The following is a 72,089-nucleotide window of genomic DNA, read 5'->3' as shown; positions in this document are numbered from 1 at the left end:
AGTAGCTCTTCATAATGAATATCAGAACTTTGGGTTCTAATCATGGCTCTATCACTGACTCAAAAGGTTAGGCCAGCTTCTAATTAATTCATCCATTAGCTAGTAATCATAATTTTTATTTTACGACAATAAAAGAATTGTTGAGCACCTACTAAGCCAAATCCCTGGAGATGTGGAGAGAAAGCAGATAAAAATGCTGCTCTCAAAGAACAACAACCCAGTAGAAGTCTGGCTTGGGATGGTCTGTTACAGAATCGGAATTTGGATGGACAATTGTCGAGAAACAGAGGAGAGCATGGTTAGCTGAATCTTGGCAGAGGGGAGGCTTGTAATCAGGAAGTTCTGAGAGTAAGAAGCAAGAGAACTGGAGGCATGAGATACTGCAACCAGAGATTTTTCAGACAGGTACTTCAAGAGTCCAGTCTGCTCCTTGAGTGGTCTTAGTGCCTTGGACGGAAATTCTTGTAGGCTACCAGGAGGCTCACAGGAATACCTGCAAAATGTTTGGGATTGCTAAAGAGTGGCCCTCCAGCATCCATGGGGCCTTGTCCTTCTGCAGCCGTGCAATAAATAGCACCCGGTGGGGATTCTGGCTGAGGACACTTGTTTTCAAAACAACAGCCCTGAGCCAACCTCCCTAAGTAGTCCCATATGTTCTACAGAGAGTTTATGGATCGTGGCCTTTGGAATTCTTTTGTTTATCATTGAGAATCCAAGTCCTGAATGCTTGCTAACTAACCATGAGGTTTGCTGGTTATACAAGCTGTTGGACCTCTTAAGTACTTTGACATAAGGACCATTTTCTGTGGAAAAAGAATTAGTGGTTTAAAAAGAGTGCACTTAACAGTATCATGGAACCATCAGTTTCTGTATGTCATTACTGGCCAGTTTTTTTTTAAACTGGACTGGACTACCCTGTGCATACTCTTAATTGAGGCCTTTCTGTGGCAAGCTAAGTAGCGACTTCAGGGGCCTGTAGTCGGAGAGGTCTTTTTGTTAAAAATGAGCAAATCTATTCAACAGACCTGAAACCAGGACAGACCTGAGACCTGGGGGCCCAAAGGCAAAGCCCCTGATGACACTGAAGACCCATCCTTCCCCTGGGCAACTCCAGCTCTGCCCTACTCCCACTCCCACCCCTTCAGTGCTCAGCTTGTAGGGATATTGCCCCACTCCTTACTAATCTAATGCCAAACACATGGAGCCTCTGTCATGTTTCCAGCAAAGAGGTTTCCATGGATTGCCTCATCAGCTTTAATAATTACTATTTATGAGCACTTTGTGCCAAGTACTGTATTGTTCTTATACTTTATCTTTTCTTCATCCTCTCCTTGCAATAGCCCAATGAGATGGGTGCTATAAGTATTTCTAAGTTCACAGAAAAGGAGTCAAGTTTCAGAGAATCTGAGCAATTTTCTTAGTTATTTAACAGCTACAATAGCTCACTGCTACTACCAGCGGCGAAGATGAGACATGAAGTCAGGTTACTTGACTCAAAGCTCTTATCCACCACACAATCCTCTCTTCCACTCTACCTTAGGGAAGTCCTTCCAGCTTCACCCCTGTACTTCTTAACCAGCTTGGAAATACCACGTGTTCTGGGTGTGCACTAGGACTTGTCTCCCCAAAGCTCATGTGGATGCTTGAACTCTGCTGTCTTAATGCTGAGGGTTGATGATTAAGGGTGGAGATGACCCAATTACGGCATCGGAGCGGTGGCCCGGTGGGAAGTTTTTTTGGGGTGTGTGTGTGTGTGTGTGCACCCTCAGATGGTGGCTCTCACAAGAGAGTTGATTATGTGAATTCAAGTTCTGCCTTGCTCTTTGTGCTTCTCGCCCCACCATGAGATCATCCCCCAATATATTCCGTGGCCACTCTCCATCAGATGTCTGGCTATGAGGCTGCCTGATCATGAACTGTAACTTCCAAACTACAAGCTGAAATAAGCCCTTTCTTTACCAAGATGCACCTCCTGGGTATTTTAGTTAAGCAGTGGAAAGTGGACTAATACACCATGCTTCGTTTCTAATGTCGCTTGTGTTCTGCTCATGCTGCTTTCATGGGTCACCTTCCTGCATCAAACAGTCCTTCAAACACGTGAGAACCGTACATGGTTAATCATAGAGTTCTCTCCAGAGACTAAACTGGCATGGCTGGTGCTGAAAGGCAACGCCCTGGGAAGGCAGATGCGCAGTCTTGCAGATCTGCCTGGGTACGTGTTGCTTAGGGGCTGACAAACGGTACTGTGTTTAACAGGATGAGTCAGCCCCGATAGCTGGCCAGCCTTAGTGTGGCCCCCTGAAGTTTTAACAGAATATTAATTGCCCTGTCACTTCCCGTTCCACACAGCTGGATGGGATTGCTACCAGCCATACTGTTGAGAAGTTACACATTTCAGCCCTGCCCACAGAGGTTTCCTGGGGTGGGTGAAATGACAACACGCACAAAGGTCAAACTCCAGATGTGGGAATCTGACCTGCTCTCCTCTTGGGGAAAACATTGTCTCATTATAATCTCCAGAGATTTTCAATACAGGTTTAAGGCCAAAGTCTACTGAGAGATCCAAGGTCCTCCAGTCTGTTTCACGTACATTTACCCAAGGCTTTGAGACCACCTATTAGATTTGAGGGACCACGGGAAGAGGGGGAGTGTTCAGGCAGAGCTGAATGAAGGCAGCTGGACCTACACGTTGCTGCTTGCTCTTTGAAATTGGAAGGTGTTTCAAGAAGAGGAATGAGTTATTTTTGGACAAATTCCTTGGCTGGATAGAAATGCCTGGAGGTGATGCAAAGCATACATGGCAGTGCGGGGCGGGGGGGGGGGGGGGGGAGTCTCCCATTCATTCATTCTTCCATCCCTTCATTTATCTGTTTATTCATTCCACAGAATTTCCTATCATTTTTACAAAATATACTCACAATACACTCAGAGATGGTAAAATGGAACTTAACTTTTCTTTATTAATTGAAATACTGTTTCCTCCAAGTTTTACTACTGGATTCTGGGTGGGGGAGGGGACTGAATTTTAGTCCAGTTGGGTAGACTTAGTCCAGTGGAATTAGTTTCCTTTGGGCTTTCAGATTTTTCTCTCCCCACTTCTCCTATGCAAGCTGACCTCTAAGTACGCAGCTGGCGATGGATGGAATCCCTCACTCATCAGTTTTGTAGCTCTGTCAGCAGGATTAGGGGCCTTTTGGATCCTCACTGGTCACTGGTTGGTGTTATCTGCTCCCTAGAATGGGAACCACCAAGGAATGTCACAGACATTGATGTACTGGCATACATCTTTGGAACCAGGTCCCAGCCAGCCTCCTGTGTCTTGGGATCTGTGCCCATACTGAAGAAGAGGACGAGGCTGCATTTATTTGGGCTGAGATTCTGTTGTTCCACTAGTACTTTCTGTGGAGAAAATGGAGAAAGAAAATAGCTTTCAGGGGGCAAACAATTGGTGCAGTGGTTAAGCTGCTGCTTGGGAAGCCCGCACCCCACATCAGTGTGCCTGGGATTGTTTGCTGGTCCTGATCTCCATTCCAGCACTTGGGAGGCATCTGGTGATGGCTCAAGTACTGGAGTCCCTGCCACCCATGTGAGAGGCTGCACTGAGTTTCTGTCTGCTGACTTTGGCCTGGCCCATTCCTGACTGTCGTGGGCTTTGGGGAGTGAACCAGCAGCTGGGAGCTCTCTTTCTCTCTCTCTCTCTCTCTCTCCCTCTCTCTGTCTCAGTCTTTCATATAAATAAGACAAATAACTAAAAATTAAAGAAAATAAGAAAGTTAGTTTTGGGATGAAAAGATACGTTAATGAGCTCTGCTACTCTGAGACTGTGTTACCATTTGAGGCAACTCAGGATGTAGTCTCAGGACTGCACCCTTGTAACACAGAAACAGTCACAGGTAATATTTAAACCAATGAGCATTACTGTGATCCAATAAAACTGTCTAAGGACAGTTTGAATTTGAATTTCAGATAATTTTCATATGCTTTGAAATATGAAGATCCTTCAAAAATTTGTAGACAACGGGATTAAAAGAAAAATTTATTTTGGTGCAACTCATCTTTTAACTTCATTTTTCCATGAATATTTTGAAGAACTCTAGTATTATTCTTTTGCTTATTTTTAACCATGAAGTAGGATGTCTTGTGATTTTTTTTCATGGACCATACAAAAATAGACAGTGGGTCAGTTTGACCCATCTGTCACAGTTGTCTAAACTCTGATTTAGCTCATGAATCTGCTCTGGAATTGACTTCACTGCTCTGGGCCACACCAGCTCATGAATCTGCAGTCAGCTGTGAGTTGGCAAGGCAGCTCTGCTGATTTTGACTGGGCTCATTCACATGTCTGGGATCAGTTTGCTGTTGGCTGATCCAGGATAACTTGGCTGGGATGACTGTGGCGAGTTGGCTCTGCTACATGATTAGCCAGCAGGTTCACCTGTACATATTCTCCCAGCAATGGCAGAGGCCACGTGTACAAGTGGAAATGTGCAAGCCTCTGCTCAGATTATGTGTGCTGCCATCCCACAAGCCAAAGCGAGTCACCAGGATGAAGCCACAGTCATGCGTGGAGCAGCAAGCCCAGAGTGAAAAAACACGACTAAGACGCATGGCACAAATGATGTACTGTGCCGATGATACAGTCAACTTCCCAAAGGACTTTTTCACATATTCTACCTGTGGCCCAGTCCTTTAGATGTGATACTAGACCAGGGTCCGAACATGAACCGTATTCCTGGGGGACACAGGCATGTGAAACAAGTAAGTTTGATAAGAGGAAAGAGTGTGTACAGCACAGAGGCCTGAAAGAGTTTGCTCTTTAAAGATGGTTCTAGTTGTAGTGAATATGAGGGTTGGGCGGGAGAGTAGGATAAAGCAGGTAGATCTCAAAGTAGACTTGATAAAATTTGGTAATGTTTTGGGTGCAGTGGGCTAGGTCATGTTCAAAGAGGCAGTGATTCAAGAGGATGCTTATTTGAACTCTAGCACCATATGACGTGGTAGGAGGAACGTACAAAGCAGTAGACTCTCTCTTCCTTTTCCTTTTCAGTAAAGAAAGGTATGAGAAAGAACTTGGAGGACATGCACTTGATTCTCAATTCACAGTGAAACTTAGGGTTTTACATTAAGTTTAGTTTCATAGTGGTTTTTAGAATGAAGGATCAAAAATTCTGCTATTTTCTGTGAGAGGAGCTGTTTACTTCTTTTGCTCTTAAATCAATATTGAACTTTTCCAGGGAAAAGCTAGTCTTTTGTCTTTGATCTCTAGGAATAACTTTTTCCCTTTCTCCATCCTCTCTCTCTCTCTCTCTCCCCCTCCCTCCCGCCTCCATTCCTCCCCTCTCCTGTATTTTTTTGCTTGCTTGTTTATTTACATTTGAGCTGGGTAAGCAGGGGATTGAAGCCTGAATTCCTTGACTTGTTTAGTAAAGATTGGCCCATTCCCAAGGTTGCACTGTTTCAAAGTAGACTCGTATATATGGCTTGAGTTTTGTGTTAGAACTCTGGGGCATTTCGGTAATGAACATAATACACAGTCTGCCTAGTTTCCCAGTGGCAAAATAGAAAGCTATTGCAGCAAATACAATGAGATCTTAATGATTTAAAATGAAAATCAGATATATTTGGAATAAAGCATTGTAGGTTTCAGAGTGGAATATCCTAAAAGGATAAAACCCCTAAAGGTCTATGTTTATGTTACCTAAATGTAAATGATTTTCCCTATTCTTTATCTCCTAAGTGTAGCTGTCCAAGATCCCTTGATTCTTGGGCCAGAGTCAATGATGTCATTAACAGGGAATGTTTGGAGTCTCTCTCCTACCTCCACCCCCAGCATTTCAGATGGCATTAGCTTCACTAGGAAAACAGACTTGAAACCAAGTTAAAAAAAGAATGATTATTTGCATTTTGCTTTTATATTTTGCTGCTTTTCCCTCTAGATCATCTAGTTTAAAAAGGAACTTTCATCGTCCTTGACGTTTCATGTGGAGCAGACTTTTGTTCCTATAATTTCCCCTAATGTGTTCACAGTACATCAATGAGAGAAGCAAGGGTAGTTTTGAATAGAAGCAGACGATGAGCTAACAGGATGCCGGGGGAAGCAACTCATTAACCTTAGAACTGGCCAGCAGCTCTGCGGAAGAGGCAACTGATGCTAAGTCAGTCTGCCTCAGGCACCTCCAGACCTTCACACTGCTGCAAACAGGCTGATGACTACTGAGGCACCACCTCTAGCCGTGTTTCTTCTCAGACTTGTAAATCTGTATAACCAACTCTTGCTTGACATCATGACACTTTGCTTATCTAAGCGTCAACCTGAAACTCCACATGGCTAACAGAGACCCTGCACCTGCTTCTCTCAACTTTCCTTTATCAGTCAATGGCAGCGCCATCCACTCCATTGCCAGGAGTCACCTTTTACTTTGGTTCAAGCCTTAACCTACAATCCATCAGCAGGTCCTGCAGCTGCACCCTGTAGCCAAAGTTGACCATTTCACAACACCTCCACAGCTATAGCTCAACCAAGTCCCATGACAACCTCTTGACTCTGCTTCCCCATAGCCATTCTTCATACAGCGAATGTAGAGGGTTTTGTTAATGAGGGAAAATCAACATGTCCCCTTGCCCGAATTCCTTTTATGTCTTTTTATTGACTTAAAATAGAATGTAAGCTTCTAAGCAAGACTACAAGAACCCACATCAGCCTCCTTCCGCCTGTCCTGCTCCCCTCTCCCAGCTTCTATTGCTACCTTCACTCTGCCCTTGGACCCTGCCCCAGATGCACCTCTGTCTCGGGGTCTTTCTCTTGCTGCTTGGAATGTTCTCCAAGAAGGTCCCCGGACTGCTTCTCAGCATTCAGGCATCAGCGCAGATATTTGGTACCCGGAGAGTCCTCTCAGACAGAAGCAGAAGCCACAGCACTGCTCCTCCCCCATCATTGTGTCCATTTTAATGATTACTTTATTTCCTCTTGGCACTTAAAAGTCTCCCAAATTCCTGCATGTTTAGTGTCTGTCTGCCTCACCACAATTGAGACTTGATGAGGACATGAATTTTGTCACGTTCTTTGCGGTCTGGCTAGCACCTAGACAGGGATTAAGACAATGTAAGTGCTCAATAACTGCTTGCTAATTAATGAAAAAATATTGGGGCCAGTGCTGTGGCGCAGCGGGTTAACACCCTGGCCTGAAGCGCCGGCATCCCATATGGGTGTTGGTTCGAGTCCTGGCTGCTCCTCTTCTGATCCAGCTCTCTGCTATGGCCTGGGAAAGCAGTAGAAGATGGCTCATGTCCTTGGGCCCCTGCACCAACGTGGGAGACCTGAAAGAAGCTCCTGGCTCCTGGCTTCGGATAGGTGTAGCTCCGGCTGTTGCGGCCATCTGGGGAGTGAGCCATCGGATGGAAGACCTCTCTCTCTCTGTCTCTACCTCTCTCTGTAACTCTATCTTTCAAATAAATAAAATAAATCTTAAAAATATATATTAATGCGGTAGGATTTACATTGATTTTAAAAAGTCTGCAATGAGTGTTGAATTCCAACAGGTTCAACTGCCCTTCTCCTATTTCTACCTCGTAAGAGCCAGGCCCACATTGCCAAGCCCTGATTCCTTCTGACCCTTCTGGCATCATCTTTTCTGGGTCAGCACCACCACTCCCAAATTCTTATGCAGCTCCTGTGACCTGTCAGCACTGTTTGGGACCCTGGGAGGAGACAAGAGGAATAAAATGCACACAAGCCCTTGTTTTTGTGGGGCTTATCTTCTGTGTCTCTGGTTTGTGAGTGCCTTTACCTAATCCCTAGGATCATACAAAAGTGATAGATCCACTTCTGCACCACAGTGGCCTTGGTGGGAATTGGTCCGGGCAGTTCATGGGTTTCTCCTGTTTTTCAGAAATGTAAGGGTTCCCCAACTGGATTGCTTGGTTGTCCTGGAAAGGAGAAGCCGAGGCAGAGTCTGGCCCACTACGGCCTTAAGAATGGGGTGCAAACGGCAGAAGGCAAGGTTGGCATGGCAGTGACTCAGGCCTGCTCAAGCGTTCCAGGTGGACTTGATCAGCTCTCAGAAGCATGCAGCGGCTCAAGGATGCCAGCAGCCACTTCCCTGATCAAAGGAGGGGCCTCGGCTGGCCAAAGCTGGCTAACGGCAGCTGGCCTGGGCCTGCCTCTGTTATCTGTAGGCAGATCTGGATTTTAAACTTGACGTAGCAGTGAATTCACTAGCAACACTGTTAGAGACTAGTTTTAATTAAAAACCTCCTGTGCGGTATAAGTACACTAAATTATGAAGATAAAGCTTCTGTCTCAAAGGCAAACAACTGCCAGGTTGCTTTCATCCTTAAAAAAAAAAAAAATCTGTGGGGCTGGCATTGTAGTTGTAGTGCAGTGGGTTAAATCCCACAGTCTGCCTATGGGCATTCCAAATGAGTGATGGTTTGAGTCCCGGCTGCTCCACTTCTCACCCAGCTCTCTGCTGATGAGCCTGGGAAAGCAGTGGAAGAAGGCCTTAGTACTTTAGTCCCTGCCACCACATGGGTCCAGGGATGCCTAGCTCCCGATTTTGGCCATGGCCATTGCAGCCATTTGGGGAGTGAACCTGTTCATGGAAGATAATCTCTCTTTCTTTGTAACTTTGCCTTTCAAAGTAATAAATACATGTTAAAAAAAATACATTAGTCAAGTCTAGAAGCATTTTGATGTCCTGAAGAGTCAGCTTCTTGCCTCTACAAAAAAACTGCCAAAAGACAGAGACTTTACCTTGACAGCACGCTTTGAGGCTGCCATGCTACAGTGCACGAATGGCAGGGTGGCAGAGTCCCTGGGGGTCACCAAGACGGGGCATTCGGACCCCGGCTCCCAGCACTCCACTGTGATGTGTGCAGGCCCAGGCTGGCTGCCACGCCACTCCCTTCCCACCCCCACTCTCTTTGTAACTTCACTGTCTGGCACGTTAGTGTGATCTTAAGGGCTGAGTAGAGTTCTGGACTGGAGGGCTGATTGCTAGTATCTTCCCAGATGGGCTACTCCTGGAAAGTGACCAAGCCTCTTGTCAGTTGAAGTATTTTCCATCACCCTTGAGACAGAGCAGATTAATGATGGAAGAAAGGGTGAGGTTTTTCTCTCCATTCTTAGTTGTTAAACTTCCTGCTGCTACAGTCAGAACTCTTTCTCTAATTTGTCCTGTCATAGTGACTTGCACATGAAAGTGTGTGTGTCCCAAGGCTCAGGGACAATGAAGGCTGCTCTGTGTCACCTGCTGGGGCTGACGTGTGCTTCCTCTCAAGTGCACGGTTGTCCTAAGTACCACTGTGTCCTTCTGAACCTCAGGTTTAAGCTGTTGGTCCTTCCTAGGGGGTATTTTCACCCCTACGTTGGTAGTCAATCCTGGGTACAGTAGTCCATTCTTACCTGCAGTTTCACTCTGTCACCCACTGTCAACCACAGTCCAAAAATACTACATGGAACACTCCAGAAATAAATAATTCATAAGTTTGACACAACTTTATTATAGTATGTTGTTTTAATTGCTCTATTTTATTACTGTCGTTGATCTCTTGCTGTGCTTAATTTTTAAATTAAATTTTATCATAACTGTGTACTCACGTGTATTAGAAAAAACAGCATACATAGAGTTCAGTACTATCTGTGGTTTCAGGCACCCACTGTGGGTTTTGGAACATATTGCCCAGAGACGAGGCGGGGGACCACTGCAGTCCACATCAATGTGATGAAAGAGACAATGTTTATCATGGCTCTTGTTTTAGAAGAAGGGCATATTCATGACTTACACTTGGAGATGCTACATTTTCTTCGTTTTGTGGTGCTTTTTTAGTAACTGCTGAGATGTCTCAGAGTCTAAATTCAGCCACTCTATTGAGTGCCCAAGAATTTGGCTTTATGTGTCATTTTAAAATTGTAACAATGTACAATTTTGGTTGCATGTATGGTGCCCTCTTTCTTGGTCCTCTTTAGGGTCTCTTTCAGTTCTAAACATCTGGTGATTCTGAAGAGTTGGCATCTGGGGTTTTGCAGGTTTTGGTCTGCGGAAACCAGGAGGAACAAGACTGGCTTGTTTCTTTGTGTGTCTTCACGGTGGTTTGCTTCCTGGTTGTTTTCCACTCTTGAGGAAGGACGAGCTGGTTATCTGTGTGTTAGTCAAGGCTGCTCATTCGAAGGGCACTGCCTTACGTAGGCGGTTATTCCAACCCTGCCAGCTGCCGCCGACACGTAAATAAGCTCTCACACTGGACTTCAGAATAGAGTTTGCTCAATTGCTTCTTGTCAAAGTTTCCAAGAACAGCTTTTTTTTTCTTTTTTGGTTATTTCTTGAGCTTAAAAATCCCAGTTTTATTTAATCAAAGGAACTTCATGGAAAAACAGCAGTATATGAAATATTCATTCACAACGGGGATAGTGAGATTGAGCATTAGCAGCAGCGGTCGTTAAGTCCATGGCTGTGAGAACACAATTAAAATTTCAACACGTTTTGTGAAACACTCTTTCTGTATAGCTCAGTTTTCAGAAGAATGGCGAAATGTATGTGGCGCTTAAGTGTATAAACTCCTTCTTGAAGCCCTGTTGTACATTGAATGATGAAAAAGCATCTTTTCTCTTTGACTAATTCAAACACATTGACCTTATGATTTTGTTAGCTGCTGAAATTCCCAGGATTGTTCTCATAGGAAATCTTTAAAATATCAAATGCAAAGCTCCTCAGAGTTTTGGATGCCTAAGAATCAACTGGTGAACTTCTTTAAAAAGCTGATTCAGATCAATTGCTGATGAACTTTTAAGTATTTCCAAACTTTTGGCTATTATGAACGGATGAACATTCTTGTTTATGTCTTTTTGATCAGCACATATGTGAATTTCTGTTGGGCACCTAGGGACAGAATTTCTGTACCATAAGACAGCCATATATACTGCCCTAAAATGTTCTAAGGTGATTATATCAATTTATAAACCACTGTTAGTGTTTAAGAGTTTCAGTTGTTCTACATCTTCATCAACCCTTCGTATTTTCTGTTTTAATTTTAACCATTCTAGTGGTTATATAGAGCTATTTCATAATAGTTTAGATTTAAACTGAATGGCTAAATAAATTCCAATGGCATATGTGTTAAAGGGAAAGAACAAGGTAAAATGACATGCAACAGAATAGATGAGTCTTGCAAACACAATCTGTGAAGGAAGCCAGACCCAAAGAATGCACTCTGTGTGTATCCATTTGTAGACAGTACAAAAGACCAGATGGGAGTAATCCATGGTGCTAGAAGTTAAGATGATGGCTCTCCCTGGGGAGGGTAAGTAGGCTGTGACTGGAAGGAGACAGAGTGGCTTCTGGGAAGAGATGATGTTCTTGGTCTTGACCTGAGTGCTGATTTTGCAGATGAGCTCTCTTAGGAAGCTTCGGCAGGCTGACCACTTTTCTGAATGGACTGGTTACACTTTTTAAAAAGGTTTTGGCTTGCTTTAGGCCCTTGCTCTTCTGGGTGAGGTCCTTTGCTGCTCCTGTGCAATGGCTGGCCAGCACAGAGGTGGTGGCGGTGCAGCTGGCCTCCAAGCACACTCTGAGGAACATGGGTAGTTGCATTCAGTGCAGAGGGGTGTGTGTGTGTGCGCGAGTGTGTGTGTGTGTGTGTGTGTTAAAGATTTTCTCCTCTTATTTTAAGAATGTTTATTATCATGTAGTACTTGCCCTGTGTATAGGGTGCAGTGCAATATCAGCATTTGTAAACAGTGTAAGCCAATCAATTTTAAAGCAGTCGCCTGCCCTAGAAAAGATTTAATCAACTGCTTTGGGCACTGGAGCTATTTTCCACCACTTTGGAGGTGGTTTTGGAGTACCCCTACCTTTCACCTCCCAAGAGTGAATCCTTCTTGGAAAACACCAAATGTGCTCCACGCTGGAAAGAACCACAGCTCAGATCCGTGGGGATAGGAAAACCAAGTGAGAAACAAATCCGTTAAATGGGAAGGGAAAAAAAAAACCTAGCAGGCACGGCGACCCTAGAAACCCATTCCGGAGGATGACGGATCACTCTAGCAAAAGCCCATTTTGTGTATTTAGTCACCAGTGTGAGCCCGAGGGAAAGGACTGATCAACCTCTCTCCCCATCACAGGAAGGAGGAAGCTAAGGAGAGAAGATCCGGCCGGAATCTGCTCTCATCACATCGCTAAATGGAGCCCCCGACACACTGACACAGGCAAGGTTTTACAGGGAACAAAAGAGTGAAAAAAAATTACTCAGTGCTCGTGTAGCGCTTGCGCTATCCAGCCAAGGGCTGAGCAAGTGTTCTCAGATGTCAACAGGGAAAGAGTTCTTAGCTGCTAAAAAATCCGCCGCTTTTAAAGGGGCAGTTACTGCCGTGGAGATAAGGGATTGAGACAGTGTTATCGGAGATAACCACCGGCAGACCAAGCTTAAGCTGATGCTGCCCGACGTGCCTGCGCCAGGCGCTAACAGCATGGAAGTAGTTTCCTATCTGATGGACTCCCCAAGGGCCTCCTCCCACTCCACAGACCGCACTGCCTGATCCCGCCTCTGTGGTCCCTCAGAGCTCTGGCCAGGAAAGGGCTCAAATCTGACAGTTGCAGGACCTCCAGCCCTCTCCAGCGACAAGCAGTCTCAGGTCATTGCTCTGCGGTGGCCCCAGGAAGGCAGAGAAATCTGGGTAGGGGAAGAGCCCTTCCCCCGCCCCTTCCTTCTCCTTTCCACTGATTCTGCATCCTCACTAATGGACTTCCTTTGCAATTTCTCATTTGTTAGCAACTTCTCATTCAAGTCATTTGTAGGCCACGAAGGGGTCAGTAAATTCAAAGTAGATGTTTTGTCACTAGCTTAACCTTCCAAGCTGTCAGTCCTAAATATCCAGAGTCTTACAGATGCTCTCTGATTCACGGTGCACGCACTGTCTCGCTCATTCAGCAAACATCTCCGGAACGCGTGTTCCTCGCCAAAGCACCACAGTTCCCAGTAAGATTCCACCTTTAGCCTAAGAGAAGGCTTAGCGGCGGGTGGGGAGACTCAACTCAAAGACTGAGGTGGGGCCGTCATGGAGCCATGCAAGAGGATGATGGAAGCCTAGAGGAAGGCCAGCAAAGGCGGCCGAGGCTGAGTCAGGGAAGACTTCCTGGAAGCAGTGGTTTGAGCTTAGTCTTAATGAGCAGAATGAAGGCGGGCACGGGGAGCAGAGGGAACTGGGGGCCACGGAGAGTGTCTGAACAAGTTGTGAAGTGGTGTGGTGTGTGCTGGCCACAGAGGGTGGAGCTGGAGACCAAAGGTGGTAAAAGGCGAGACTCAGGGTGTATGTGTGGCCCAGTGGCTAAGATGCTGCTGGAGACGCCTGCGTCCCAAATCAGTGGCTGCGCTTGAGTCCCAACTCCACTTCTGATCCCAGTGTCCTCGTCTGCTGAGCCCTGGGAGGCAGCAGGTGAGGGCCCCGGAACTTGGGTCCCTGCCACCCGTGTGGGAGACATGGATTGACTTTCCTGCTCCTGGCTTTGGCCTGGTCCAGCCCTGGCTGTTGGAGACAACTGGGGAGAGAAACTGCCATTGGAAGTTCTCTCTCTCTCTCTCTCTCTCTATATTTTTTTTTCTCTGCCTTTCAAATGTATATTTTTTAAAAGGTGAGACCTGTGAGGAAGCAGAATCTAGAATGCTGCTAAGGGGCTGAGATTTGATTCTGTAGGTCAGACTTCCAACCTGGGAGGCCTGCCTCACTGGGGTGCAGCCAAATACTGTATTACTATTAATAAAGCATTAGGTTTGCAGTGGCTTTACTCCTTAAAATAAGAAAAAAAAAAAGAGCAGATCAAGGTTATCCCTGTAATGTGGTGGCTCTCCCCCACTGGCATTCCATATGCTTTCTATAGAGAGAGAGGGATAGAGCTAGGGCTGGAAGCCAGGGCTCGAGAATAACTCTGTGCTCGCCTTGCTGAGCCGCAAGCCGGCAGGGATGGTATCAACAAACCACTGCTGTGCTCCGCTCCTTTACCAAGAGTTTTAGGTTTCAGCCGATCTGGGCACACTGGGAGGACAGTGCACCTCTGTGGCTGTATGTACTCATCTTATGAGTCACAGGAGAACAGCAGCCACGTGAAACAGTGAACCGTGCCGGGCTTCCTTGCTGTGTGCCTGTGTGTATTTTGGAGCAATGAGTGAGCATTCTGTGGGTAAGGAAATCAGCCACACTCTCCCAAAGCCATTATCTTCCCCATAAATCATTTGTTTATTGCTGCACTAATATATTATATCCGTTTACAAATGTACTTCAAAATAGAAATAGGAAAAGGAAATATAAAAATGAGATGAAAGCATTTACAATATTTTCATTTTATCAACTTCTAAAAGAACTGTCTTGATGGAATATGCCTAATTCTCTTAATTTTGGTTTCGTTCTTCCAATGCCATGATTTGTAGATCTTGTTCTAAGTTTATTTTCATGATTTTAATGACTGATGCAGCTGAAAAAGACCTCCTAAAGCAATCTAGGTCCACATGGAAGCCCACTTACTAAGTCATGAGGCCCAGTTCTTGGTTTTATCCAGTAATTACACAAATGTTTTTGATGAAATTCAAGTTTGTAAACATCTTTTATCCCTGACATCAGTCAGTTGTTCTTGCAAGCTAATTGGAAAGATATCAATTTTTCATGGTGTTAACAAATAGGGGAAGTGCATATTGAAACTCTGTTAAAAATTAAAGTTAAGTTAGTAAATTCAGTATGCCAAGTTTTCAAAGTGTTCTAAAACAAATATTTGTACATGTGACTTCCTTACATCATTTTTGGCAATGAAGTCACAAAAGGATGGCAACATTTCCGAATGTCTACTTTCAAATTTCTCTTTTTTTTTTTTTTTTTTTTGACAGGCAGAGTGGACAGTGAGAGAGAGAGACAGAGAGAAAGGTCTTCCTTTGCCGTTGGTTCACCCTCCAATGGCCGCCGCGGCTGGCGCGCTGCGGCCGGCGCACCGCGCTGATCCGATGGCAGGAGCCAGGAGCCAGGTGCTTTTCCTGGTCTCCCATGGGGTGCAGGGCCCAAGCACCTGGGCCATCCTCCACTGCACTCCCTGGCCACAGCAGAGAGCTGGCCTGGAAGAGGGGCAACCGGGATAGAATCCGGCGCCCCGACCGGGACTAGAACCCGGTGTGCCGGCGCCGCTAGGCGGAGGATTAGCCTAGTGAGCCGCGGCGCCGGCTCAAATTTCTCTTCGGTAAGAGTTTCTTTGGAAAACATATCTATTTCCTCACTCATTGTTAAAATGCTAACTTTACCTCGAAGGGACTGCATAAGCAGATTTCTTTCTTCAGAAACAACTGCATGATCGCACACTGACACCACTCATCAAAGAAAAGGGCAGCGTATGTAGAATATTTGTCTTTCTGTAAAGGAAAAAATATGCGTCTTATTTAAGTTTGGCAATGGAAAAATTGGCCTGATTGGATGCTGGAATGAGTGCGAGAAAGGAATCCAGGAGGAATTCCTAGCTTTCCAGCTTGGATGACTGCTTGAATGGTAGTGTCACCAAGTGAAGCAGAGAGAGGAAGAGAATAGGAGTCAGAGGAGATGATGCAGAAACACGTCGGATCTTGATGGTGACGAGTTCAAATGCCCACAGGGCTCTCTACTATTACATGCCCAACATTTTATTTTTAAGATTTATTTATTTTTATTTGAAAGGCAGAGTGTGTGGGGGAGAGAGAGAGAGAGAGAGAGAGAGAGAGAGAAATATCGAGCTGATTCATTCTCCAAATGCTCCCAACAGCCAGGGCTGGACCAGACCAAAACCAGGAGCCAGGAACTCCATCCAGGTCTCCCTCATGGGCTCTTGGGCTATCATTCACTGCTTCCCCAGGCACATTAGCAGGAAGCTGGATGGGAAACAGAGGATCTGAGACTTGAGCCAGCCCCCTGATATGGGATGTGGGCGTCTCAAGCAGTGGCTTAGTTTGATGCACCACAATCCTTGCACCCAGGCCCTACATCTTACAAACTAAACTCATTCCATTCTTTTCCTTATTATTTACCCAGCTCTGACTGTGGCACCACCATCTTGTGGTCACTTAACCCTGACAACTTTGGAGCCGAATATGGCTCGCCATTTTAATTTCCCCCTGCACCCGTTGAGTAACTAAGACCTTACACCTTTCATGCGTTCACTCCCCTTATTTTAAGTGAGCACCTGCTGAGTGTAGGGACTGATTCAGGCCCTGGGGATGTGAGCATGAAGAACACAGACAAGATCCTCGCTCTCATGGAGTTTGTATTCTGGCTGGGGAAGAGAGACGATAAATGTTTATACAAAGACATAAACAAGAAAACGATCAGAGACTGTAAAGTGCTGCATGGAAAACTAAAGCCAATCATTTCCTGCTGCCTGTGTGGCTGGCCTGGGTGGGCAGTGGAGCAGAGCTCCCTGAGCAGGTGCCATTTAAGGGGGGTCTGAAAGCCCATGTGCTGTCAGGGGGAGGTCTTTCCAGGCAGAGGAGCCCAAGCTGTTGCTGTTGGTGAACACGGTGCATTCCGGGAGCAGAGGGAAGGCCTGGATTGGCCAGGGCACCAGGTAGTGGTGAGGTGGTCTGGACATCTAGAAGTCAGGATTTTTCTTAACTCACTGCTGCTCTGTCCCTATGCCCCTCGCCTCATACCTGGCCTGTTACCCTGCCTTTCGACTTCTGCCTACCTTCATTCTCTTCTCCAAACACGAGTACCAGATTGGCCCTCTGTATGCCATGTAGAGAGCCTTCTGTAGTTGCATCGTAGGCTGACCTTTGAGGGTCAAGAACATGCACCCCCCTCAGCCGGGGTGTCCGCCTCCTGGGAGGTTCCAAGTGGCCTTGGGAGGGAACAGTGTCTCCCATTCACCTCTATGTTTACCCACCCTGGCGTGAGCTTTTATTATTATTACTGTTGTAACAAGCTCCGTACCTTAACGTAACACAGTTTACTCTCCCATAGTTCTGGCACTCCGAATCTGGAGTGGGTCTTACTGGTGTTGAAATCAACGAGTTCACAGGGCTTTGTGGGAGAATCTGTGTCCTACCTTTTCCAGCTTCTAGAAACTTCCCACATTTCTTAGTTTGTGGACGCTTTCTCCATCTTCAAAGTCGGCAGAGCAGCCTTTTCCAGTCTCTCTGATTCTGCCCTTCATTCTCTCGCTTCTCACTTTCACTTGTAAGGAGCCTTGTGACTACACTGGCTAATTCAGGGTAGGAAATACCCTCATGTCAAGGTTAACTGATTAGTAATCTTATTACTAGCCTTATGTATGTGTGTGTGTAATAACTATATATACTTATTAATCTAGTACATTTTATTACTGTATACAGAAATAGGTATGTTGAAGTAATATAGTCACAGGTTTGAACATTCAGACAGGGAAATCTTTAAAGGATAATTATTCCTACCACACCCTGATCCCTTGATATATTATGTTTTAATACATATTTGTGGCTGGTGAGGACTTCCTTAAATTGAAAAACCGATTAAGACTAAGAAGAAACCCATCGTGGGAATCTTAGTAGGAGGCGACTTTGATTTTGTAATCATGGTAAAGCATGCCCCTCAGTGAGGCAGGATTGTTAGTTTTTTCTGCACAGACAGTTAAATGTGGATGGTGACAACAGCAGTAGTGGGTTTGGATAGAACTAGAACAACAGGGAATATCTCTATCTCATTGATTTTTCTAGCCGGACAGAGAATTGGATCAGTTGAACTTCAAGGTACATCCTGGTCCTGTGAGTTTATAATCCTTCCCTTTGGTGAGCTGGCTTACATGAGACAATGTGTAGCCATGGGATATGGGAATTGAGGCAATCAGATTAGTGAGCATGAGTTCTAACCTCTTTAGAGAGATTTCCAACCTTATTTAGTGAGTATATTTTGTCTGTCCCACTCTTGGACATTTATAAGGAAAAAGATATCAGATTGTGTCTAGTGAGACATCCTTTTGTCTTCAATCTCTGAATGATGTCTATATACAAAAAAAAAATCTATTCTTTGGCAGGAAATCCAAGTAAAATCCCATTATATTGATCTCCATTGGACAATGACCACAGGTCCTGAATTCTGAAATAATTCTCATTTCATATAATTTTATTTTTCCAATAAAGATATAATGACAAGTATAATTTAACTTTTATACCTTCGTAAGACATTCCATCCAAATAACTTCATATCTCAGAAAAAGATCTTCTTTCATAATCCATCTAAAGTTTTAGTTTGGACAAATGTAGTGGAATGTCTCTTTTTTAAAACTTCTTCCCTGAATAACACTGCTACAAAATATTCCTCATCTGTAGAGCTAAAGACAAATAAAACTTATTTTCCACATTCTCTGGACAAGCAGCAAATTGATGTCTGGTGATAAATTTTCTTTGAAAAGAATGTGGGGGCTGGCGCAGTGGCTCACTTGGTTAATCCTCCTCCTGCAGCGCTGGCATCCCATATGGGCACCAGTTTCTAGTCCCTGTTGCTCCTCTTCCAGTCCAGCTTTCTGCTGTGGCCTGGGAAGGCAGTGGAGGATGGCCCAAGTGCTTGGGGCCCTGCACCCGCATGGGAGACCAGGAGGAAATGCCTGGCTCCTGGCTTCAGATTGGGGCAGCACACCGGCCATAGCAGCCATTTGGGGGTGAACCAACGGAAGGAAGACCTTTCTGTCTCTCTCTCTCACTGTCGTCTAACTCTGTCTGTCCAAAAAAAGAATGATGACACCCAATGTATATTAAACACATAACACAACTTAGGCACTGTGGTAAGGGCTCTACATATATAGGTGTACTTCCATCTTGAAAATAAAAATGCTATGTAGTACCTGTCTTCTCCCTGCCCTTATTATAGGTGGGGAGGCTGATAGGGAACTTCGAGCAATGTTGTCCTAAGAACGTGTAGAGTTAGAAGGAAGAGGATTGAAACTTGGATTCATTCACTACTTCATACCTCTGATTTGGTCCCAAGCCTTCCCTAAGCATCCTAGGGATGAGTAGGTGGCTGCTGAGGTGGGAGTGGTGGTGGTTAAGGTGGCTGAGGTTGGTGATGCCGGCGCAGCTGAGAAGGGAGTCAGTGATGTTCCTCAAGGACAGGAGCCTTTGAGCTCAGAGAGAATCAGTGAGGTTTCTCACCAGGTTAGGCCCAAGGGTTTCTTTTTTATTTTTTTGACAGGCAGAGTGGACAGTTAGAGAGAGAGACAGAGAGAAAGGTCTTCCTTTTCCGTTGGTTCACCCTGTAATGGCAGCTGCGGCCAGCGCACTGCGGCCTGCACACCGCGCTGATCCGAAGCCAGGAGCCAGGTGTTTCTCCTGGTATCCCATGCGGGTGCAGGGCCCAAGTACTTGGGCCATCCTCCACTGCCTTCCCGGGCCACAGCAGAGAGCTGGATTGAAGAGGGGCAACCGGGACAGAATCCAGTACCCCGACCGGGACTAGAACCCAGTGTGCCGGCACCACAGGCAGAGGATTAGCCTATTGAGCTGCGGTGCCAGGCCCAAGGGTTTCAATGTCTGCAGGGCTCTTGCTTTGACATCTCCTGTGTTGAAGACCTGATCAGTTGCTCCAGTCTGGCTATCACAAAATGCCTCACCACCCAACCAGCCATGCAGACTTAGCTGGGAGTAACTTCCAAATGCTCTCTTTTATCTCTTTAAATCCTACTCATCAGTAGGTTCCAGTTATCCTATTTTAAAATCCATCTACAGGTGGATACTTGGTGCAGCAGTTGAGACACTGCACAGGATGCCTGGATCCCATGTGGAGTGGCTGGGTTTGTGTTCTGACTACTCCATTTCTAATTCCAGTTTCCTGCTAATGTGTGCTCTGGGAGACAGGAGGCAATGGCTCAAGTACTTGGGTCCTTGCCACCTACATGTGAGACTCAGAGTTCCTGGTTCCTAGCTTCAGTTTGGTCTACCTTGGCTACTGCAGGCACTGGGGGAATGAACCAGCAGATGTGAAATCTCTGTCTCTCTCTGCCTTTCAAATACAATGAAAATAAATAAATACTTAAGAAAAGTAAAAAAACACATCTACAATTCAGGCACTTTTTTTGTTCTCTTCTGTTTGAGCTGCTGTAATGAGAAACAGCGGACTGGATGGCTTGTAAATACAGACTTACTTCTCACAGTTCTGGAGGCAGGGAAGAAATCCGAGATGAGGGTGTGGATTCAGTGTCAGGCAAGGGTTATAGCTGGCACCTCTTGCTTCTTCCTCAGAGGGTGGAAGGACCACACAAGCTGCCCTGGGCCTCTTTTTAAAATAAGGGTACTACCTTTGATGGTTGTAATAAGAAGTTTGCTCAGGGGGCAGATGCTGTGGTGTAATGTGTATAGCTACCGCCTGCAGTGCCGGCACCCATATGGGCTCTGGTTCAAGTCCTGGCTGCCCCACTTCCAATCCAGCTCTCTGTTATGGCCTGGGAAAGCAGTAGAAGATGGTTCAGAGGATGGGAGACCTCTCTCTCTCTGCCTCTCCTTCTTCCATTGTGTAACTCTTTCAAGTAAAATAACAAAATCCGCTGATTCACCTCCCAGTTGGCTGCAACAGCCAGAGCTGCACTGATCCAAAACCAGGAGCCAGGAGCTTCTTCCTGGTTTCCCACATGGGTGCAGGGTACCAAGGACTTGGACCATCTTCTACTGCTTTCCCAGGCCATAGCAGAGAGCTGGATCTGAAGTGGAGCATCCGGGACTCTTACTGGAGCCCATATGGGATGCTGGCACTACTGGGGTGGCTTTATTCACTACGCCACAGTGCTGGCCCCAAGATAACTCTTTCATATGCTAATTTTAATTCCCTCGTATAGATTCCCAGGAGTGGGATGGCTGGGTCAGATGGTAGGTCTATATTCAGATGTCTGAGATATCTCCACACTGTCTTCCTTAGAGGCTTTACCAGTTTACATTCCCACCAACTGTGGATTAGGGTACCTTTTTTCCCACATCCTCGCCAGCATTTGTTGTTTGTTGATTTTTGTACAAAAGCCATTCTCTCAATGTGGTTTTGATTTATATTTCTTTGTCAGCTAGCAATCCTGGGTGTTTTTTCATGTGTCTATTGGCCATTTGGATTTCCTCTTTTGAAAAATATCTGTTTAAGGCCGGCGCCGTGGCTCAATAGGCTAATCCTCCGCCTGTGGCACCGGCACACCGGGTTCTAGTCCCGGTCAGGGTGCTGGATTCTGTCCCGGTTGCCCCTCTTCCAGTCCAGCTCTCTACTGTGGCCTGGGAAGGCAGTGGAGGATGGCCCAAGTCCTTGGGCCCTGCACCCGCATTGGAGATCAGGAGAGGCACCCGGCTCCTGGCTTCGGATCAGCATGGTGCACCGGCCACAGCGCGCTGGCCGTGGCGGCCATTGGAGGGTGAATCAACGGTAAAGGAAGACCTTTCTCTCTGTCTCTTTCTCTCTCACTGTCCACTCTGCCTGTCAAAAAAAATAATATAAATAAAATATCAGTTTAAGTCCTTTGTCCATTTTTTAACTGGATTGTTTGTTTTCTTGTTTTTGAGTTTCTTGATCTTTTTATATATTTGGATTATTAAACCTTTATCAGTTGTATAGTTTGCAAATATTTCTCCCATTCTGTCAGTTGTCTCTTTGCTGAAGTCACATCTTCCTGTTGAACTGATCCCACAATCATTGCATAGTGCTCTTCTTTGTCTCTTTTAATAGTTTTTGTGTTTAAGTCTATTTTGTCTGATATTAGGATGGCTACACCAGCTCTTTTTGGTTTCTGTTAGCATGGGATATCTTTTTCCATCCTTTCACTTTCAGTCTGCATGTATCTTTGTTAGTGACTTGTGTACCTTGTAGGCAACAAATAGATGGGTTTTCTTTTTTAATCCCTTTAGCCAGCTTATATCTTTTAACTGGACAATTGAGACCATTTACATTCAAGGTTGCCGTTGATAAGTAACTACTTTGCCCTGTCATTTTCCCGTAAATATTCCTATTGTTTACTTTTGATTTCCTTTGTACTTATACTGAGAGATTTTCTGCCTTCTGGTCATGTGATGACCACATTTCTGTTTTTCTGTGTGCAGCACATCCTTAAGCATCTTTTGTAGGGCTGGATGGGTGGTGACAAATGATTTCAATTTCTGTTTGTTATGGAAGGCCTTTATTTCACCTTCATTCATAAATGAAAGCTCTGCAGGGTATATTATTCTGGGATGACAATTTTTTTCTCTTAAGACTTGTAATATATCTCACCATTCTCTCCTAACCTGCAGAGTTTCTGATGAGAAGTTGGCTGTGAGTCTAATTGGAGATACTTTGAAAGTAATCTGGCATTTCTCTCGTGCAGATTTTAGAATGTTTTATGTTTTATTGTGGAGAATTTGATTACAATGTGTCATGGTGAGGATCTTTTCTGGTCATGTCTATTAGCTTTTCTATGTGCTTCCTACTTTGACGTTCCTTTCTTTCTCCAAGTTAGGGAAATTTTCTGTAATTATTCCACTAAAAAGGCCTTCTAATTCATTCTCTCTTTCCACACCTTCAGGAACTCCTAAGACCCATATGTTGGATCATTTGATAGTATCCCATAAATCTCTAACATTGTTTTTTGTTTTCCAATTTCTCATTCTTTTTTTTGGGGGGGGGGGCTGACTGTAAAATTTCCAGAGATTTGTCTTCTAACTCATATATTCTTTCTTCTACCTCACCAATTCTGTTGTTAAGGCTTTCCACCATATTTTTTATTTCGTCTATTGAATTCTTAATTTCTTTTTTTAAAAATAATTATTTTATTTATTTTGAAAGACAGGGGAGTTACAGAGAGAAGTAGAGCCAGAGAGAGAGAGAGAGAGAAGTCTTCCTTATGCTGGTTCACTCCCCAAATGTCCACAATGGCTAGAGCTGTGCTGATCCAATGCCAGGAGCCAGGAGCCTCCCCCAGGTCTCCCATGCAGGTTCAGGAGCCCAAGGAGTTAGGCCATCTTCCACTGCTTTCCCAGACCACAGAGGGCTGGATCAGAAGAGAAGCAGCCGGGAGCAGAACCAACGCCCATATGGGATGCCAATGCTGCAGGCTGGGGCCTTAACCCTCTGCACCACAGTGCCAGCCCTGAATTCTTCATTTCTAATATTTCATTTTGATTTCTATTTAAAATCTCAGTTTCATGGGAAAAATTTTCATTCATGTCAAGTATGGATTTCTTTAATTCATCGATTTGCTTCTTATTACTTCTATATAATCCTATGATAAATTTTTGGAATTCTGTTTCTGGCATTTCTTCAATTTCTTCATTTCACATTCTAGTTTTGAAGTGTTATTTTCCTTTGGGGTATCATCTTGTGTTCCTTATTCACGTTTCTTGAATTTCTGTGTTTATTTTTAGTCATTTGTGGAGGTACTTGTTGGGTTTTATTTTTCCCTGTGGTGGTGATGACTTTTATCTTTGGACTAATATTCTGTTGCTTAGTGGAGTGTCTGTTCTTTCAGTGAATACTGAGCTACATGTGCTAGGTGTGGCCAGGGAGCTCTGTTCAGTGCTCCAGGGTGAGGGGAGTATCCACGGTGACACCCAAGTTGGGTGTTGGAAATCTCTCTCTCTTTTTTTTAAATCAAAGAGGTAGTTTGATCAGCTCTGTTGGCCTATTCTCACCCTCACCTCCTCTCATCCAATGAGACCAATGCCCAAATACTAGTCCCAATGGGTACAATATTCATCCATGCTGCCACAAGAACAACACAAACGATCCAGCAGTCCTCAGAGTGAGCATGGACCCCATAGCAATGACCCTCACCAGAGTATCAGAGAGCCTCGAGCACAAGGAGCTGCCCACAGTGACTGCCCAGACTCCCAGCCACAGCCTGTGCCCTCCCATGCAGCCACAGTGTTTTCACAGTCCCAGTACACAAAGCTCCCATAGACAGGAGCCCCAGCCCCCTGTCAATTCTCCCAACCAGAGTCAGGTGCCTCCTCTCAGCTGGTGGCTGGGTGTGCAGATACAAGTTTGCATAGCTGTTACGTATGTTCAAAAGGTGCCAGCCTTCTCTCGGCTAGTTACAGGATGCTGGTGCTGACTGGCCAAGGAGAGAGAAATGTGCCCTCTTTTCCTCTCGTTTGGCAGGTACACTGTCCCTGACAGGTCTCCAAGCCAGACTCACGCTAGGCTCTTTCTTCAGCTTTATTGCCAGTGGCGTGGGCTACTGCAGTCTGGTCTTATCTCACTCCAAAGCTGGTAATGAGGCTCTTGGCCGCTGGGGCCTGAGTTGTGCACATCCACACCCTCCACATAGATCCACGGCATCCCTCTGATTTACATGGAGTTTTCTCTGTAGCTTTCTCCCTAACTTTCCCTGAGCTTTCACTCTCTCTCTCAAACCCAGTTTAGTTACTTTTTTTTTTTTCCAAAAAATGCTGCCCATGCTGATGTTCAGTGTAATCTCTTTGCCTGTTCAGTTACAGAAAGTGGTGCTCAGTTGTAGAAGGTATTGTACCTTTTAACACTCATTGTATACATCCATGTAAAAGAAAGGACAATAAAATAGCAATCTTAAAGAAAGAACATGAAAAAAATAAATAAAATAAGGGCACCAGTTCCACTCAAGGGGACTCGATCCTCATCACCCAATCACCCTAAGTTCCCACCTTTTTTTTTTTTTAATATTTGTTTTATTTTTTTTGAATGGTAGAGTTACACAGAGAAATCGTCCATCCGCTGGTTCACTTCCCAAATGGCCACAACAGCCAGGGCTGGGCCAGGCCAAAGCCAGGAGCCAGGAGCTTCCTCCAGGTCTCCCATGTACGTGCAGGAGCCCAAGCATTTGGTCCATCTTTTGTTGCTTTGCCAGGTGCATTAGCAGGGAGCTGGATGGGAAGTGGAGTAACCGGGGCTTGAACTGGTGTCCATATGGGATGCCAGCATTGCGAGCAGCAGCTTATATCAATGCATTACAATGCCAGCCCAGGTCCCACTTCTTAATACTGCCACACTGGGGAATGAACCTGAGGGGACCCAACTGTTTGGATCAGAACATCTGTCCATGCCAATGACCTCCACCTTCCACAAGTTTTGTCTGCTTTCTCTCCTGAGCTGCCACAATCCCTCCCTCACTGGCCTCCCTACTCCCACTCCCTCCCTAGAATCACCTTTTAGAAACTTAAATCAGGTCTCTCTCCCTTGCTTGATCTCTGTTGCTATCTTGCTAGTATACTTAGAATAAAATCCCAGTCCTTAGTATGCCAAACAAAGCCCTGAGTGAACTGGACTTGCCACTCAATCAGTTCTCTAAATTTGTACCTAATTCCCTAAGTCCTCTCCCACCACAAGGTCTGGGTTCCCACTGCTGCAATCATCTCCTCCTCTAGATATCTGCCACTTTTCAACGAAGTCTTGAGTAAGTGTGCCTCCACATGCTCCTCTCAAATACTCTAGCACATCACCCTTTCCATTTTTTATGTAGTAATTATTACAGTCTATTATTACTTTATTTGCAAGTTGATTGCTTTGTTTATCTCTCCTGCCAGAGGGCTGGACCTCATCTGTCTAAATCCTCAGAGCTGAGCACAGTGTCTGACAAGTTAGCTGTTCTTTAAATACCTGCTAAATAAAGAACAGCATGCATTACAATGCTATTTGAAAGTATTAATACAGAGTGGGTATTTGACACAGCGGGTTAAGCCTCTGTTTGGGACATGTGCATCCCCTACTGGAGTCCCATCCCTGGTTCCAACCCAGCTTTCTGCTAATGCACACCCTGGAATGCAGCAGATAATGGCTCAAGTACTTGGGTTCCTGCCACCCACATGGAAGACTTGGATGGAGTTCCTGGCTCCTGGTTTTAGTCTGACCTAGCCCCAGCTGTTGCAGGTATTTGGGGAGTGAACCAGAGGATGGGAGATAGATCTCTTTATCTTTCTCTGTGTCTCTCCATCTCTCTGTGTCACTTTGCCTTTCCCATAAGTAAATGGATATATATATATTTAAAGTATTCTTATACTCTCAAGTACAGATGAACACATGGGACACTGGTGTGGTTTGAATGTGTCCTCCAAACAGCATGTGTTGGAAACTTATTCCCCAATGTAACAGTATTGGGAGGTGGGGCCTAGTGGGAGGTGTTTAGGTCATGAGAATTCTGCTCTTCTGAATGAATTAATGCTGATTGTAAAAGAGCAGAAAGCGTTTGCCAGACACCTGTGCCTCAATCTGGAGATTCAGATTGGGGGAGATTCAGCCTCCAGAGCTGTGAGCCAAAAAATAAATTTCTGTCCTTTATAAATTACCCAGTCTCAGGTGTTCTGCTATAGCAGCACAAAATGGACAAAAACAGACACACTTTGGAATGTCTGGCCACCCTGTAATGTCCCTCTTAACCGGCCCCCCAGTTCATAGGAAATGACCCTCAGGGGTATTTGCTTGCATGTACCCCTGCCCTCTGGGCATGGTGGATTGGACAGTTGTCCCATTCTGGGGCAATTGAAATTGCTACCCTGCCCATCTGGAATTGGGACTGGAGAGTAGTGTGGTTGGACTGTCCTGTGTGTCTTCAGGAGACCTGGGCTGTCATGAGCTCTGCTTGGTGGCTGGATCAGAGAAGGCTGAAGAGGAAGAGGAAAAGGAGGCTAAGGAGGAAGGGGGAGGGGAGAGAGAAGACCAAGCAGATACACAAAGAGAAAACGTAACACGACACCCAGGGTGAGAGTTGAATGACTCTCAAGGTCCTGATTCCAAGCTCCTCCTGCTGCCCAGGTGACCTCCACCCATTGGATTCAGGAGAATATCAGCTGCCTCATCTCTGGGCCATCCCAGGTGGGTGAGGGGTGGCAGCCTGGTGAGGGCACCTTGGTCGGTTTAACCCTTGGTGAAAAGTTTGCTGTTACGATGCTGCTTCTGCTTGTGTGCGTGCAGCTCTGGGCCACTCTTGTCCTGTGATGACAGGCGACTTGCTCTTCTGCTAGAAGTTGTGGGCAACGGACAAGGTTTCTGCATGAAGAAACGGAGAGAGAGACATGGAGCCCAGCGTCCTTGTGGCATGCCCTGTAAGGAGAGAGTGTGGCGTGTGATCACAAAACAAATGCAAGTGAGCAGGGAGCCCAGGACTGAGGACTCGTGGAATAGACGTGCGTGGTGGACAGGCACGAGGTTAGAAGCAGCAGAGTGAGTCTCCTCAGCTGTTGGGTCATCATGCTGAATGCAGCAGTGGCAGACTTAGCGAAAATGAAATATTCCCTGCAAAACTGGAGTAGGCCGCTCCACGGTTAACAACAGCCGCTATCAATTTTGTTTGAGACCACACAGTGCCCTGTTGGCCTGACCTCATTAAACTTGACATTAATGAGGGACTAAGTCCAATAGCTGTGGATGGGAGTTTAAGATTGATGCAATCATAGCAATTCAAAAGCCCTTTATCAGGTGTGGGTGTTCGGCACTGTGGTTGAGGTGCTACTTGGGATGATCCTGTGCCATATCAGAGTGCCTGGGGTCAGGGTTCTTATACCAACTTCCTGCTAACACGTACTCTGGGAGGCGGCAGGTGATGCCTCAAATATCTGGGTCCCTGCCACCCACGTGGGGACCTGGATTGAGCTCTTGGCTTCTGGCTTTGACCTAGCCTAGCCTGGCTGTTGCCGGCATTTGGGGTTTGAGCCAGCAGATGGTAAATAGTTCTCTCTCACATACATTTTAAAAAGTAAACTGAAATAGCACCTCCACCCCGAAGCTCTTTATCTGCAAAGGCATGGGGGGAGAAATGCTGTCCCCTCAGCAATGCAACCAGCGGTGAGGTATCTCTCACCGAGTCCACCAAGGTGTGAGCATCAAAAGCCCAGTGGGAGCTATTGCTGTTAGAAGATTATTAAGCAGTAGCTGCACAGAGGAATGGCCTCAGAAAATGCTGCCCCTGACCAGAAAACATTAAGCCCTCCAGAGGAATCGCCATTCTTACAAGAATCTACATCTCTGCGTGGAGTGCCATCCCTCCTGCTGTGTGCGTCTTTAAAGGAACAGAAAGCGGATACCAGGATCACAGGAGAGTCCGTTACTTTTGTATACATCCACAGACCACCTGCCACTTCCGCCACAAGCATGTTTCAAACTGGGCAGAGAGAGTTCACGTGTGCTTATGAAGATGTGGGCAAAAACTTCCCGGGAAGCTGGGCCCCCGGGAGCGCTGTGCATCTGCTCTGGCAGCCCGGCCCTGAGTTCCGGCTGGGTCGAGTCCCTGCCAAAGCAGAGGTTGGAAGGCCTGGAGCAGTGTTTCCCAAATTGAACTCAACAGGATGTTCCTACGTAGAAGGAGATAAAAGGATTACACGGCCGCGTTTGTGAGATATTGAGCTAAACAAGTTAAATGAAAAATTAAAATATATGCATCTAATATTTATGCAAACACACACACACACAGTAGAAAACGACCAACTTAACAAATACATTACGACTCTCCCCAGTTCTGGTTTCCCATTTTTTATTTGAATCTAGAATTTGGAATTTTGTGTTTAAGTTTTATTTTTATAAATCGCTCTATTATTTGAGGGGTCTTAAATTTTTACAGAACTGTGTATTGTGAAAAAAGCATGCATAGATTTAAAATAATTTTTGTACCAAAATTAAGTTCTCTCTCTCTTTTTTTAAAGGGTATACTCATCTGAGGGCAGAGTGATAGCCCATGGTTCACTTCTCAACTTCCCATAGCAGTCAGGGACGGGCCAGGCCAAGCCCAGGAGCCCAGAACTCGATCATAATCTCCTCCATGTGTGGCGGGACCAGAGTCCTCCCGCTGCCTTCCCAGGCGGATCAGTAGGAAGCTGGATTGGAAACCGAGGACTCAAACCAGTGCTCAGATATGGGGATTGAGCTCTTGGCTTCTGGCTTTGACCTAGCCTAGCCTGGCTGTTGCCAGCATTTGGGGTTTGAGCCAGCAGATGGTAAATAGTTCTCTCTCACATACATTTTAAAAAGTAAACTGAAATAGCACCTCCACCCCGAAGCTCTTTATCTGCAAAGGAATTGGGGGAGAAATGCTGTCCCCTCAGCAATGCAACCAGCAGTGAGGTATCTCTCAGATATGGGGTATATCTTAACCTGCTGCACCACAATGCCCACCCCTAAACATCTTTTAATTCCATTTTCCACAAACTTTTTGAAGTACCCTGTATATCCTTAGCAAGAGCATTTAACACTTTCATGTGCTTTTGACTTTGTATATACTGCAAACATTCTCTGGGCCTTGCTCTTCACTTCTGTGTCTCTGGACTTCACTTCTGCTGACACACTTTTATTGCTAGTATCCATTCTATGGCTGTAGCATAATGCATTGATCATTCTATCTTTTTTTTTTTTTTTTTTTTTGACAGGCAGAGTGGACAGTGAGAGCGAGAGACAGAGAGAAAGGTCTTCCTTTGCCGTTGGTTCACCCTCCAATGGCTGCCACAGCCAGCTCGCTGTGGCCAGCACACCGTGCTGATCCGAAGGCAGGAGCCAGGTGCTTCTCCTGGTCTCCCATGGGGTGCAGGGCCCAAGCACCTGGGCCATCCTCCACTGCACTCCCTGGCCACAGCAGAGAGCTAGCTTGGAAGAGGGGCAACCTGGACAGAATCCGGCGCCCCGATCGGGACTAGAACCCGGTGTGCTGGCGCCGCAAGGTAGAGGATTAGCCTAGTGAGCCGCGGCGCCGGCCAATCATTCTATCTTAAGGATATCATGTTGCCTACCATGTTTAGCTGTTACAGTCCCTGGAGCTATGAACTTTCCTGTATCTGTTTCCCAGTATGCATGTACAAAAATTTCTCCAGCATATGGATCTGAGAGTACCTTATATCTGCTGGATGTGAGGGCAGGTGCATCTTCAACTTCATGGCCATCTCACTTTTATTTTTCTTCTCATTTCTCTTATCATCAGTGAGCTCAACCACATTTTTGTGTGTGTAGTGGCCATATGAATTTCCTGTCCCAAAAATGTTGTCCATGTTCTTGCCCAGTTTCCAATTGTGTTGTTTGTCTTTTCCTTATTGAGTTGTAGGAGTTCTTTACACACTCTTCATTGTGATTCATGTTTGCAAACTTTCTCCTCCCAATTTGTGATCTGCGCTTTTGCTGTCTGTTTTTAAAATTATTATGTGTGCAGAGCTGGCACTATGACATAGTAGGCTAAGGCTCCTCCTGCAGTTTCAGCATCCTGTATGGGCACTGGTTCAAGACCTGGTTGGTTCACTTCTGATCTTGCTTCCTGCTAATGGCCTGGGAAAGCAGTGGAAAATGGCCCAAGTGCTTGGGCCCCTGCACCCCATAGGCAACCTGGAGGAGGCTCCTGGCTCCTGGCTTCAGATTGGCCCAGCTCCAGCCATTGCAGTCATTTGGGGAGTGAACCAGTGGATGGAAGATTCTCTCTCTCTCTCTCTCTCTCTCTCTCTCTCTCTCTCTCCCCCTCCCTCTCTGTCTGTAACTCTGCCTCTCAGTTTTGAAAATTTTTATTTATTTAAGAGAGAGAGAGAGAGATTATCTGATGGTTCACTCCTCAAATGGCCACAACAGCCTGAGCTGGGCCAGGTTAGGGCAAAGAGCTGGAAAGTAAATCCAGGTCTCCCTTGTGGGTGTCAGAAGCCCAAGCACTTGGGCCATCACCTCTGGCTCCCAGTGTCTGCCTTAGCAGGAAGCTAGAACTGGAAGCAGAGCTGGGACTTGACCTAGGCACTCCAAGTTGTATCTTAACTCCTATGCCAAAGACCCATCCCTGTTTTTGTGTTATTAATGGTGTCCTTTCATGAAAAGAAACCTCACATTTCAACATTGTATGATGTCCAAACCCTATCTTCTGATTTGTTTAGGTTTATGAAAATATACAATACATTAACATTATCTTTAGTCACCCTATTGTGCAATAGATCTCAGAATTTCATACTCACATCTAGCTATAACCTAGTACCCGTTCACCAACCTCTCCTCACCCTTCCATTTCCTCCCAAGCCTCTGGTAACCAGCATTATACTTTCAAATTCCATGAGATCACTTTTTATTTTTTAGATTCCACATATGAATGAGATCATGTGAGACAGGTCTTTGTGTGCTTAGCTTATTTCACTTCACACAATGACTTCCAGCCCCATCCATGTTGCTTCAGATGACAAGATTTCACCCTTTTTTAATATGAAGTTCACGTTCTGTCTACATTCTTGACTAATTCTGGGATCCTGTGCCATTGCTGCATCACTAATCACTTGCTTATGACTGGCTTCCCTGATTTTGAAAATAAAGACTTTGTTATCTGCACTAAAATGTAAAAGGCAATAAAATAATATGTATATAGAACACTAGGTAGGATGAAAATATTAATGTATACAAAAGGATAAAATTATCAGCATATGGATAGTCTCATCTGATCTGTTCATTCCATGCATTCACTGGGTTATGGGATTGTTGTGTGGAGGACTCCAGCCTGCTGGATGATAGCCTTGTGGGGGGAAGGCTGAGAAGTTAAAACTATGCATGCAACGAAGAGCTGGAGGGGAAGAGGCGGTGCACAGGGGCTCAGGCAGGAGACCGATGCAGATCCTCAAGTCCTGCATGGTGGGTAGAGTTGAGAGTGGGCTGTTTGCAAAGAAAGAGACTCAGAAACAACCTTGCAGCGTAGGAGATTTTGAGAGGCACAATAAGGAGAGGACAGGACGCAGTACTCTGAATTATAAAGCACATCTGTTGGAATGCCCTTTAAGAGGTACAGAGAAATTCCAGACCAACTTTAACTTTCGTCTGCTGCACTTCTTCCATTGCTGTACCACAGGAAGACTGACCAGTAGAGAGGACCCAGATTTTGTAATGTTCTTTGACCCATCTGATGTTGCTTTATCATAACAACAATCCAGTGAGGTAAGTGGGGGAAACAATACGTATCCCCACGTAATATCTGAGAACACCAACAGCATGGAGTGACGGACGAGAGATACCACTTGAGAGTGGTTGGGCAGGATTCAAATCCAGGCTAATACAAGCAGTGTCTGTGTCCTCTCCACTCTACCCTGCAGCCTGCGGGGGGGGGGGGGGGGGGCTCATGAATGAATGCTCTTTGAACAAATACTCCCACAAATACTGATCACCTCCAAATAAAATGGCTATTTTTTTTATTACTTGGGTTGAATGATCACACTTTCTTAAAAAATGTTATTCAAAGATTGCTAGATAGTACCTATGTCTTCTGTAACTTAGTAAGATAATTGTGGTTAACCCAGCAGGTCTCAAGTTTTGCTTACATAATGCTGACCGTGCTTTTTAAGTCAGGGACATTTCCATGGGTACTGAGTAACTTATTTGTAATTTCATAAGCGTGTAGCTTAACCTTTCTCTATATTCCTAAGAAAATGACAGCAGGATAGCCATGAAAGAGGCCATTGGAAATTTGTGTTCAAAACAGATTTAAGTTACCCCTAGGGAGATAACCTCCCTAACAATTCAATGAAATAGGACCCAAAGTCTTCATTTTTTGAGGAATGTACTTAATATTATGGATGAGTGCGTCTCATTTTTCCGTTTCACAAAATCTGTATGTACATTAGTGTTCATTCTCCTGTGGCCAAAAAGAGTCCATCTTCAAGCTGGAAATGAGCATCACTTTATTTCCTGGTGTCACAAGGTGGTGACAAAATATTTCAGGAGCAGGAAATGTTTGAAGCGATTATTATTATTTCACAAGTATAAAGTCTCTTCTAACGATTAATTTTCACCACTTCGAGCTGGAGTTATAGCTTCCTCTCTCTCTCCCTCTCTCTTTTGGACTGCTGGGTTATTTTTTTTCTTCAATAATGTACTTGGAGTCCACTTCCCGCAGTAGCACCATCCTGGCAGCGTGCAGTGAGTGGTCATTCTGCAAGCCCCAAGGGCTTCTTAAACTGAACTTTCCCTGTTAATAGCTTTGCCATCACGAGCTCTGTCACTTCCTCTAATGAATGGAGCAAACCTGTGAGCATGCACACCACTATCAAATATATTAAGCCAGATCTGTTGTCCTAATATAATAGAAACAAAGGTGATTAATAGTTTGCTTTAATGAGGTAACTGGCATTTAATAAGTTATTGATTTTTCTTAGCTTCTTACTAAAATGCTTTCGAATGTAAAAAAAAAAATCCTCCACTCATCTAAGCCAGTATTGATTAAGGATGAATTCATACATCGGAGTTCTGGATGCTTTGTTATCTCAGGCCAGTGCATATTACCTGATTAGTATTGATTGCACTGTGGGCATCGGTGAATTCTCGGAGCGTCGTTCTGAATCAAGGAAGACTGAATCGCTGAGTGTGACCCTGAGCTCACTTTGCAGCAGATCCAGAGAAAGTCGCGTTGCTGATGACTCAGAGCAAGTGGTCGTGGGTTCAATTAATTGAACTGGATTTAACTTACTCCAGTGGTTTCAACGTTATTGTTATGCTCATAAGATGTGTTCTGCTGATGTTTTGACTCCATTTTTCTTACACGTCTTCCTCTGCCTGGTACATTTTTCCACCTATTTTCTGCTTTGCAAACTCCTACTCATCTTCCAAGATCCAACTCAAAAGTCACCTTCTCTATGACCTTGTCCCTAACCCTGGGTCTTTTCACCATCCCTATTGTATTTAAGTCTTTAACATGGAGTGGAAAATTCTAATTACACATTTTTATATCTTCTCCCAAGAAAATATAAAGGTTCTCTGGGACAGGGCTATATATTGTCTCTTATGACTTACTTGCTCCTGGTCATGCTATTATCCAAGAAGAAGATACATGATTGGCAATGTGTAAATGCTTTTATTGTTACAAATTGGGTGGCTATTTCCTTTTTTAAAAAAAGATTTATTTATTTATTTGAAAATCAGAGTTACACATACACACACACACACACACACACACACAGAGGTCTTCTATCCCACTTGGCCACAACGGCCAGAACTGCACTGATCCAAAGCCAGGAACCAGGAGATTCTTCCGGGTCTCCCATGTGAGTGCAGGAGGCCAAGGACTTGGGCCATCTTCTACTGCTTTCCCAGGCCATAACGGAGCACTGGATCGGAAGTGGAGCAGCCGGGACTCCACTACTGATGCCCATATGGGATGCTGGCACTTCAGACCAGGGTGTTAACCTGCTTTGCCACAGCACTGGCCTATCTCTTTTCAATGCTCAGAATCTGAAACTTCTCATCCTATAAAAGGTCATATACTATGTTGAATAGGTACCAACACAAAGGACCTCCATCATTTCCCTAACACCATCACCATTCTTTATGGAGTGCATGTGTGAGTCACACTCTACACCAAACACACCAAACACTTTTTTTTTTTTTTGACAGGCAGAGTGGACAGTGAGAGAGAGAGACAGAGAGAAAGGTCTTCCTTTGCCATTGGTTCACCCTCCAATGGCCACCACGGCCGGTGCGCTGCGGCCGGTGCACCACGCTGATCCAATGGCAGGAGCCAGGTGCTTCTCCTGGTCTCCCATGGGGTGCAGGGCCCAAGCACTTGGGCCATCCTCCACTGCACTCCCTGGCCACAGCAGAGAGCTGGCCTGGAAGAGGGGCAACCGGGACAGAATCCGGTGCCCCAACCGGGACTAGAACCCGGTGTGCCGGCGCCGCAAGGTGGAGGATTAGCCTAGTGAGCCGCGGCGCCGGACTTACACCAAACACTTTCAATACAAACTCTCATTAGTTTCTCATTATAGAGCAAGATCACTGTATGCCCTCTGTTTATAAAGAAAATGAGGCTTAATAAATAATTTTCCCAAGGTCAGGTCATGAGTAAGTGGTGAAGCTGGGAGTCCAACCAAAGTCTTCCTGCTGCAAAGCCCAGTCTATGTAATGTGACATAAGATGACCTGGGAAAGGCCTGCCCAAGCCACAGACCTAAAATTTCAGCCACAGAGATTAATATTATGAGATATCAGTGGAAACATTGTGGTTGGAGGGTAGGAGTGGTTAATGAGAACACACCCAAATGAAATATTCTAATATATCAGAAATAGTTAGTGATCTTACTACTCCAAGCTTTTACCAACTAATCTCTTAACATGGAGCAGGTGACAATTAGACAAAAGCTTTCCCTTTGGGAATGGTTCACATGAGAAAGAGGCAGACAAGGGGGAGTCAGCAAGGAGTCACAGAGGAAGGGCCTTACAGGAGAGTGGCATGCAGCAGAGATCAACCATGATGGGATTGGGCAGTCGGAGCAGTGCACCTGAGCAGCTGATGAGGGGACACACTGTCTGCAGGGAGTCTGTAAAACCACAAAGCCAGCTAACAATCTATTGTGAGGATTCTTTTTTTTTTTTTTTTTTTTTATTTTTTTTTGACAGGCAGAGTGGACAGTGAGAGAGAGAGACAGAGAGAAAGGTCTTCCTTTGCCGTTGGTTCACCCTCCAATGGCCGCCGCGGCCGGCGCGCTGCGGCCGGCGCACCGCGCTGATCCGATGGCAGGAGCCAGGAGCCAGGTGCTTTTCCTGGTCTCCCATGGGGTGCAGGGCCCAAGCACCTGGGCCATCCTCCACTGCACTCCCTGGCCACAGCAGAGGGCTGGCCTGGAAGAGGGGCAACCGGGACAGAATCCGGCGCCCCGACCGGGACTAGAACCCGGTGTGCCGGCGCCGCTAGGCGGAGGATTAGCCTAGTGAGCCGCGGCGCCGGCGTGAGGATTCTTTTTAACTACTTATTTATTTCCACTTTCTTTGAAAGGCACAGAGAAAGAGAAATGAATAGAAAGAGACCTTCTCTTTGTTGGCTCACTTCTGAAATGCCCACAAGAACCAGGCCAGGCCAGGCCAAAGCTAGGATCCAGGAACTCAATCCAGGTCCCCCAGGTGGGTGGTAGGGACCCAAATACTTGAGCCATCACATGATGCTTCCCAGGGTGCACATTAGCAGGAATTTGAATTGGAAGTTGGAATCTGAACCAGGCACTCTGATATGGGCTGTGGATGTCCCCAGCAGCAGCTTAAGCTGCTACACCAAATGCCCATCTCTGCTGCAGTGATTCTTAATAATCTCAATGATAAAATGGTCCCTCCTAAGGGGGCAGATTACTCTGCCATCCCACACCAAGGCACACCACTGTACCAGCCTCAGGGTGTGGCTTTAAGGATTTCCTCTGCTCTCAGAGCTGGGAATCACAGTCAGGTGTCTGACTAGCACTGCAGTAATGGTGCTACCTTGAAAATATCAACACGAGGTGGGCAAAGGTGGTCCCCAACATTGTAATGGTTTCCTACTGGTGCTATAATAAGCCACCAGAAGCTAAGTGACTTACATCAACTCAAATGGATTCTCTCACAGTACAAGGGTCCTGTGAGGCTGAAACCAAGGCGAGGGTAGGATTGTGTTTTTTGGAGGCTCTGGGAAAGAACCCATTTCCTTTCCTTTTCCTGCTCTGTTGAGGTTGCCTGCATTCCTTGGCTTGTGGCTGCTGCTTCTGTCTTCAAAACCAGTGGTCTCTGTGACTCTGATCCTAACTCTCCTGCTCCCTCTTTTACTTAAGGGACCCTTGTGGTAACCTTGAGCTATGTGAATGATACAGGATAATTTCTCTCTCAACATCTTAATCATATCAGGAAGTTCCTTCTGCCCTGAAAGGTACAAGCTGATAGGTGCTAGGGGATTAGCATGTAGACATCTTTGGGGTGCATCACTCTGCCTCCCCCACGTATGTTCGAGTGGACGTTGGAGGTCAGGAGACTGAGTTCCAATCTTGGTGTTACCGTCGAAGACCTACACATCTTGGGGAAAATCTCAGCCTCTCTGGGCCATTGTTCCTCAGAGTCTCTATGTAGACCCTGCTAGGAGATTCTCTTTGGGAAGTGGTGCCTTTGAGAACTGGCTCCTGCTAATTAGAAGCCAGAGCTGTTTTACACACCTGCAAACGACACCCTCGCATTTATTTAAGGTCACTTCTGAGCATACCATTAGTCTTTCTAATGGCATTTGTGCAGGTTCTCAGCTGAGCTCTGCTTCTCATCCCACATTTACTTACACCTTGCCTACAGAGCGTGTAAATTTTCAATTTCTCATTTTAAATAGGGGGCTCCAGTTCTGTAGCGTGGCTGATGCATGAAATACCCACAGCCAAATTGCTTAACGCCCAGGTTTTCTATCCCCGTCAAATTAAAGCTTTTAAAACACCCAGACTCCGTGCTGGCTGAATGACACACACACACAGACTTGCTGCTGGCTCTGGGGGCAGGCGATACTGGATCCTGTCAAGTTCTAAATCGGGAGGATTTTTATAGTGGAACAACTAAAAGGAATTGCTGCCTTATGATATATAACTACTACTTATTATAGATTGATCCATCTTGCAGCAGGGAGGTGGAAGGCAGGGAGCTATAGGGAGAATGAGGAGCGATCTGAGACCTGAGCAAAAGTAACCTTCTAATTGCCTTTTCCATGACAGCATCATAAGCTTCTTTATGGCAGCTTTATTTCACAGTGACCTGACACACTGCTGTAATTTTCCCAGTGTCACTCATGCAGGTTTAAAAATGATTGGTTTTATGGCTTTTATTTGGGAATTTGTCAAGGTTTCACATTTGTGGAAGCCTTGAAGCAGTGGCCTAATAGTTCATAATTTGGTGTTTAAAGGGAGACTGGTGGGTGACCCGCTCGGGCCTGCAGGTGCCTGCACTGATCACATCCTTGAGCCTGGCAGGGAAATCTCCCTAATTCCTTTTCCGCCACAGTAAACCTTGGCTGCCAGAAAGGTCCACTCCAGGTTCCAGGAGACTCCTGGCATCCCAAGATGGGAGCAGAAGCCCTCCGAGTTTCCTGACCAGGTTGGTATTTAAACCTAATTCCCATGAAACGGACTTCAGGTGTTAGTAAGTCAGCCCAGCTTCGGGCGGCAGATTGTGGCCGTGAGGATTTACGCACTCCCTGGATGACTCACAGGCTGGAAATGAAAAGTGCTGGTCTCCAGTCCTCCTCCCTGGCTCTCTGTAAGATCTCCAAGCCCCAAGCAGATGTTTTTAAAAGCCTCAGTCTTGAGGGCTGTTTTGGCCTCCTGCCACTGTGTGTACTCTTAGGTTTAATGAAAATTGGGGCCTCCCCGGCTCTCCTCCTAACGGGGCGGGGGCCCGGGAGGGGGTGGGGCAGAAATTCCTCTTGCGCAGCGGCTGCGTCCACTCAGCTGCACACGCGCAGCCAGCTGCGTGGTGCAGAAACACGTGTGCACCTGCTTCACCCGCAGCTCCCTGCTCTCGGGCCGCCTGGGCTGGCCTCGGCGTGGCGCATACCTGCTGCTGTTTATCACAGTTGGCTTGTTTCCCCCTCAGTGCGCCTCGGCGTAGCTGGTGCTTATTTGAGCAGCGGGCGCTTTTTCTCAAGTGACCTCTGCCGCGCGGGAGATTGATGGTGGCGTTTGCTTTCATTATGTGTGGAGGCTGCTTCATGATCTCACTGCGTGGCTGTCAGAGCCAGAGCAGAACGCTTCCCAGAATAAGCCTCCGGTATTATCTTTGAACATATGTTCTTGATTAAACGAGAAGAGGAAAGTATCTTCGTTTTTCCCATTTGGAGGTTAAAGTGGAGGGTTTGTCTAAAAACAGATTGCAGTAAATTGTGGGTTTATTTGAACAGTATGTCAACATTATTTACTCATGGAAAAAAAAAATCTCAAATTGATAGGTTTCTTTTAATTACCTCATCCTGAAAGCTGCTCTCTCAACAAACAGCAAATATTTCAGAAGCCATTTGGATTGGGCTGGAAATGTTGAATGACTGGAAACCTGCCGAGAATAATACCTTTGAAAATGTTTCTGCAGTTCTGAGTAGGAGAAAACTTGATTAGGAAACAGCTTGTCTCTGAGCAAACAGGGTGTCGCCTTCTGTGATCTTTTGGGCCTGCCGCTAAGAGATGGCTTGTATGGCTCTTGCCTAATACCAATCACACCACCCTGAAAAACCAGGTACCTTTCTGGGGCTAAGGATTCCGTGGCGGCGCTCCGACCGCAATGACCTTGTTTAACTCCACTACAATAATACCTTCCTCTTGGGCCGTCTCCAGGGAGCACAAAAGCAGACTGAAAGAAGGTTCAGGAATCGAACGAGTTCTAGGCAAGTCCAAAGAGCTCTTCCAGCAGACCCAGGCCGATGTGCCTTTTACCAGCTAACATCCTCGCATTTCATGGCATGGTCCTGGCATGATGGAAAGATCATCTGCCAGGTACAGCCATTCCTGGGGCCCCAGCCTGTTTCGGGGTGAGGGAGGAGACGCAGAGGTCAAAGAGACTCACTTACAAGGAGATTTCAAAAAATTCACGGAAAATGGAACTAAAAGATAAGTCTATGTGAATGCAAAGACATTTGAAGTCCATGCATAATTTTGCATGATATGCATTTCCATGAACTTTTTGAAGACCCCTTGTATAGGCCAAGACGCCTCAAATGCATTTACTGATAGGCTGATGTTCTGTTGTGACTTCCTTTTCAAAACTACGTGCGATGTTCGTTGCATGTGACGTGTGTGTGTGTGTGTGTGTGTGTGTTTTGAAGAGCTGAACAAAACACTAGGAAGGAGGGGATATGGGACCTGTAAGTGAGAGGTTGGGGTGAACTTGGGGTCCCCACACTGGGCCTTGAGTGATTCCTTTGTGCACCTCCCCGTGTTAGGTAGCATTTCAGGGAGCAGCAGTCTGCGTTGGGTTTACTCCTTGGGTAAATGTTTCATCTGAAATGGGCATGTGTGGGGATAATGTCAAGAGTGCGGTAGAAGCTAGCAGACTTGTACTAGATGTTAAATGTTGAAATCTCTACCAGTTGGCCAATCACTGCCCACTGGATGCTCTACCAGCACCCCAGGAGCTGGGACCCCCTTCCCTGGCCCACCCTAAACCCAGCAACCAAAGGCCTACTGCCCAGCACTGGGAAACTTCAGGGCCTGAGCAGATATGAAGAATGGCCTTTGAGCCTCAGCAGTGATCAGCAATGCGGAGTCCAGTCCCCGGGTGGGTGTGCAGTTGCCAGCAGCCTGAGCCTCTGATCCTGTGGGAAGCCAGTGTCCCCAGCTCCTTGCCCCTCAGCTTGGTTTGTGTGAAAGAGGTCAGACAACGAACAGAGACCTGCTGGACAGAACTCCCAATCGTGCCAATAAAAACCACTTTTTAAAGTTTGGGGCCATCGGGGACATCATGGCTTTTTTCTTCCTATGCTTGCAGCTCTTTTCCTCCACATCCCGGTGTGAAGTCCAGAAGTCTTCACCACAGAGATCACTTCAGGGACAGAAAACGCAGTTCTCATCCCAGATCCAACGCTTACTACTCCACAACGTTGGGCAAGGTACATTACCTCTCTACACCACACTTTTCTCATCTGGAGTGTATTGATGTTGGACTTGATCCCTTCCAGCTGTAGCAATAAATGATTTTTACTTCTTAAATTTCCTTTCACTAGCCCATTCACTCACTCTGTCAGTGGATGTGACATTTATGCTTCAAGAAGAAAGAAAAATAGTATCATCTGCTAACAAATAGTGTTCAAACACAAGCTCAGGTAAGAATGATGCCCCAGATCCAGTGTGGTCTGAAAGAGGGAGTTGCTGGGCACAGATGAGGCTGGCTTGCTCCACTCCTGCTTTGCACATCAGTCAAAGCAGGGGAGCTTTCTAACTGAGCTCAGTTGATGGAGATTCCTGCTAATGGGACCCCGTGAGTACCAATGCAGTTCCTGATCCATGCAGCCAAGCTCCTCTGTCTCATGGTCTTGCCTTGGCAACCATTTTAAAAAATGTGTTGTGACTCATCAAAGACCATTATTATGAACAAACAACATTTTCACCTACTTGACATGCACTAGCATTATGTTTTTAATGGGGTTTGCAATGCTTTTGATTTTCTGACTCATTTTGAGTATTGGTATTATAACTCATGCATTTTGATATTTCCTTTTGATCTAAAAAAAAAAATCCTGGTCTCTCAAATTATAATGTTTTTTACATCTTAGATGCAATTTCAGGGTGGAGCAGGGAAGGGAAGGTTCCCCTCTTACTTTAGATAAACATCAAGTTATGGGGCCCAGTTGTGGTAAAGCGCATTAAAGTGCATCATTCCATATTGAAGCATCCGTTCAAGTCCTAACTGCTCCATTTCTGATCCAGCTTCTTGCTAATCTTCCTGGAAAAGTAGTGGAAGGTGGCTTAAACACTTGGATGTCTGTTACCCATATGGGAGACTAGGATGGAGTTTCAGGCTCCTGGCTTTGGCCTTGCTGAGTGCCAGCCATTGGAGCCATTTGGGAAGTGAACTTGAGAATGGAAGATCTCTCTTTCTCTGTCTCTTCCTCTATCACTCTGACTTCCAAATAAGCAAAAAACAAATCTTTAATATATATATATATATATAAATTATAACTTGGGAGCTAATATATGGAAATGCATTTTATCAATTTTTGTGACCAACCTTTTCCCTACCTGGATATTATACTTGGTTGTATAACATTACAAGTATTGACAATGATGAATAGGACTAAAATACTATGACACTGTCAGGAGGATTACTATTTCAGACTTGCAAGGGATGAATGAATTTGTAGCTCTATGTGTAAGTCTATGGTTTTCTGAGAAGTCTGTCCTGATCTAGCCTGTCAGTCCAGTGCTTCAGTACAATACTCTGGATACACATATAGTTGTGATGGGTTTTAGGTTACCCTTGTAGGCTTTTATATTTATGTAAAGATTTATTTATTTGAGAACTAAAATTACAGAGGGGTAGGGACAGAGATAAAAGACCATCCATTGGTTCCAGATGGCTTTAGCAGCCAGAGCTGGGCCAGTCCAAAGCCAGGAGCCAGGAGTTCTTCTGGGTGTCCCATGTGGGTGCAAGGGCCCAAGCACCTTGACCATCTTCCAATGTTTTCCCAGGGGCATAAGCAGAGAGCTGGATCAGAAAAAGAAGCAGCCAGGACACAAACTGGCACCCATATGGTATGCTGGCGCCATAGGTGGAGGCTTGGCCTGCTATACCACAGCACTGACCCTCCTTGTAGGCTTTAAAGACTGTGGATTTTTAGTCTAGGCTCTCCTCTCATTCCTCTATTTCACTTTTGCTTCCTCTCTTGTCCCATAAATAAATATCTTACTAGGCATAACTCCAGCTTGGTTTTAGGAATCATAGCTTTTTCACAAGTAGCACTGAAGACACTTAATAAACAAATTTAAGCTGAGAAACTTAAGCCTTTTATATTAGGAAATCCTAGGATTTGTCTGTATTCAACACTTTTCGTAATCTAAATTCTAGAAAATGAATTGCCACTTCTGGATACATGTACTATATCAAGATCTACAGATAATCGCCAAAGTACATCATGAATAAGTGTTCCTTCGTCAATTTAACTGCTGTCAGGGTGCCATACTGAGGGTTTGTCAATCTTTTTGTTATACCACTTTGTTTGGCCCAGATCTTTCTACAATGCCAAATTTGCCAACCTACACACTGTCCTCCTTTATAATGTGCATAAAGGATCTGATTTTTACCCAATGGTAAAAATCAAAACCTGGTCTATCAAATCTTAGCAAGGAAGGAAGACTCCATACACCTTGGGAGGGATAGCCAACACTCGTTCCCAGGATTCTGCTTTCTCTTGAGGATTTCTTGCTTACGACACTGTTGTCATCACATTAATTCCTCTTGGACACTCCCCCAGTAATACTCAAGCCCAAGGGTGGATTCGCCTGTCTCCTCAATTCTCCAAAGCACACAGCATGACTGTGACCAAAACTTTTAAACAAAATTTTTAGACACCACACACTTTGGGATAGCAGAAGAGAAACAAATACTAAGGGTGACATGAAAACAGATGATCTCGTTTGCAAGATTCAGCTCTCTGATCTGTTTCCCTTGGAGGAATTCTTCCATCCCTACCCCTTGGCAGTGGCTTCAGGCCAAGTCCCAGAGAGTGATGAATATTCCCTTCCCATTTATCCCAGGCTCTCTTTACCCAGCCAGGGACCCCTTTTCCTTGGCTTTGGGAACATCTTCTCCTTCAGCAGACATTCAACCCCTCCCCTGCAGAGCCTGATTCTGTTGTCGCCACAAGATCAGAAGGTACCTGTATTGATTCACCAACCTCATAGGACACAGGAATATGAGGGATGTTAATGTTTGGACACTGCAGGAAAGTCAGAACTACACCAAAAGTTATTTTTAAAAAAATATTTAATTAATTTATTTATTTGAGAGTTGGAGACAGAGACAGACAGACAGACAGACAGAATTCCCATCTGCTGGTTCACTTCTCAAATGCCCACAAGGGCTAGGCCTGGGACAGGCCAAAGCCAGGAGCCAGAAAATCAATCCAGGTCTCCTACATGGGTGGCAGAAACCCAGTCACTTGAGCCACCACTGCCTCTCAGGATGCACACCTGCAGGAAGCTAGAACCAGGAGCCAGAGCTGGGCATCAAATCCATTTACTCTGATAAGAGATGCAATCATCTTAACAGGCATCCTAACCACTAGGGCAAATGCCTGCCCCCCAAATGCCTTCTTAAAGCTATGGTTCTTACCTACCTTTGAGTTTACAACGTGTTTACAAATGTTAGGATTTTTGTCAGTACCCTGGAAGAAATTGAAAGTTAACAAGTTGGTGATGTTTTATCACTTGACTGCTGCTGAATAGAACCATGTATTGATATGACTTATTTTCTTTAGGCCTATTAGGGAAAGGTCTCCCTTGTTCTAATAAACACCTTTTGGTTTTGTTTGTTTTTTTTTTTATAAAAAATATTTACTTATTTATTTGAAAGGCAGGGTTACAGAGAGGCAGAGGGAGAGAGAGGGAGAGAGAGAGAGAGGGAGAGAGAGAGAAAGAGGTCTTCCACTGTTGGTTCACTCCCCAAATGGCTACAATGGCTGGAACTGCACCGATCTGAAGCCAGGAGCTTCTTCCCATACGGGTGCAGGTGCCCAAGGACTTGGGCCATCTTCTGCTGCTTTCCCAGACCATAGTAGAGAGTGAGATTGGAAGTGGAGCAGCTGGAACTTAAACTGGCGCCCATATGGGATGCCAGCACTGCAGGCAGCGGCTTTATCCAGTACGCCACCATGCCAATCCCTCTGGTTTTGGTTTGATGTTACCATCACCTCTTGTCCCACTCTCAACAAGTTGTCCATTTGTTCTACATCATATTATTTCTGCCCATTTGAGTTTCTGGAGCATCTAATGAACATCGTAGTACTGACCAATATAAAGTTTGCGCTTCATTCAAAATTTGTGATATACTTAATGTTGCTTTCTCTGACATACCAGAGAGCCATAGAATTCTAGTTGGCCATCATTGTACTACATTATCAGGGTAATGTAAACACGACCAGGATTTTATAATATCTATTTCTGACTGATCTTGTAATAGAAATGTGTACATATCAGCATATGAAAAGTTACACTTGCATTTCCTACATGTGTGTGTATTTAAGGAAGTCGCGCATGTTTTAAATAAGGAATATGGCAAGGAATGTTGACTAAAATACAAAGCTCTATCCGTGACTTTCTGAGTACGGGCCCTGGGGTGCTGTGGTGCTGTGACTACCTCAAAACAAAGGGGGATGTGTGCTATGCATTTCCTGTTCCTGGAAAATCACATGGTTGAAAAAAATTTCATTTTCTCTCTTGAGAACTATCTCTGTGCCAAAGCAAAAAACCTTGAGAGGATTAATCAAGCCTCCCCCCACATCCCCTCCTCACCCCCGAAGTCTAATAATTCTAGAGAAAAAAAAAAGAAGAAACGGAAGAGCACTTGTCACTGAACTTCTTAGTATTTTAAAATATCCAGATGCATTGCATGCAACTATGTCAAGTTTGGACTTACACCAACCATGAAAACACTCTGTCTTTTTTAGGAAGGAAATTGCACACACATCACAAAGAGTATTCTGAAAAGTGGTTTTCTTTTTGCTTTGTCTGAGTTCCTTGCACGTCAGCATTAACCATGCTCAGAGCCCATAAACATTTTTTTCTGCATGCCAAGCTTCCCCAACCTCTTCTCGGCTGCCAGAGTGGCAGCATTGTATCAGACGGTTGCTAGGAGGACAAGACCACAGCATTTTAGGCTTGGAAGGGATATTGAGGTGGTTTATGTAATGCCTTTATTGTATAAATGAGGAACTAGAAGCTCAGAGACACTCAATGGTTTGCTGGAGGCCACAAGCCAATCTATAATAGTCCAACAGTCAGTTGGCTCCACCTCCTCAGTGGATTGAAGGCTGGACTGCCACACCCTTAGCGAAGCACTTTGAATATGTCCAGGTGCTATGTAAATATAAGGTATGCGTGGGCAGCCGAAGTCACCAAATATTTGATTGCTTCCAAAGAAACTTTCACAGTAAGAGTACCTTCAGCTAGCCCACTCCTGTCTCTTCTAAAGTGACCAAGATATAAAAACCCATCAGCCTCATTCTTCAGGTGTTTAAGTAGAACATAGAGTTCATGATAATTTAGATGTGAATATATAGTTCTTAAGGAATAATTACTTCAAAATGGACATTTCTTTTCAAGATGATGAGTTTTATATATTTTTTTGACAGGCAGAGTTAGACAGTGAGAGAGAGACAGAGAGAAAGGTCTTCCTTCTGTTGGTTCACTCCCCTAATGGTTGCTACAGCTGGCACTGCGCCGATCCGAAGCCAGGAGCTGGGTGCTTCCTCCTGGTCTCCCATGTGGATGCATGGACCCAAGCACTTGGGCCATCCTTCACTGCTTTCCCGGGCCGCAGCAGAGAGCTGGACTAGAAGAGGAGTAACCGGGACTAGTACCCGGCACCCCAGCCGGGATTAGAACCTGGGGTGCTAGCGCCACAGGTGGAGGATTAGCCAAGTGAGCCACAGCGCCAGCCAAGATGATGAGTCTTTATATGAAGAATTTTGTCTTAAATCAGTAGTTCAAAAAATGAGAGATTTCATTAAAGTGTACTCATCTTCTAGGTTCAGCATCAAATTCCAAAACAAAAGAACATATGATATTTAGGATGTATTGATGTTATGGGGCCTATTGATTTGTGATGGTCTTCATTTCTTTCACATTAGTTTTCACTTTCATCTTTCCTTCAGATATGGGTTGGGATGGTTTGATCTTATGACCACACAGAAGCAACAACACAAATGACGCACTCCCTCAACTCTGGAAACAGCTGTCACACATTTCACCATTCTGCTGGGTACTCACTGCCTTTCACCTCTTCTCCCAGTGCACCCAGATTATTGAGGTTCACAATGCATCATTTTCTCCATAAAGTCAGCTATCCCCCAGGAATTGAGGGAATGTAGCAGAACCAGTTAGTTAATGACAAAGATCCGGGAAAGGTACCTTCTGCTCCACCTGGGTTACATCAGTCTTGTTTTGAAGTCCATCTCCGTGGGTGTGATTTGCTTGTGGTATTTGCAGGTCTGTGTAATCATGAACCCCGAGACTTTCTTTCGATTTGTTGTCTAGAGGCCAGAACACATTAGTTCCTAATCCTGGGATGATTTCCAGGGCTTCTTCATGGAATCTCACCAAAGTTTATGCAAAATCAAGTGAGGCAATTATGTCTGGTAACTTGTTTACCAAATGGCCAGAACCCAATGTAGTTTATTCTATCATTTCTGGAAAGATGTGCTCTTAAATCTTCCTCCCCATCCATGCTTTTCAGCCAACTTTTCAGTCACTTTCAACTGCAGTACTCATAGGAAGGCCCCCTCTAGTCAAATCTGCTCCCTGCTCCCCATCAGGCCCAGCCCAGAGCTGCCGTAGACCAGAAGGGAAGGGAAGCAGTCTTTTCTGTCTTGGTCTTGTTCTTTTTTTCCCTCCTTTGTTGTTTCTGGGCATCTCTCCCTTCTTCATGTGGAATTAGAGGGGAAGGATTGGGGATCAGGTAGAAATGTCTCTTACCTGTCAATTGTGTTACAATCTCATCCCCATACCCTTGAGTTTCTTCTAGAGTTGTAAACTATGGGTGATACACTCTTAGCAGTATAGGGACTCATTGTACCTTGCATCACCCTGGATTCTAACCTAGTCTCTGACCCCAAATCAATTCCTGAACCATTGATTACAACTAACTTCCAAGAAATTCTATCTTTCATATATGTTTGTCTACTTAAATGTTTTGGTTTCAAATCAAATTTTGTTTTTGTTTGACTTTTTTCTTCCTCTATACTTTCCTTTATTTCATTTGCACCTAGCTATGTAATTAAATTTTTATTACATGTAGGATTCTTCATTTGTAGTCATAGGGTCCCCTGGAGTATTGAGTCTGTTATATTCGAAAGCAGACGTTGGAGCTATGAGTGTGGGAAGTCTTGCAAATATCCACATAGAGAGAGAACGAGTAAGATGACCAACTCTCCTCATTTCAGGCTTGCCTGTCCCTGTGACTGTATCTCTTGGAGGCATAGTGTCAAAGCCTTCTTATTCCTACACAGTTCCATCAAAGAATCTACATTAAAATTTCTAGTCTTATACTCACATAGACTGGATGACAGGGGAATAATTGCTAGATGGGTTTGCCATGTTTTAATGAGGTGTTTTTAAATTTGTGTGAGGTCTCAGTGCTTATTGTCCAGCTTTGGGGCATTAGCCAAAATTCTGAGATAATAAGGATTATTCTACCTTGTTCTGTGCACAGTTGAACCCCAGTGTCTAATGGTCATAGTTAGCCTCATTCAAGAACTCTAAAAATTCTCTAAACAGTAAATCCTAGTTCTGAGGACTTGGACTCCATCATATTGAGCTGGCTAGTGACAATTTTAGCTGGGTAAAATTGGCTGTATATTTGATTTTGGATTTCTGGTGTACCTTTACAGGGTCTAAGGATTCAGAGTAGAGCCATCATGGCATGTTTGGGATCTTTATTACAATTTCTGGAAAAGAAAGAAAAGAGCAGGTGTCCTTACACTATCTTCAACTTGGGTTTGGACTTCCTCTCAGGCAAGCTGTAAGTCACATGGGCTTGGCAATAAGGATATGGGAGAAGCGGCATAAATGGGAATGGCTCATGATAATGACTTCTACAGCCATTATGGATAAAACTGCTGACCTCTAATAGTCTGCAAAACTCCCTGCCCAGTGATTTCTCAAAGGTGTCCTGGAAGCCTTTAGGAGGCCACAACAGCTTTGAAATACTTTGAGTTCTGCTGTAGATGCCTGATTGCCACTGAGGCATTATTGGGCCTTAGAAGTTTTGAACTCTGGTAAGTTATCTAAACACAGATCTCTAAGGGTATAACAATTTGGAGTGTCTGTCTTTTACCCAATTTTTTGAGTACCTTCCCTCTGTTCTATCTCTGTGTTATACCATGCAGTCCTCAGGCCCGGATTGATTGGACTGGGTTGGACAACTTGACCCCTTCTGGGTTCAGTCTTTCTTTCAGGAATTTGGAATTGGCACTGAGAAATAGTCTGTACTTGTGCCTAAAACTTAAGTGATATAAACGCAGGAACTGTACTTGGAGCAAAACAAAAGAGAGGGGCTGGCATTGTGGTACAGCAAGTTAAGCCACCTCTTGTGACGCTGGCATCCCAGATTGGAGTGCTGGTTTTAGTCCTGGCTGCTCCACTTCTAATCTGGCTCCCCACTAATGCTCCTGAAGAAGCAACAGATGATGACCCAAGTGCTTATGTCTCTGCCTCTCATGTGGGAGATAAGGATGGAGTTCCTGTCTCTTGGCTTCATCGTGGCCCAGTCCTAGTTGTTGAAGCCCTTTGGAAAGTGAACCATGGATGGATGATCTCTCTTCTCTCTCTCTCTCTCCCCCTCTTTTTCAGTCACTTTGCCTTTCAAATAAATGTGTAAATCTTAAAAGAAAGCAAGAGAAAAGAGAGATACTTCTTTGGCTTCTGAGGGTTGTCCAGTTCTCAGAGCATGATGCAGCTCTTAGTATCTTTCTAATGAGTTTTCCTTTTAGGTGAAGGATAGCTCAAGTTAATGTGTCTTATTTAAAACCAAGATGGCCTTGACGAAAACAGAGAATACTCCAGTCGTGTAGTACTTCTGCTGGTAATGTATGTGAATTCTTATACTTTTGCTTATGTTGTGAGAAGAGGTGCAGACAGGATTAATGGGGTGAGGATTACTGCCTTGATCAAGGTTGAGTTGCAGACAACAGGCTCAACTGGAATCAGCCTGAGCAGAAAGGGATATATTAAAGAGTATTAGTTCACAGAATCTCTGCACAGTTTTAGAAGATATGTGACTGCTGACAGGTCAGACAAGTACAGCACACCCAAAAGAATTGCCAGCTACGCCACGGGACTGTTCTTGGAGGTACCTGTGATGTTAGGGAGTGGATGGCACATGCTACTCTGGAAAGAGCCAAATGTGTCTTCTGCCATGTTTATAAGAGCCTGTCTCATGGAGTGTTCAGCCACTGCCTCAAGTTACTCATATCCCTTCCAAGTCTCCCATAGGGGCAGGGTGAGGGTGGCAGTGTGTACAACTAGGTCACTTGTAGAATCCATATCCGAAGAGAGTATGGGAACTGTGATTGCTTTGCCTTCCAGCCTGTAGTGGATAGGAAGGTAAACCAAAAGGGAGCTGGGATAGGTACCAAGGGAACCACTGTACAGTGTCTTCCCCAATTTCCATCCCTGTATGGTGGAGAAGGAAGAGTTCAACACTATTCCAACCTGCATAATCGTATCTCTACCAGGAGAATGGGGAGAGAGTGGGCAGAGTGTGGACTCAGTAAAATCTTAAAGATTTGCGATGAGAATAATAGTTTTGAAATACGTTGACATATTTTTCTTTCCTGCACTTCCTTTTGTTTGACCTTCCCCATTGTGTGAGGAATGATCCAGATTGTTAGAGTATAAAGGAAAAGAAAGTGTCATTGTTTACCTTTTGACTTCCCAAAGAGGATTTGTATCCAAAGAAAGACCATAATATTGAAAGCTAGACTTGCTGGGAGAGAAAAGAGTTCTTTTTCATTCTGGGAGCAGGTCTCTCATTCATAGACCAACAGCCAACTTGCATTAGAGTTTTACAGTAAGCATAGAATAAACAGGACAGAAGGTACAAGAAAAGGCACAAGCAGCAGAATGCCTTTGAGATCTGTTGGGAGATCAATCTGGGTGACAATGCTGTTTGGGTGCCTGGAAAGGCACGTAACACCTCTGACCAAAGGGTGAAAAAGAGGAGGACAGAAACCACAGATATCTTGGAGGCAAGAGAATCCAAGAATGTCTAGGCTGATAGATATGTCCAGATTAGCCTGACAACGTAGAATCTCTCTTTTACCAAACTTGGCTGAGGCCCCTCTGAGTCCTTTCTTGGCTGGGCCTTTTCCTGCTTGTGTCTCTGCCTCTCATGTGGGAGATAAGGATGGAGTTCCTGTCTCTTGGCTTCATCGTGGCCCAGTCTGGCTGGCTGACTCAGTCTTAGGAAAGAATCTTGCTAAATCATCCCCACCTTAGATATATTATCAAGTCCCTCATCTCTCACCTTAGATGTTTAAGTTCCTGGCCTGCCTTTCACAAGAATCCCCATACCCCTAATGTCTCTTACTGTTTTTCCATCCCGCACTCTGCCCAATGGCCATGAGTCCCCAGAGCTGAGCCTGATCTCTCTCTCTCTCCTGTTGTAATAGACACAACCCCTATGGCAATAATCTTAAATAAAACCTCCCTTACTGTTTTAACAAGTGTCAGAATAAATTCTCTTTAATCCTCATTTCCAACACTTCTGAGTGATCTGTTGGAGAGCCCAGCATTCCAAGTGAACCTGAAAGGGGTACACAGAGCTTTTGGTAAAGCAGTGAATCTATGAGGCGTAGAGACACAAGGAGGTCACAAAGGATGGGGACTTCCTACCTGGAGGAGAATGGCGGGGACCCCAGAATCCAGCATAATCCACTGAAGATTGAACAGAAGTAGCCGTACCTTGGCGCACACCAGCAGAGGGCACTCAGGGAACAGGCCAGACCAAGAGACCTGCCAGCTGGAAGACCAAAGTCGCATTTCCAACTTTCTTAGCTCCCTAAGGCCATCTTGAGAGGAAGGAGGAGCCGAAGGGTCCCCTTATGGTAAATGGAAAAATCAGCATTGATGGGGGTTTAGTTTTGAATTGACTGAATATTTACCCCCACGAGAATATATTAGGGGCTGGCGTTGTGCAGGCTAAGCCTCTGCCTGCAACGCTGGCATCCCATTTGGGCACCCATTCAAGACCTGACAGCTCCACTTCCAATCCAGCTCCCTGCTAATGCATGTGGGGAAACATTGGAAGACGGCCCAAGTGCTTGAGCCCCTTGCACCCACATTCGAGACCAGATGAAGCTCCAGGCTCCTGGCTTCAGCCTGCCCCAGACTTGGCTGTTGTAGCCATTTGGGAAGTGCACCAGCAGATAGAACATCTCTCTTTGTCTTTCTTTCTGTCTCTCCACCTCTCTCTTTCTAACTCTGCCTTTCAAATAAATAAAAATTAATCTTTAAAGAGAAAGAATACGTTCGACTTGATGGCTTTCCTAAAAGCCAGAGATTGAGGTTTAAGTTTTTAAGTTTTCTCTACTTCTGTGGGAATGGCACCCCATGGCAAGCTGGAATACATAATGGAAAATAAGAGAGAGCTCTAGGTTTTTGCATATTTTGGTTGTCATGTTTACATCGCAACTTCCCTGGGGCAGACTGAGCAAACTGTAAGCTCCTCTGAAGCAGCTTCTTGGGGCAGGTTTGGAACTTACTTGGCAGAGTGATGGGAATCTGGAAAGGATGGGACAGTCAGGAAAGGACAGAGCAAGTCCTTCTCCCTTTCCTGGGATGTCAAGTTGGTTATGCAAGAACTCCTAGGATTCTGGGGCCTAGAGAAGACCAAAGCCTGCTCAGCTGGTGGAAGGGACTCGGTGCCAAGGCTGAGGGCGTGGATGGTGGAGGTGGGGTGTGGACACACCGCCACCAGGCCTTCACACCAGCAGGCTGCCGAGGAGGGGGCCGCCCTGTCACAGCACGAGAGCGCCAGCTGTGTAATGCTGCCAGTGCCGGAGAGCAGCCAGGGAGGTCTGACAGAGAGTAGACCTAGTGTTCCCAGCAACCCTCTCAGCAATGGACATGCACCAGATGCCAGAGCCCCCTCTCTCGCCCATGTGAGGGTTTAACTGAGCATTTGTTCCAAAGGAATTGCCTTCATCTGAAAAAGGCTGTGTAAGTCTGAGGTGGATAGACATTTTGACTGGCAAATTTAATTTTATTTCTCACAAGTTAGCACAATGACAAAGGACATGAACTCTTTTTTTTGAAAGATTTATTTTATTTATTTGAAAGACAGTTACAGAGAGAGGTAGAGACAGAGAAAGAGGTCTTCCATCCGCTGGTTCACTCCCCAGATGGCTTCAATGACCAGAGCTGCACCAATCTGAAGCCAGGAGCTTCTTCTGGGTCCCCCATGTGGGTGCAGGGGCCCAAGCACTTGGGCCATCTTCTACTGCTTTCCCAGGCCACAGCAGAGAGCTGGAATGGAAGAGGAGCAGCTGGGACCAGAACCAGTACCCATATGGGATGCCAGCGCTTCAGGCCATGGTGTTAACCTGCTGCCCCACAGGGAGAGGGAGAGAGAGGGAGAGAGAGAGATGAACAGGGCTCCTATATGCTAGTTCACTCCTTAAGTGCTAGCAACAGCTGGGAGCTGGGAACTCAATCCTGTTCTGCCGTATAGGTAGGAGGACCCCAATTACTTGATTCATTACAGCTGTCCCCCAGAGTTGGCATTAGCAGGAAGCTAGAGTCAGGAGTCAGAGCCGGGACTCAAACCCAAGTACGCCAATGTAATATGCAGGCATCATAATTGCTAGGCTAATGGCTGCCTCAGGAAGGAAGTTTTCAACTCTTGGAATCTGGAGGACATATCCAAACCACAGTAGGAGCCTTGGGAAAATAACTTAAGTCCCTCCCTCTGGTGGATCACTTGCTAACAGGTTCCTGAGAGTTCCCTCTCCTAGCATATGTGAGGATTAAAGGGTTAATGGCCTCAAACACTTGGAAGAGTGCTCGCTGCACACAGAAATCACCACATAAAGCTTGCTATTATGGTGGCTCTGCCGGATGATGATTCATAGGGAAGCTGAAATCTATTATAGAAACTTTAAAAAAGTGTCCCACTGTTTCCTCCATCTTCTCCACGGTGTGTAAGTCCCAGACCCCGACACAGACCCCGCTTGGCTCCAACAGCATTGCAGCTCAGACAGCAGTCCCTGAGGATCCTGTGTCAGAGGTCCTGCTTCCTGCAGGCGCCAGCTTCGCATGGCTGCGACTCAGCGCCCACACTCACCTCTTTGGAGCAACTTCTCTTAGCATTCAGGGCCGTCTTCAGCTTGCAGACAACAGGCTGCTCCCTGGCCTTGGTCTCACCGCTTGTTTTATTTGCCTTTCTTTTTTTTTTTTTTTTTTTTTCAAAAGGGCTCACATATTTATTACTGAACCAGCCCACTGGTCACAGCCCTAATCAAACATGTCCAGCTGTCCAGATGATGGTGACATCTTCAGCTTGATGTGGTGATAGTGACATTGTGACATTGAGACAGAAGAAATGAGCACGCCATTCTAGTGCAATTCCTTATAGACCCAGCTTGGTTCTTCTCCAATGTCTCCTCTTGGAGTTATACCTGATTTTATTACCAGTTTTCATCCAAATCCATTGCGGAATGAGGCGGTTTTGTTTTTGTTTTTTGGCCAGGAACCTCTTGATTCTAAAGGTCTTGTGAGAAGACATTGCGAGGAAGAATCAGGGACACCCACCACGATGGCGGAGGAAAGGAGAAAAGGCTTATTTGCCTTTCTTTCATCTTCCAGAACTGGATGAAGTTGCTCCCTGAATTTTTATAGCCCCTCAGGATGAGGCAGGCTATTGTTACACGAAGAACCGTTAAGACGCCCTGCTCATTCCTTTGAGCAGAGATTTGTTGGTGTCATTTTTAAAATTCTAAACCTTTGGGGGCAGTGGGAGTTTTAGGAGGAAAAACTCCCCAGCGCGTGAGGAAACTGGATCCGTGCTATTACCAGCTGGGAGACCCGTGGTGTCGAACGCTTGCAGTAGAGTGTGCTGTTGACCAAAGATGGGTCAGGCTTCTCTCTGCCTGGGCAGCAGCTAACTGTAACTGCCGCTGGTGAGCTGGTGATGGGCTCTCAGGAGCCACCTACGGATTTAGGCAGGCATTTATCCTCTGGGGAGCTAGTGAGGACGGGGGAGGAGCCCATCACTCAGCTGCCACTTGCTGGGCACCGGTCACCTGTCTGCGCCGCACCATCCCTCTGCATTAAACCCTGCCTAGAGCTGCGGGAACATGTTACCGCAAACTGGTGGCTTGAAGCGGTACAACGGTATTCTCTGACAATTTTGGAGTCCAGCAGTCAGAAATTGAGGGATCAAACAGAGCCGTGTTTCCTCCAAGGGCTCCCGGGGAAAATCATGTCTTATCTCTTCCAGTTTCTGGAGGCTGCAGATGTTCCTTAGCTTGTGGCTGCGTTTCTCTGATCTCTGCCTCTGTGGTCATGTCCCTTCTCCTCTTCTTTGTGCTGTCTCCTGGGTCACTATCATTGGGTTTGGGTCCCACCCAGATAATCCAGGATGATCTCATCTCAGGATGCTTCATCACATCTGCAAAAACTCTTTTCCCAAGTAAGGTCACATTCACAGGTCCCTGGGTGAGGACATGGATATTTCTTTGGGGAGTTCACCATTCAGCTGACTACATACAGATACCTCTGAAATTCTCACAATTACATTCCAAGAACACCTATCATTATCTCAAAATTCAATTTTGAAATGTTTTCTTAAGTTGCTCTGGGTTACACTTATTGTGACAGAGCTGATTTAAATGCAAGATTGTGTTGTTTTTTGCTACTATTTCATACTAAAAATAATAATAAGTAATCATATCTGGCATTCATATATCTACTATGTATCAAGCATTAGGCTAGTATTTAAAGTATTATTTCTGTTTACCAACAGTCCTACCATGTGGTCTTCTTATTCACAATTTAAGATGAGAAAACCAAGGCTCAACTGCATTATAAAGGCTTGAGAGCAGAGAGAGAATAAGTGGTGCAGGGCCAGCACTGTGGCATAGCAGGTAAAGCTGCCGCCTGCAGTGCCGACATCTCATGGGGGCATGGGTTCAAGTCCTGGCTGCTCCACTTCCAATCCAGCTCTCTGCTATATGACCTGGAAAAGCAGTAGAAGATGCCTCAAATCCTGCAGGAGGCCTGTAGAAGACCCTGAAGAAGTTCCTGGCTCCTGGCTTAGGACCGGTGCAGCTTTGGCTGTTGCAGCCATTTGGGGAGTGAACCAGCGGATGGAAGACACCCTCCCCTCCCGCCTCTGCCTCTCTGTAACTCTGCCTTTCAAATAATAAATAAATAAATCTCAAAACAAAGAATAAATGGTGAAACAAAAATGGAAAATTAAGGCAGACTATGTCAACTGAGGCTTGAAGAATCTTCAAAGTACCGAGGAAAGCTACGGACAGTTACTTTTAGTAGATTGGCTGAGTTTCTTAGAAAGGCGTTAAAAATTTCCGAAACGTTTAGGGTCACATTAACACTACTTGGTACAGTGTGGTTTTGGCATTTTCCGTGTAAGGACCGAATCAGAGGTTGTGGGCATTTTCTTCTTGTCTCTCAGTCCCTGAGCCTATCTCTGCTGTCAGGTGCTGACCATTCCTTGGCTTTACCCACACACACAGGCCTTTGATGCTACAGAGAGCGCAGTAATTCTACTTCGAAAAGCGCTTTAGTATGTTCAGAGCTCTCTCATTTCCTTCCTAGAACAGTGCTGAGGTTGGCAGGGTGAGTCTCATGACCCTCACTTTACAGTCGAGGAGACTGTTTTGAAGTGAGTTGTTACTGACTATTTTTCCTTTGCATGGAGGCAGAAGCGTCTTGTAGCCTCCAATGCACCAAATCTGTTTTAGATTAAGGGGGAAAAATCCAAGGGAAAAAAAAGGATAAATTTGACTAGTATTAGCTTTGGGTAGATAAACACACACATACACACACACACACATCCACACACACGTGTGTGTGTGGGGGGAGAGGATCTCGCTTCCCTTTTCAGTTTGGAGGATAAACAATTGCATTCCTGCACTCGTACTCAAAAGTGATTTGTAATTGAGAATTCTTTCTTATGGGCAGAGGGCTCTTTGTGTGACCTTATTTTCCTTGCAGTTCCGAACAAGTGGGCTAAGTGTGCTCTATTATGTCCAGACTGGTGTTTATAGCCCCATCATCAGATGAGAGACGTTACTTAATAATGCTGAGCCTGATATTACACAGTTCTGAACTTCTCTTCCAAAGACTGGGCCGCCCATGCCAAAACTTTATGATGACATGTCATAGAATTGGAATGAAAGAAATGTGATACTCAGACTTGACTAACTCAGATGATGTGCAGAAATATCTTTAAGCCAATAATTCTCAGTCTTCATACTTGAGAGGGAGACAATTTTCTAAGTAGTGTTGCAAGAAAATAAGTTGACCCCAGGTGCAAAAGAATTGTTTGAAGGCTGGCATTGTGGCTAAGCCATCAGTCAGCATGCCATATGGGTGCCAGGTGTCCTGGCTGCTCCTCTTCTGATTCAGCTCCCTGCTAGTGGCCTGCGAAAAGCACCAGAAGATAATGCAGGTATTTGGACCCCGCCACCCACATGGGAGACCTGGATGAATTTTCTGGCTCCTGGTTTCAGTATTGCCCAGTGCCGGCCACTATGGCCATCTGTGGTGTGAACCAGTGGATGGAAGATCTCTCTCTCTCTCTCTCTTTCAAAATCAATCTTTTTTAAAAAAGGAAAAAAATAATTATTCACTTAATGTGATATGAATTCTTCTCTCTTATTTGAGAGGGAAGGAAGGAGAGAGAGAGTTAAAGAGAGAAAGAGAGAGAGAATATCTTCCTCTCGTCTGCTGGTTCACTCTCCAAATACTTGCAATTGCCAGGGCTGTTCCTGGGCCAGAGCCAGGAGCCAGAAACACAATGCACATCTCCCACGTGGGAGGCAGGAACCCATTACTTGAGCCCTTTCTGCTGTCTCCGAGCATCCACATTGGGGAGAAGCTGGAGGCAGGAGCCCAGAATCAAACTCGGGCACTCTGATGTGGAATGTAGGGGGTCTCTTCACCATGGCTCACATCAAGCTCAGGCCAGTTGTTGCAGGCATCGCTTCCTACTGCTTCATATCCTTCCTTCCCTTCACTCCTTTTGCTTCAGCTTCAATGGCCTGGGTTTGTACTTCCCAGGTCAAGTGTCAGCTCTTTGATCCTTGTTCCAGGCTTTCTTGTCTAGAAACCTTGGCTATATTTCACCAAACAGTTGTAGAATATATGTAGTGGGTTTGGATTCTCACCTCCAGTCACCCACCTTTCTAAATTAGTCCAACACAGCTCTGAAGCCCAAATCCAAAGTGGTATTCCCCTCCAGTGAGTCCCATTGCCTGTAAAATAGAACCTGCATTCTATTATCTTGTCTTAGCAGCCCTGTAGCTTTGCTCTCAAGCTCATTTTCCAACTTCAATTTCCATTCATATTCCCTGTTTTCTGGACAAAATGAGCTACTTAAAACTTTTATTTACTACCTTAGATTTTCTGATCTCTATGCCCTACATCATGCTATGCCCTCAATCTGAAATGTCTACACTTTCGTCTTCTCTCCATATGTTTGAATTCGGTGCATTCAAGGCCAAGTTCCGATATCATCTTCTCAGATTTATCACCAATCCCTTCGCCTTTGCCACCAGCCCACACATTTTAATATTCTCTCTTTTCTGAACCCCCAAATCATCTGTCTGTATTTCTTTTGTGATACATTTTCCTTTTTTATCCCACATTGTAGGATTTTACTATATTGCTTCTTCCCACTTGGGTCATAAGCTCCTTGAGGGCACATTGCACTGATTCCTCTTTGTTTCCCAAAGGCTTGGTGTGGTAACTTACACGCAATTGGTGCTTAAGAAAATTGGATGACATGAATAAGCCATCTACTTGTTATATAAAAGCCCAGGATTCTGTATTTAAAAAAAAACTATTAAATTAATTATTCTTATCTCAAGCCCTAGATCCCTAGTTTTTCAGGGGTATATAGGGAAAAAAACAGCCACAAGGGTGCTTCTGTTTGTAAGTCAAAAGGTCAGGAGATATTAATAGTGAGGCTGCTGTGGCTTTCTGCCTAAGGCCGTCAAACAGAACATGCCATAGCATTTTGCTGACCTTGGACAGTTGGCTATGACACAGTACTGAATGATTGAGCTTCTCAAGAAATGACTAATCTGTAAGGCTTCTGAATAATCGTTCCTTCCTGAAAGTGGAGGAAAATTTTGATTAAAAATATTCTAGGCTGAGGATATTCTTACAGTTCTTTCACCACATTGTAAATGCCAACAAACCCCACAGCAAAAAAGAAAAAAAAAACACCAAACAGAAAATGTATGTGCTATTCTATTTAAACTTATACTATTTATAGTCACTCTATATTAATCATTTCTAAGATAAGTGGAATCTTCATGGAAACACCAGGCAAAAACATTGGCTGAGTATTTCTCTAGTATGGAATGCTAAACTATGAAATTCAAACATCTTTGGTAAATTCAATTATTTATTAATAATAATTAATTAATTTACATATTTTTAAAATTTTACTTACTTGAAAGGCAGAACAACAGACAGGTAGAGCTCCCATATGCTGGTTCACTCCCCCAAATGCCCACAAGGGCCAAGAACTTAATTCAGATCTCCTACATGGATAGCGGAGACCTAACTACTTGAACCACCACTTGCTGACTCCCAATGTGTGCATTAGCAGGAATGTGGAATTGAAGTTGAGCCAGTATTAGAACTCAGACTTTCCAATATGGAATGACCACATCACAGATGGTGTCCTAACCACTACATCAAATACCCACTCCTAATGAACTCATATAGAAATTCAATAGCATTTGAAAAGGAAGTAAGCAATTCTAATGAGATTTATTATTTTGCATATATATTAAAACTATATAATATTATATAGCTAAAATCTGTTGGAGAGTATTCAGATTAGGATAACTTCTTTTATTAAAATACTGAGAACTTCTGCCTAATAAACTTCTTTTTGAATGGAAAATGTATTTTTAAGCAGTTACATATGAAAAAAGGTATAACATAGTCGTACATAGGTGTATTTTGTTGGTGGGAAGAGACTTTATTAAGTCAGTAGAATCAGACAACTACAATTTGGTCAATGATACACCTAGAGAAGTCATGATGAAGAGGAAGAGGTAGTCAAGATTTTCACTGTTACAACGACAAGAGGAAGTGAAGAAATGAGGTTCAACTGGGACAGAAGTCATACAGAAGTGATTGGGCTGGGCACTCATAGAGGACCCAGTGAGCCTGTGAGCCCAGGACTTTCTTGGGCAGATCTCCATCTCTGGTTTCTCCCACTGTCACCATCATGGCCAACATAAGCCAACAGGGTGGCTGTGGATCCACCTGTCTCAATAGTCCACCCATAAGTACCACTCACTGCCAAGAGAAATAGCAGAACTCCCTCTTCTCAGGCCTTTTGTGGGTACTCCTATTGGGAATCACTGTGATACCCGCATGCCCACTGATTTTTCTCTGCTCTATTCCTGCTAAAAAGGGATGTGTCCTCCCAGAGGAGTCAGAAACAGCTGGAACCAAGTGACCACAGTCTGAGGTAAGGTTCACAAGGCCCAATTCTGCAGAATTAACCCTTGTAAATAAAGGACATTCTTCTTACTGGCATGAGTTCAATAACTTTTTATTTTATGTTTCCTCTTAAAAGTGGTCAAAAGAAGCTGTTGCATTCCTCATAGCTATGCACTCAAGTAGTGGCCCCACTCTGTAAGCTCAGGGAGCTTGAAATAGTTTCAGTGGGACTTGAAAGGCTTTTTCTGCCCTCCCTGACTGTGACTTTCTTAGGTTCCTTGCAGTGTTTACCATATAACCAAGTCAATTCACTAAATTAAATATGCTCTGTGTGAGATGTAAGCAAAGAAAAGCCTGCTGGGAACAGAACAAACACAAAATAAGGTGTACAATCCTCCCGCCTCTAAAGACAAGTAAAAATAAAAACTAACATCTTTGGGTTTGACACTTTGTGACTCATTTAAAATTCCAAAATATTCCTAATGTGTTTAACAGGGTCAGCGCAATGCTTAAAATTAGGTTAAAGACCAAGAGTTCTATCTAAAATAAAGATTATAAGCCATTGATTGAAAGGAACTAAAGAGTTACTGGATCACAGCAGCCAGACAATTTTGATGATTTCCATGGATTCCAACTTTTTGGTTGCGTTTCTCAATAATACACCCTTTATAGCAGGAAAACTTCGGTCAAAAAGCACAACCTACAAACAAAACCTTCAGTGTACTGTGTTTTCACCAGTCCCCGAGGAGCAAGCTTGCAAGAGCTCCTTGCTTGACCAATTTAAATGTGGTAACCACTGAAGAAGTTGCATCATAAGAATTCGTGGAGAGACTCTTCTATTCTGTCTCTGAGACGTTTTTATCACGTACTTACTTTAGTTTGAGACTCAGGGAGTCAGAGGATGTCTACATCTACATTCTCCACAGGTCTACTCCTCTAGAGAGCAGTAGAAATTAAATATTAAACAATGGTAATGATGCAGTATCAATGACAAATAGCTATAAAGTTTAATGTTTAATTCTTACTATGCTCTAGGGTGTTTGACTCCAAATACCTGTCTAGTAATGGTTAAATGGGCACTCATTCTCATCTACTCTTTCAGTTGCAGAATCTTCCTACAGTGTAGCTCTTCAAGAAATACTTTCATTTAAATACTCGATTTTAATCTTCATGAAAAGTTTGTGTGTTATGTGTTTTTATTATTTCATTTTAACAGATGAGGTCTAAGAGATTAGGTAAATTGCTGAAATCTTATAACTAAATAAGTGCCACAGATGAGATCTGAGCTGTAATATAAGACTCCAATGTTCAGCACTTGTTATAGTAGTCACAGTTGTCTCGCGTGTAATTAGCTTCAAGACACAGTCTCAAAGGAATATTTTAAGAACATTTTTATTCTTGTATCTATCATCATACATAAAAGGAACTTTCATACCTAGAACAGGTCAACAGTTGTTTGGTGCAGAATGTCTTAGAATTTAATGATGTAATGATCTACGTTTGGAAAGGAAACTAAGAAGATAGAAAAGAGGGGTATAATTAGAGGGAAAAATCAAGTAAAATCTTTACTTCTTAGTGTTTTTTAATCTAAATATTTAAAGTTGTTTAAAGTCATTTTGAAATTGGTGTGGTGTTTTCAACTCAACATGTAAGAGAACTTTCAGTGTTGTGGGAATCATCAGAAATATTGACTCATTGTTACCAGCAGGGGGCAGTAGGCATTTTCCCCATTGGTTTCTTACCCATTGGGTCTTCTGGTCTCACACCTGGCTCCCCACCATCACTTCACTAGTAGAGGAGTCTAACTGTATAGGGCATGCTGATATAGTTGACTTTTAAAAGTATTGCTGAAAATCTAGAACACTCTCTGTAGTAGATTACATCATGATATCAAATTTATTAATCTTAGGTTCTTCTCTTTCAGATAAGTTTCAGAATTTGGGATTAAAATTTCAAGAGTATGCAAAAAAAAAAAAAGTTAGGAGTATGCTACTACTCAAGCAACTTAAATATCTGTGTTATTGTTATTGTAATTGTTGAAAGTTTAGTTTGCACTTTAGTGAGCAAGGGATGCCAGTGCGTGCCATTGACATTAATGATAACAGTCTGCTCACTCTCTAGAGAGAATCCTTTCCCTCTCCCACACAAAAAGTGCTGAATAAAGCAAAGGACAAATTTATGTCAGCCTTGGCAGTTGAATTACAAGCCAGTTATGTCAAGGCTGGCAAAAGCAGTAAAATGTCTGGGTTTGTATGATTGTTGTGAACAGTGAGACAGCATGAGCAATGTAAGAAACAGAGAACACCCCCAAAGAGAAGCCATTTGCACAGCACCCGTGAGAATGGCCTTCAGGGAGTCTTGACTGTTCCTCCCCATCTTTAGTATCCAACCTTTCGCTTTCCAGACTTCCCCAAATATAATCTGATAGATTGGAAAACCAAATCCATCAGAAAGCATGGGTGTGCTTTAAGCTTGCAAGAGGATTTCAAGGAGAAACAAATACCTCAGTCTTTTTCATTCCCAGGCTATGTAGGCTGATCCTGAAGCCAAAAGCTTGTAACTTTCCCAAGGTTTCCTTGTTTGCCATTCTAAGGTTTGATAGCTGGCCTACAGAATAAATTGACAACAGAGAGATGAATAGGGAAAAGGCATGCACACGTATGAATTTTTAATATTACATGCATGAGAGCATCAGAGGAAGAGAGAAATGCTAACGTGGTGAGGGAGCAGACAGTGGTTAAGATGCTGCTTGGGCCATCCTCTTCCCGTATCTCTGTGTTTGGGTTCAAGTCCCAGCTCCTCTCTGGATCCCAGCTTCCTGCTAATGTGCAACCTGGGAGGCAGCAGGTGATGGTTTAAGGTGCTGAATCCCTGCCACCTCACATGGGAGATCCAGACTGAATTTCTGACTCCTGGTTTCAGCCTGGCCTGGTCCCAGCTCTTGCAGGCATTTGGAGAGTAAAGCAACAGATGGACAATCTCTCTCCTCCTCTCACCCCCTTCAAATAAAATGAAAATAAATTTAAAAAAGCAAAAAAGTGCTGGGGTTTGAGAGATTATAGACTCTCTTAATAGGAGTAGGGGAGGGAGGATAGAAAGATGAAAGTCACTGAGGGGAGGGTAAATGATTTTTTGAAAAGATGAATGGGGTCGACGCCACAGCTCACTGGGCTAATCCTCTGCCTGCGGGGCCGACACACCGGGTTCTAGTCCCGGTCGGGGCGCCGGATTCTGTCCCGGTTGCCCCTCTTCCAGGCCAGCTCTCTGCTGTGGCCAGGGAGTGCAGTGGAGGATGGCCCAAGTGCTTGGGCCCTGCACCCCATGGGAGACCAGGAGAAGCGCCTGGCTCCTGCCATCGGATCGGCGCAGAGCACTGGCCGTGGCAGCCATTGGAGGGTGAACCAACGGCAAAAGGAAGACCTTTCTCTCTGACTCTCTCTCTCTCACTGTCCACTCTGCCTGTCAAAAAAAGAAAAGATGAATGGATCCCTAGACGAATAGATGAGAGAGATAAGAGTTTGTGCCAAAGTTTCTTCCAGGTGGGTGTTGACTTCTGGTCGGCTCACCTACAATTATGGTCAATCTTCCCTGAGCGACGAAAGTCCCAGGGAGAGAATTTATAACAATTGAGCTTCTTTAGCGGGATCTCTCTCTCTCTCTCTCTCTCGCTCTCACTCTCACTCTCGCTCTGTCTCTTTCTCAGATCTACATGTACATAACTGAACATACTTACAGGATAAAGTGTGATGTTTTGCTACATGTATGCCTTGTGTAATGGTCAAATCTGGGTAATTTGCATACCCGTCCCCTGAAGCATGGTTTTTGTCTGGTGAAAACATTCAAAATCCTCCTGCAGTTATTTTAGAAACGGCCAGCACTACACTGTCCCCCATAGTCCCTCTGTGTGCAGTAGATGTCTAGAACATGTTCCTCTATCTACCTGTAGCTTCGCACTCATTGACCCCTCTCTCCCCAGCCCCTCCCCCCCCCTGGAGACCACGCTTCTGTTCTGTGCTTCTGCGATGTCAGCTTTTTCAGATGCCACAAATGAATGAGATCATGCGGTATTTATTTTTCTGGGTCAACTTCTTTTTTTTTAAGGACTCATTTACTTATTTGAAAGGCAGCATTACAGAGGGAAAGAGAGATCTTCCATCTGCTGGTTCACTCCCAAAATGTCCACAATGGCCTGAGCTGGGCCTATTCTAAGCCAGGGGCCAGGAGCTTCTTCCAGGTCTCCCATGCAGGTGCAGGGGCCCAAGTACTTGGGCCATCCTCCACTGCCCTCCTGGGCCACAGCAGAGAGCTCCATTGGAAGTGGAGCAGCTGGGACTCAAACTGGTGCCTGTGTGGGATGCTGGTACTGTGGTACTGTGGCAGATTTATCGGCTACGCCACAGTACCAGCGCCAGGGGCCTGACTTCTTCATCTAACGTGATGCCTGAGGGGTGGGGGGAACCTGACTTTAGGGGAGTGTGGAAAAAGAAATAGCCAATTTGCCAAAGCAACATATTTTGAGAGTGCCACGTCCAAAACTCCTTCTATCTAATGCTGAGAGAAGTCTCAGTTGCTGTCGCGGGGGCATTTTTAATTGGAACGTGGAAATACCCAAAGATCTGTCCCTGTATTGGTCAGCCTGGGCTGCTACCACAAACTGGCAAGGACTGCGTGGCTCAAACAACAGAAATCCACTCCCTACAGTTCTGGAGGCCAGAGAGCTACAGATCCAGGTGCCAGCAGAGTCGGCTCCATTCTCCGGCCTCTTCTCTTGGCTCGTGGGTGGCCACGGGCTCGCAGTGTGCTAACATGACCTCTGTGTGGGGAGAGAGCCAGCTCTCCGGTGTCTCATCTCAGAGCGACACTGATCCTATCATATTAGAGCCCTTCACCAATGACCTCACTTAACCTTTATTCCTTACCTCTAAAAACCCGTAGGATCACACTGAGGGTCAGGGCTTCAACATAGGACTATTTGGGGTTGGGGTGGGGACATAATTCAGCCTACTGCATTTCCCTTTCCCCATTCTTTGGGGGCGACATTCCCCCGTCCAAGGCCAGCCCGGACGCTTCCCTGTTAACCTTTTCAGAGACTTATCTAAAAACATGACACAAATAAGAGGCAGCATTTCCTCATCAGAAAGGTCACAGGCCTTCTCAAGTGAATGCTGATAAGGGGGAGGTATGGCTCTGGGTGCCAGGCCCTTATAAAAGGCCAGGATGACTGCAGGGTGGAGGTCAAATGGTACATCTTAAAGCACAGCCAAGCGCGCCACCTTGGAGGTCATTTTAATGCTCGAGTGGGCATTTGTACCTTGATTTCGACAGAACTTAAAAACACTCTCTTCTTTATGTGCCACATTTGACAGCCAATGTTATTCCGTCTCCGGGAGCTGGATGGTGAAGTCTGTGCAAACTCTGTACCCTGGCTACCCTCTGGGTGACACTAACTCTCTGCTGTCTAGAGATGCCAGCACCGTAGGAAGATGCCTCAGCATCTGAACCATTAAGGGGAAGGAAGATCTCAGAAAGCAGCTAACCACTGCAGGGGAAGCAATTGAAGACGCTAACTAGTTTCCTTCCAACACAGAAAAGGGCATTTCCCTTGTCCTCAATTGACCGAAAATATGCTTTTAAACACTCAGGCGGGAGCAGTTGGCAAGTGCCAGCGAGCCGATGGCAGTCAGTGGCTGAAATCCCATTTCCCAGGTTGGAGAAGCCCGAGTGTGCAATCCCTCACCAGCGCCTTTCTGAAGGTGCGCCTCCTGTGGAGCTGTCGACAGGAGAGGGGACAGAAAGATGTGACCTGCTTTCACCAGGAAGCTTCAGATCACTCCCCTTTGTCTGCACAGCCCTTCGGGAGATTTTGATCCGATCTGCTGGGGAGAGAAAACGCTCTCAATGTTACAGGCTGAGGGTGGGGGTGGGGGTGGGGACCCAAAACTTTCATTTTCCTCCTAAGAAATGAGATTTTATTTCTGGATGACAAGGGCTGTGGCAGGCCGTGGTGTGCTATGTGAGTGATCCTTTTCATGGCTGTTGAACATCAGTAGACTACACATTCAGAGCATAGAGGCAGCTCTTAAAATATCGGCCCGAAGAGGAGTTTAGAGAGTGCGGGATGTCTTTAAGGAACCATGTGAATGTGATCGAACCTCTTGAACAATGGTGTCACCTCTGTGATAGAGCAACAATCTTCCCGGGAGAAGAGTTCAAGGAGACGCCACAGGGGACTGGAGATGGAGGGCTCCTTGCTGGCCATTCCTCTATTATTGCCATTGTTAGGATTTCCCCGTTCAGGCCAGCTGCTTTTTCCCCAGTTCCCTGATATTCAGCAGAGAAGCTGTAAGAATGCCTGTGACTTCATTTCCCACCTGGCATCACCCAGGAGTTCAGAACAGTGACAGGAGGTGCACTGAGCTCTGGTGCCGTGGACGAGTCAGAGAAGGACACATCCCCTGACGATGGGGAGGAAGAAAGCAGCCACCCCACGGTGCTTTCTCACATTCGCCACCCCCATCAGCTGATGACAGCTAGTTATGGAGGGCCCTTCTGTTTAATTAGAAATCAGCCCAAAAGACTTCGGGGTCATTGTTTATTCTCCTGACAAATTAGGTGACCCAGAGGTCCCAGCCTCAGCCACAGAGGCAGGTACATGAGCTCTCCAGACACAAGAGAGACAGAAGAAAGACAACGTGTCATTAGTCAACAGGATGAGGCACGTGAGCACGCATTCACCTATGACATCACCTGCTTCTAGCTGCTGAAGTATCACACAGCCAGTTTCAGAACTCTGCGTATCTCAGCGCCCACTTTTCACTTCCTCAGCTGTGTGAGATACTAACTGTCACGTTCTTTTGAATGATTAAGCAAAAGCTCAGTTATAGCTACTGGAAGCCATTGATGAGTGAAGTATGTGGTGTGGATGGACCATGGTTTCCTGTATCCTGGCATTGGTCCCACTTCTAGAAACAACACCGCAACCAACATCCTTGTTGAGGCTTCTAATGTTTTATGTTGTAAATATTTGAAACACATAGAAAAGAACAGATGATAACTCAAAAGCCCTGAAGTATGCAATTTTTAAAAAAGCAGTTGTTAGGGCCAGCGCTGTGGTGTAGTAGGTTAAGTCTCCACCCACGGCGCTGGCATATTCCATATGGGCTCCAGTTCGTGTCCCAGCAGCTCCTCTTTCGATCCAGCTCTCTGCTTTGGTCTGGGAAAGCAGTAAAAGATGGTCCAAGTGCTTGGGACCCTGCACCTGCACGGGAGATCCTGGAGAAGCTCCTGGCTCCTGGCTTTGAATTGGCCTAGCTCCAGCCATTGCAGTCATTTGGGGGATTACCCAGCAGATGGGAGACCTTTTTTCTCTGCCTCTTTCTCTGTCTGTAACTCTGCCTCTCAAATAAATTAAATAAAATCTTTTTTTTTTAAAAAGCAGTTGTTAACATTTTATCATACTTACTTGCTTATTTTTAAATAAAGTTTGAACTACAGTTAAAGACCTCTTTATATCCCTTCCATTCCACTCCCCTCCCACCAGCCATTATCTTAAGCCAGCTATATATTATCTTCATAATATTTTTAAAAAAGATTTATTTGAAAGTCAGAGTTACAGAATGAGAGAGAACACACACACACACACACACACACAGCGAGAGAGAGAGAGATTTTCTATTTGCTGTTTCACATCCCAGATGGTTGTAATGGCCAGGGCTAGGCCAGGCTGAAGCCAGGAGCCAGGAGTTTCATCCAAGGCTCCCACATGGGTGGCAGGGGCCCAAACATTTGAGTCATCTTCCACTGCTTTTCCCAGGCCTTTAGCATGGAGCTGGATCAGAAGTGGAGCAGCCAGGACATAAGCCAGCATCCATGTCTTCATCCACATTTTACTACATATATCAAGTTTTGTGTAACTTAAAAATGTAAATAACTGAGTTCATGTTCTCAGTATCCTTGTGTACTTTTTTCTATTCAACCTTATATTTTTATTTATTTGAATTTTTAAAAGGATTTATTTATTTAACTTGAAAGGCAGAGTGACATAGAAAGAGAGACAGAGAGATCCATGGCCAGGGTCTGGCCAAGACAGACCAGGAGCCAGGAACTCTCTCCTAGTCTCCAACGTGGGTGGTGGGGTCCCATGAACTTGGGTCATCTTCTGCTGCCTGCCTTGGTGCATTAGCAAAAAGCTGGATTGGAAGTGGAGTAGCCAGGACTCAAGCTGGCGTGCTGATATGGATGCTCGTGTAGGTAGTGGCAGCTTAGTCCACTATGCTCAATGCCAGCCTCAACATTATATTTTTAAAGACATATCCACATTGACATATGTAGTTCTTTACTGTTGACAGATATATGAATCAACTTTAGTAGATACTTATCTACTAAATATCTGATGTCATTTAGTTTACTTAGCTGCTATTTACCTATAAATGTAACATCTACTTATAATATGTGATGTCATTCGTATTGCTTGCAATTATTCACTGTTGCAAATGATGCTTCATAAATCCTTATATATAATTCTTTGTGGTTGTCTTTGGTGTGTATTCACTGCAGTAAAGTTTGTGGGTCAAATGGTGTGCATGTGAACTTCATATAGTATTTCCAAGTTTGTAACACTTTGTATTCACGCAATATCTAAGAATTCCCATTTCCCACTTTTTTTTAGAGTTTATGTATTTTATTTGAAAAGGAGACACACACACTCAGAGAGAGAGAGAGAGAGAGAGAGAGAGAGAGCTATCTTCCATCCAGTGATTTATTTCTCAAATGCCTACAACATCCCAAGATGGGCCAGGCCGAAGCCAGGAACCAGGAACTACATCACCCAGGTCCCCACATTGGTGGCAGAGATCCAAGCACTTGAGCCATCATCTGCTGCCTCCCAGGGTATGCATTAGCAGGAAGATACCTTGGAAGTACTGGATCCCAGGCATTCTCTCATGGGATGTGAGCATCCCAAATGGTAGTCTAACCTGCTATGCCCCAATGTCTGCCCCTCACATTTTTACCAATACTTTTAAATCTTTGCCAACCTTGTGATACGAACCGTGATCTCATCATAATTTTTACTTGCCAGATTTCTCGTGAGTTAAGAATATTTTCAAGCATTTCTTGGCCATTTGATTTTCCTCATTCATGAATTCATATCTTTTTTCCATTTCTTTCTCCTGGGTAGTTGGCTTTTACTTATTAATTTGGAAGAATTCTTTGTAGTGGATTGAGTACTATGAAACTGCCTCCTTTTGTAGGTGAGAAGTTGTTAAACATTGGCAATTTCATTTAGGTAAAACAAGTGTTTCTGGATATTAATTCTGGATATTAATTCTGGATCATTTTAAACTGTCAGTTATCTTTTTTAGCTTATGACTTTTCTTTTAAATGTGCTGATATCTTTTGGCTTGTAGAAATAATTATTGGATGATTTATTAATATTTTCTTTTACAGTTCATGTTTTTGGGTCTTGTTTAAGACCTCTTTCCCTGCCCATATGCTATGAAGAGATGACTCTCATTTTTCTGTGGTATAGATTTCCCAAAAGCAGGATTTATGGCTTAAAAATATGTGTATGTACTTAAATTTTGGTTAAATTTCCAACACCAATTTGAGAGAATATTTCTTTCAAAAGAACTGTGTATCTGATGAGTGAAAGGGAAAACATCATTGTTACTTTAATTTATATTTCCCTAACAACCAGGGAAATAGAGCAACTTTTTATGGGTTTAATCACCATTTGGATTTGCTCATCTGTGAATTTTCTATTCATGTTATTTACTCTTAGGCTTGTTGCATTGTTTATCTATTTCTTATTAATTTGTGAGACTTATTTGCATTTTACTACAATTAGCCTCTTATCTGACATATGCATGGCAATTTCCTCTTAATCTCACATTTGTATTTGTCTCACTTCTGAGTCTCTTATTTTGATATAAAGTTTATAAAGGTCTCTTGTATGCTTAATTACTTGTTTACTTCTGAGCACTTAATCTCTCTTAAATAATCTTTATACTCATATCTAGCATGAGGTGTGGGTGCAAAATAGAAAGAAAGAAATTTTGCATCACTGGATACTCTGGTATGTCAATAAAATCCTATCACATCACATTATGCTGCACATATGCTGCGTGTTTGATTTGCTCCGAAGCTCATAGGTCATCGTATAGTTTTTTATTTTTCTATATCCATTTCAGTGAGGCTTAGTTCCCTCCATCAGGGTTGCTGGGAAACCTGGTATGTCATTTTTTTTTCAGGGATCTCCTTTCACCCCCTTGGAATTGTATACAAACACTAGAGCTTAGTGGTCAAAGATAATAGGAACAAAGTCCTTGGTTATCAGTCAGTTGGTTTTTATCTTTAAGAACTTTGCCTTCCTAAGCATGAAATCCACTTGTGGTGGCCATGTTTATGTTCTCCATGCCCAGGTGACATCTCCGTGGCAGTGATATCCTTAGTGAGACTTTTGCTTGGGGTGCTGAGCTCCTGGCTGACCTAGGTACATGCAAAACCATTGCTCTTGGGGCTGCTACCAGCCTCCGGGCTCCAGAGTTGTGCAACATTCATATCTCACTGTCTTCCGGAAAGCAGTTCTCCTTCTCCCTCTTCCAAAGTTTGAGTCCCCCAGTTTTCTTCTCCAAACTCATAGTCTTCATCCCAACTCCTCTGGGAGATCTGGCTTAAATTCTCACCTTTGGGGCTGAGAAACTAAACTGATTTAATGGTGGGATAGTGAGGGGTGAGGGTGCAACAGGTGGTGATAAAGAGTGTTGACGTCATAAACAAAGACCTTGTCAACCATTATCTAGGTAAGAAATATCATTTTTTTTGACAGGCAGAGTGGACAGTGAGAGAGAGAGACAGAGAGAAAGGTCTTCCTTTTGCCGTTGGTTCACCCTCCAATGGCCGCCGCGGCCAGCGCACTGTGGCCGGCGCATCGCACTGATCCAAAGCCAGGAGCCAGGTGCTTCTCCTTATCTCCCATGCGGGTGCAGGGCCCAAGCACCTGGGCCATCATCCACTGCACTCCCTGGCCACAGCAGAGAGCTGGCCTGGAAGGGGGGCAACTGGGACAGAATCCGGCGCCCGGGACTAGAACCCGGTATGCCAGCGCCACAAGGTGGAGGATTAGCCTATTGAGCCGCGGCGCCAGCTAGAAGTATCATTCTTTACATATGCTGTCTCTCATTTCCCATCCTCCAAGAATGAACAGCTTCTTCCATGATAGCAAAGCTTCATACATTGTCAGCAACTCATGCATCAGAAGATGATGGATAGATAGATAGATAGGTAGGTAGGTAGGTAGATAGGTAGACCCATAGAGAGAGAGAGAGAGAGAGAGATCTGGAAGAACATACCCCAAGTCTTTAATGAGACTATCTCCAGAATTATGAAAACTTTAAAAAATTACCTTTTGGGTTTTTATTTTTAAAAGTGTATGTATTTACTTGAAAGATTTACAGAGAGAGAAAAACAGAGAGGGAGAGAGAGATCTTCCATCCACTGGTTCATTGCCCAGATGGCTACAATGGCCAAGGCTGGGCCAGGCTGAAGCCAGGAGACAGGCACTTCCAGGTCTCCCATGTGAGTGACAGAGACCCAAGCACTTGGGTTATTTTCTACTGCCTTTCCCTGCCATTATCAGGGAGCTGGATCAGAAGTGGAGCAGCCAAGACACAAACTGGTGCCCATATGGGATGCTGGTGTCACAGGCAGCAGCTTTGCCTGCTGAGCCACAACCCTGGCCCCTTGAGTTTTTTTTTTTAATTGTCTTTGCAGTTATAAAAATAAATGTATTTGGGAAAATGTCACAAATTGACAGAAAGTATGGGGCAGCAAACAAAATCCTTCTAAACAAAACTTGCAAATGTGTTCCAGGTATTTACTAACCAACACCAGGGGAAGGGAGCCATGATGACAGAATAGTGAACAGGGCAGCCGTGTCTTACATGTCCTCAAAATGCTGTTAGGAATGATGAAAAGATCCTAGGATTAGCAGTTAAGCCAATTGGGTTTTCGTCTTGGCTTTGCCACAAAGTAGTTGTGCAACTTTGATAAGTGTTTTAACCTCTGGGATCCTACCCTTGATTCTTTCCCAAAGTTAAACAATTCCCCAAGTCTCTTTGAGCTCTAAAATGTTATAATAAACATGACATTGAGATTCTTAGTTGATAGCCATGCCTCTAGCGGCAAGTAACATCGTGTCTCTAGCCAGGAAGCCTCCAAACTAGCTTGCTTCCTTGAAAGGGTGGCTGTGTCTGCTTTGCTGTTCTGTCAGCCCTTCCTGATTTGCAACAACCGCTGAACTGAATGCTTACAAGCGCTTTAGCCTGGAAACTGCCTCCCTGCCTGGGGATCTGGGAGTTGGCTCCCAGTGCTGGCAGGTTAAACAGACTGTCACCAGACCCAACAGCTGGGCCGGCTCCTTCCGGGCAGCCTGCCAGGGTGTGAGGACAAGGCCATGTTCACTGGGCACTGGCATCTCCACAAACTGCTATCTGGCCTCCGCTCACTTTATCTCCTTAGGCCCTGGAGGCCCAAGCAGCTGTGCAATTGTATCCT

The 72,089-nt window shown here is 44.9% G+C and overlaps 1 protein-coding gene and 1 long non-coding RNA gene across 2 annotated transcripts; one reads left to right on the top strand and one right to left on the bottom strand.

The window, feature by feature from the left end:
* Positions 1–37,580: 37,580 nt before the first annotated feature.
* Positions 37,581–59,562, top strand: LOC138843486 (uncharacterized). The gene is made up of 4 exons (XR_011378244.1): positions 37,581–37,719; positions 40,099–40,219; positions 40,334–40,432; positions 59,506–59,562. It is a non-coding gene; the product is annotated as an uncharacterized lncRNA (long non-coding RNA).
* LOC138843279 (large ribosomal subunit protein eL39-like) lies at positions 52,901–54,786 on the bottom strand. The gene has a single exon (XM_070047094.1). The coding sequence runs from the start codon at positions 53,605–53,607 to the stop codon at positions 53,452–53,454; it is 156 nt and encodes a 51-aa protein (XP_069903195.1). The 5' UTR covers positions 53,608–54,786; the 3' UTR covers positions 52,901–53,451.
* Positions 59,563–72,089: the final 12,527 nt, after the last annotated feature.

Source organism: Oryctolagus cuniculus, chromosome 8 (assembly GCF_964237555.1).
Source record: "Oryctolagus cuniculus chromosome 8, mOryCun1.1, whole genome shotgun sequence".
In the NCBI taxonomy this organism is placed as follows: domain Eukaryota; kingdom Metazoa; phylum Chordata; class Mammalia; order Lagomorpha; family Leporidae; genus Oryctolagus; species Oryctolagus cuniculus.
Note: the sequence above shows the minus strand (reverse complement) of the source record. Positions and strands in the feature narration are given on the sequence as shown.

Excerpts from the sequence above, each read along its gene's own strand:
- LOC138843279 (XM_070047094.1), bottom strand. The coding sequence starts at position 53,607 with ATGTCTTCTCACAAGACCTTTAGAATCAAGAGGTTCCTGGCCAAAAAA.